The sequence below is a fragment of the Pseudocercospora fijiensis genome (assembly GCF_000340215.1).
Source record: "Pseudocercospora fijiensis CIRAD86 unplaced genomic scaffold MYCFIscaffold_2, whole genome shotgun sequence".
NCBI lineage: Eukaryota > Fungi > Ascomycota > Dothideomycetes > Mycosphaerellales > Mycosphaerellaceae > Pseudocercospora > Pseudocercospora fijiensis.
Genome location: NW_006921533.1, coordinates 1,124,486 through 1,193,758, shown reverse-complemented (window position 1 = coordinate 1,193,758; position 69,273 = coordinate 1,124,486). Strand labels below are relative to the sequence as shown.

Here is a 69,273-nt window from a genome sequence, read left to right as displayed (position 1 = left end):
TGTACAATGTCGGTCGGCATGTTTTGAGGTTTCGTACGGTAAGGTAAGGACTTAGGAGTAGTAGATGTGTACTAGTAGCTATAGAGAAACACCCTTTCTTTTATAGCATCGTATCGTTAGGAACAGCTAGGTAGTAAATAGCTAGCTACCTTTTTTTTTTGTTTCCTAGCTACCCAACTACTAGATTTTTTTTTCCTAGCTACCCTAGCTAGCCTAACCACTAGAATTTCTTTCCTAGCTACCCTAACTACCTAAATTTTGCCTTCTATACGGCGGCTCTCTCCTACTAACGGAACCGAGCTACTGTACCTAACGAATCTAAGCTCGTTTTCAGTCTCAATCTATCCTCTTTCGGTATAAGACACTCGATAAGCAAATGCTTAGGCCGAGTCTAACTACGAAACCTAAGACTAACTAATAGCTCTATCAACCAATCCTAATCCTCGAACTCCTTCCGCTTCTTAGTAAAGACCTTAAAGAGCGCTCGAGCTTCTTCGGGTGCCTACGGAGTAGTCGAGATAAAGCCGTATCGCTGAAATGGGTAATCCTTCGGAGGCTTATATAGAGATTCAAAGAATTCCAACGCTAACCTATCCCACTAGCAGCTTAGATTCCGGATACAAGCCCTCTCTACCTTAGTAAAGATTTTATATAGTAGTAGCACTCTGCCTTCGAGAAACGCTTTCTATTTAACTGTTAGTATCTGCCGGCTACGAACGCCGGCTATATATGCCGAGCATAGAATAATTACCTATACCCCTTCCTCCTATAGTAACACTTCTGCCGTCCCTAGATACCCAGCCCCGATCGCATTAATCGCAAGCTACTTTGCCTTTATAGACGTAAAGGCTTCGCTCTAATACTAATAAAGAAACCCCTACTCTATATCGAGGATATAAAGACGACTAGTCTCGATTCCAATCCTTGCTAGCTTTTCGTAGTAGCTTTAACTATAATTTTCTAGATTAATAGGACTTATGCCTTAGCCCTTTACTAGTATCTCGTCTCTTTGACTGTGCTCGATCTACTCCTAGCGCTTATCGTCTATAGCGTTAGGCCCTAAGACTGCACCTATTACCAGATCGACGTATAGTATCTCCTTGCTTTTTTCAGTTCCTTTATTCGTAGCATTAAGCTCTGTCGCGGCATCCTGAACTCTAGCATTGTTGTTCTCGGCTATCTGAACATCTCCGTTACTATCGGTCGTATCGATAGAGGTAGCGACTATAGGTCTAAATGCTATTAGTTAACGTGTTAAAGAAAAATATGCCGGCTACAGCTGCCGGCTACGGCTGCCGGCTACAGCTGCTAGCTACGGCCGCTAGCTAGATTAACTTACGCTGCTAGAACTTTACGCTCGAAAACTAGCCGCAATTCTTTCCTCCTTTTAGCCTTCTCTTAGGTTGTCTTCTTATTCTAACCTTTACTTTTTTCTATAGGCGCTAGCTATCGATAGAATGCCTTATTCCGCGCCTTTCTTCTCTTATCCTTAGCTCTTTTATCCTTATCTATCTTGTCCTTTCTCTTACGGTCTCGTACGGAATTCTTCTTCGTAGAGTACTCCTCTTTAGTCTTGCGCTTTTTAGTTGGACGCTTAGGCAAAACAAACTCGCGGTCTTTAGTTCTATCTTCTGTTTAGCGCGCGGCGCGCTTCTCTCTTGCTATTATAAGGGAAAGGGGCGGGGGCGCAGCGTGTAGTAGTTGTTGTCGGTGTAGGTATAGAGGAAGAAGTTGAAAGTGTAAGAATGTCGCGAAGCCCTAATTGTTACCGCCTACGTAACGTTATATAGGTAAGCTTTCGCAACTACGGCAACTACGCCCCGGCAACAGCAACTACGCCCTAGCAACGGCAACTACGCCCTAGCAACGGCAACCACGCCCTAGCAACGGTAATAAAGCGTAGTAAATACAACCTAGTAACTATTATAGCCGGCAATCGTAGCCGGCAGTCGAATAAGAGTGTCCTTATAGCAAAACCACGCCCTAGCAACGGCAACCACGCCCTAGCAACGGCAAAAGAGCGTAGTAAATGTAACAGAGTTACTATTATGGCCGGCAATCGTGGCCGGCAGTCGAATAAGAGTGTCCTTATAGTAAAACTAATACAGTCTCTAGTTCAAACTAGGAATCTATATAGTTCGAAAAAACCAAACCGGAACTAGGGAGCTGGTTCGCCGCCAAGAAACCAAACCATATACGTTTGGTGGTTCGGAAACCGAACCACTACGGGGTTAGACTATGCCTCTTTACCTATTTTTTATACTCCTAGTACTTCTCTTCTAGGATCTTATAGTTAGTTTCTGTTGTCTTAGACTAGGCTAGGATGTTTATATCATCTATAAACCCTAATACTAATGTGTTTTTTAATTCTAGGAGTAGGAGTAGGTCTGCTATAAAGATAAGGAAGAGGATTAGGGAGAGTGTTAATCCTTAAGGGATTCCCTTTTTAATTAGTATTAGGTCTAATTTGAATTTACCTAGAATAAGCTATATCGATCTTTCCTACAGGAAGGACTAGATGAATTAGACTATCTAGTTTAGTATAGCTTTCTGTTTAAGTATATATAGGAGTCTTTTATAGGAGATATTATTAAAGGCTCCTAAGATATTAAGGGAGAGGAGGGTTGCTACCTAGTTTTAACTATAGTGCTAGATATGCTTAATCTATTCTATAATTAGTTCTATAGCTGTTAGTGTTAACCTCTTCTTTCTTCCTCCTATCTAGCCTTTAGGGAGGATGTTCCTTTCCTCGGTAAAGGTTGTTAGCCTTTTAGCGACAATTTTCTCTAGCACCTTGCTTATTGTATTAAGTAGGGCTATTAGTCTGTAGGCCTTAAGCTATATATAGTCTTCCTTCTAGGGCTTCCTTAGTACTACTGTTAGGGACTTCCTAAATAGTCTTAGGTAGTGTCCTAGTACTAGGCTTTATAAAAAGATATTAGCTAGTGCTAGGGCTAGCCCCTTCCTGCATACTTTTAGAAGTTTATTGTGGATCTTGTCTTCTCCTAGTGCCTTGTTGCCTAGAATTTTCTTTAGGATCCTTTTAATGGTTTCGGGTTTGACCTAGGTGTCTCTTAGTATGCCTAGTAGTAGAGTCTCTTATTCTTCCTCCTTTATGTCTAATAGGTCTGCTTATACTTTTCTATAGAAGAAGTATTAGCCTAGGGCTCTTACTTTCCCTTCTATTATAGTCTGTATTTGTCCTTGTTAGTCTATAATGTTTAGGAATTGTAGTAGTATATTCTTTTCCTATTTAGGCCTCCTTACCTATTTAGCTATCCTCTATATCTCCTCTAGTTTCTTTGTAATTATTCCTATTATAGATCTCTATTCTTGCATCTTATCTTTCTTAATCTAGATCTTCTTTTCCTAGCAGGCTTTATTATAGTTGTCCTATGCTTCCTAGGTATAGGTTTGTATCTACTGCCTCCTAGCCTTCCTTACTACTTTAACCTTCCTTATATACTTACTAGTCCAGTATAGTTGCTAGTATAGTAAATGTTTCTTTGCTAGGGTATACTTTCTAGCTACCTGTTTTAGGATTCCTATTAGTTCTTCTACTGCCTTGTTAATGTCCTCTAGCCTTAGTAGGTACTTTGTTAAGAGTTCCTCTAGTTTTAGGTCCCTTTCTAGTTCCTCCCTAATCCTGCCCTATTTAGTACCTTTCTAGTTGAGCTTCTCCTCTAGTTCCCTTTCCTAATTAGCTTAGATATTTAGCTTAATCTATACCGGGAAGTAGTCTAATAATTCTTCTAGTTCCTAGTTGACCCTATATCTTGTAATCCTGTTCCTAATCTAATATAATACAAAGCATAGGTCTAGTATACTACTGCTTCCTCTTGCCTCCTAAGTAATTAGTCCCTTTAGGGTAACAATTTCTATTCCTTCCCTCTCTAATATATTAATTAGTCTTCCTACTAGGAAGTAGTAAGCTAGGGTAAAGTCTAAGCCCTAGAGGGGATAGTAGAGGTTAAAATCCCTAAGTAGGATTTAGTAGGTGTTCCCCTAGATAACTCTAGGTAGTCTTTCTAGGGTTTTCAGTTAGGTACTGCTTCTTAAGTCTAGTAGTAGGTTGTATATATAGTAGACTTAGAGTGTACCTTAGGATGTCTCTACTTGAACTAATGTTAGGTCTCTATCCTCCCGTAGTATAGCCTACTAGGTTTCTATATCTATCTCCTTACTAATGTAGATGTATATCCTTAGGGCTCCCTAGTTTTAGATAATTAGGTAGTATCTTAGGTCTTAGACTGTTGCTAGTCTCTTTGTATATAGGTTAAGCTAGGGCTCTTAGATTGTAATAATGTAATGTTCTTTTAGGTTTAGTGCTTAAAGGAAGCTCCTCTATACCTTGTCTTTGCTCTTATTAATATTGTACTATATAATGTTTAGTAATATTGCAATGTTTATTAGGTTTTATCTATATTATTTCCCTATAAGTTTTCCTTTAGTCTTCCCTTACTTTAGACTAACATTTGACTAAGCTTTGTCTGCCCTGCTTCCTTTCCTACAATATTAAGGTATCTTAGTCTCCCTAGTTGCTAGTAACTCTCTTGTGCTAGTAAGGCCCTAAATATGAACCTATTATCTTACCTAGACCTCTTTTGTAGCACTTAGCTAGGTTGCTTCTACACCTAGCTACCCTAGCTTGTTATATATCTTTTTAGTGTATTGATTCTAGCTTCCTTCGCCTCCTTAGCTGCCTGTATTCTTACCGGGCATTCCTTCGCCTAAGAGGGGTGTCTTTTAGTATAGTATATACATCTTGCTTCTCCCTTATATACTTTGCATTCTTTGACCTAGTAATCCCCTATATAATAGGAGCAAGTGTTGGTTATCTTTATATACTTAGCTACTAAGTGTCTATAGTATTGATATTTGAAGCACTGCATTATCCTATAGTTGCTTCTATATATCTCTGTTTCTAATCTTTTAAAGTCCTAGAACAACCCCTAGTCTAGTACTATATTAGCTTGCTCTATACTCCCTACCTAGATAATTAGGGAAGACTGCTTCTTAGTCTCTTCGATTTTCCTTTTAATCTATGCTACTTTTGTAATCTTTAGGCCTAGGTATATAGCTTAGTTTTGTCTCTATAGGCTCTTAACATCCCGTTCTTTCTTAAAGCTTCTTATTATACTATAGGCTATAATTATAAACTGCTATTAGGAGACCTTTACTGTTTTCCCTATCTTAGTTGTCCATTCTTTTTGTATTTCTAGCTTCTTTTTGTCCTGCTCTTGTACTATAAACAGCTTAATTACCCCTTTACCTTCGTTCCTAGCCCTAATTACCTCTTTAACTGCAATTCTTTCTACAATCTCTTTCCCTATAAGTCCTTAGATTTCCTTTTGCTCCTATAGGTCCGTAATGTAGACTCTAACTACTATCCTCGGGGGTTTTAGTGCCTCCTAACTAGCTACTGCTACCTAGGTGCGGTGGTTTAGGCTTATCTCCTATTGTTTCTTCGTAATCTTTGCTGCGACTGTATTAGCTACCTTTGTAATTACGTAGCTTACCTGGTTATAGATTGCTTTTAGTCCTCTAAGGAGTTCTGAGATTATTATCCTGTATGCCCTCTTAGGGGTTCTTCTATCTTCCGCCTTTAGCACCTCCTCTGCCCTAGTATATAGTGCTTTCTATTCGTCCTCCCTTTCTTCTTAACTGTCTTCCCTTCGTCTCTAATTGTTCGCTGCCATTTTCCTCCCTTCCTAATATATTACGACCGGTCCGTAATTATATATAACAGTAGTATAGCTATAGGCACTCGGGTATAATATAGTTAAATCGATAGTTTTCGTAGCTATACCGCTAAAAGCTTAAAATAAGGACTATCTAGCTACTACCCTTAAAGGGTGGATCGAATACTATATAAGAAGGGTATATTAGCAGGTAGATAGGGTAGTCGTAGATATAGGTAGTATTCGATAGAGATCTAAGAGGAGAGGGAGGAAGGCAGGCTAGTTAGCCTAACGCTAAGCGCCAAGCCCTGCCTAAGGCACTAAGACCCTAGCTTTACTCGGCCGGATTATATACTAATTACGTATAGCCTCTTTAGCTCTAATATTTATATAAAGTCGCCTTTCTCCTTCCTTACTCGAGTAAGTATATCCTAGTTTAAATACTACTTATAGACGATGTTCGTAGCTTCCGGAAACACTATATTAATAGCTAGTATTAAGGCTTCTTCTCGATTAGTTGCTATTACAATTAGTATAGTATAGTCGGCTTCTTCGAGGCTCTTTCGGACAGACCGTAATAACTAGACGAAGTTAGCTTAATCTAGCTTCGGACGGATAAGGCTAATACCGAGCTTAATAGTATCGTTTATCGGTCTAGCGGCGACTATGTCTAGCAGCTCGAGGTTATATAAATTAGTAGAATATATAGTATCGAGAATTAGCTAGTACGGCGTCTCTTTAAAGGCTTCGAGCAAGGTTAGATATAGAGCTACTATTAACTAAATTAAGCCGTCCTTAGAAGGGTAGATATCGTAGAAGATGCTATTGCTATCTAGTAAGTTAACTATACGTTAAGCCTAGTTAGCCTCGCGGGGCTAATTAAGAGTCCGGTTCTAGGCAATGTTATATACATTATAAGGCTTTAAGATTACTCTACGGTAGCGGAAATAGGCTATTATCTTCGACGTTAGTATATAAGCTTACTATAGCCGTTTTAATTGCTTAAGGAATTTAGCCGTTCTCGAGCGCTTCCGAAGGGTAGTAAGCGCTATAATATCGTCCTTTTAATAGTTATAGTAGTAGTATCCTTCCTTAGTAGAATAGCGGATCTACTACTCGCTTTCTAGCTTAAAAGGGTAGATAGTAATAGCGTAGAAGTAGAACTTATAGTCTATCTTCTTTGTCTTCTTCTACGCCTTATTAGTTGTATTCTAGGTCCGCTTATCTAGTAGACTAAAGTAGCTATATATATACAAATAGCGATATTTAATACTATTCTTATTCTTCTTAGGCTTCTACTCCTTAAACTCGTATCCCTTCGATATACTAAATTCGTAGATATACCGCTCGAGGGCGCGTTTTAAAAAGAACGTCGACTCGCGCGGTATTAGACCTCGCGGCGGTAAGGTCGCTTCTTCTAGCGGTTTAACGACAAACTTATATTTCTAAGGGCGCGGCGATACTAATCGATATTTAGGTAGAGATATACGCTCTCGAGGCAGGTTAAGTAAGCGACTACGCCCTCGAATACGCGTTTCCGAGACTAATTCGACTTCTTCCTATAACTTAATATCTACTACTATCCCTTCTACTACTACCCCTTCTACTATCTTCCCTTCTACTATCTCCGCTACGCCGCCGATATCGTCTTTAGCGAGAAAATCGTCTATATAGGCCTTATACGATAGAGATTAAGCTATTATATTAAGAAAGATAATAGAAACACGTATTCTAATAGAAATAATAGAAATACGATATTTAGTACGCGTACCTAGGCGCGACTATTAACAATACTAACTAAGAATAGCTATATCTAAAAACAGGTGGAAACAGCACGTAATCGACGACAAGGCGATTCTATATTAGTGCTAGGTCTATATCTACTAGGGCTCGGGCAGCTAGCTAGGGCTCGGGGAAGTAGCTAAGTGTTTGCCTTTCTACGTGCTAGAGGTACGCTATCTCTACTTAGACTAGTAACAAAGGGTGTTCGTACATATAACATAGAATTACGTATTCCGTAGCAGACTTTTCTAAACCCGCAAGTAAACTTTCTAACCCCTATACTAATTAAATAAACTCCCGTATAGACTATATAATACCCTTTGTTACTAGTCTAATCCGTTTCTATCGGGTTTTAGTACGCGTGCATAGATAATCGTAGTAGTAGGTAGATGCTATTAGCTATAATACTATTATATATCGGAAATCGCAAAATCCGCTACGGTAAAGCCCTACGCAGTTACGAAAACTATCTACCCCGAAAATCTAAAGAACTTAGGTCTACTACTCGCCGGGGAAAATCTATATATACGCGAAAATCGAATATCGCTTACTATATTAAAGCTAGACGCGTCTACCCTACTACGACCGCAGATCGATAAACTAACTCCGTAACGATCGAAACAACATCCGCGGCGGGTAAATATAATGCCGCGAAGAAGCTCCCGCAACTCTTATCTACCCCCGATACTATCCCGTCTAGCGCTCGTAGTCCTCCCGCCTAATATTATCGGCTAGGTATCGCAGCTCCGAGTTAGCAAGAGATACGTTTAGAATACCGTAATGCTCGAGCCGGTTTTAACGCCGCGAGTAGGGTAGGCTCTACGCGTTACGGGTTAGAGAAGGGCCGCGACTAGAGGGCAATTTATAAGAGCTAAATCGGGAAAATTAGCTCGGAGAATCTAGAATAGTTTCTAGCTAGGCAAGCTCTAGAAGTCCGCTACGCTATAGAGCATTCCCGTAGAGCTTTCTACGAGGGTCGTATATACCGATCTACGGGAGATTATTCGATTTATAGTTAATCGAATCTATAACTATACTCTTAAATCCATTCGCGCGATAGTTTATACCGTCGACTATACCGATTTAGTCGACCTCTAATTCGATATTATCGAAGCTAGAATAAGGTAGATGTTGAATCGATTACATAAACTATCTAAATAGCGGCCTAAGAAAAAGCCGCATCGGATCTAGGTTACTATACTACGGGCCTTAATTTACTAGCGATAGGATGTCCTATTTGTCGCAAAGACTAGTTTAGGTAAGAGCCTAATCTTCTAGGCTTTTACTGTACTTACTAGATAGACTGCTATCTAGTTAGTGCCTCTTACTCGACTTAGGGCGGAGCAAGAAGCGGACTTAAAGAAGATCGTAGGGGAATACGTTAATCCCGTACTAGTTACGAGTAAGGCTAAGCGGCGGGATCTAGATTTGTTTACTAAAATTAGGGCGGGCTAGTACGATTATATTATTCTAGGCCCGGAGCAGGCTGTATCCGACGACTTTAAGGATACCCTAAAGGATCCGAATCTTTCCTTACGTATCGGGCTAGTCGCATTCGATAAAATTTATCTCCTCTCGAAATAGGCTAGCTTCCGCGAGGATTCCTTATAGTCGCGCAGCTTAGGCAGCTTCTCCGCTAGGACTGTATATAGTTTAGCTATACTAGAACCCTAGATGCTGTAACCTAAGCCTATATATTAAATTATAGCGGGTTTAGACCGGTCGGGTACGAGCTATATTATTCTATAATACTACGGACTAGCATCGATCGCGTTAACTATACGTATATCTTTAAAGAGTTAGATAAAAATACGAAGTCGGTCTATAGCTAGTTGTATTTTATAATCGAAAAGGCCGTAAGCCCCGCGGGCTCGCCTCTACCCGCTACGGGCTCGAATTTGTCTACTGCTACGCTAGCTAATACGGGCGAAGCCTAGTCCGTAGCGGAGCAACGGGCTACGCTAGCGGAGATACTAAAGACTATTATCTTTATCGATAGTCGCCCGGACGTAATCGCGCTTATAAATCGCGTTCGAGCCTAGCTAGTACTTCGGACTAAGGACCTATATCGAGAAAACTAGTATTATTAGGGAAATAGGTCTAATCCTATACTAAACGTTCTTAGAATTGTCTAATTCTATATATCCGCTATACCTATATACGATTAGGACCTGCGGTTTCGTAAGTTTAGCGTAGCGGATAGCACTATCCGTATTATAATTGCTACTACCGCCCTTAGCGTAGGCATTAATATCCGTATAGTGCAAATCGTTATCTAGTAGGGTCTTATATTAGAGTATAACTACCTAAATCTTCGCTAGCGTCTCGGGCGTGCCGGTCGGAATATAGTTCCGAGTAATCTTCGTAGCGAGGTATTCGTATTCTAGCTAGCGTAGATAAGGAATACAAAAAAACGGCTTAGGGATTAGCCGGTAGAGGGTAGCAAGGTCCGTAGCAGACCTCGCGTCGCCCGTAAGGGCAAGTTCTAGACGTAGCGGGAAGGATTATACTTAACACTTAACGTCGATGTCTCGCTTAATAGTAATCGAGAAGATAAGAATACCGATACTAAGGACGGCAATTCCGCTACGCCTGTAGCTTTACGCGCGCCTCGTATGCGCGGTGCCTACTAGTTAAATACTAAAGCGAGCTGCCGCGTAGTAGTCCCGGGGGATCTACTTAATATATAGAATACGCCGTATATTTGCAAAGTATAGGACGACAAGCTTAGCGAGGATAAGTGCTTAGACCCGAAGGTATCCGTATTAAGCGAAGTCTACTGCAATCGGTATAACTATAATATACGGAGTAAACTGCCTATACCGCCGGATAGGTAGAACAGCCTTCCCCGACTAGTACCTAATTCGAGGCCTAGTTTCGCATTTGCGCGGTTAACGGAGTAGTGTATTACGGTTCTCGAGGATCGCGTAGCGGGGGAATACAGATTTAGAATGCTATAGAATACACTAATAGATAAGTAGCTTATATATAGCCTTTGTCGGATCTACTAGGATTATTCGAGTATAGACTAGGATGCCTTCGATAGCGATATACTTAGAAGTAAGTTAGATTAGCTAGCAGTTAGGAGAAGGACAAAACATCGGATTAGGCATATACTCGACGTATAGGAGTACCGCGATAAGACGATTACTTTCGGGAGTAGCGGAGTAGCCGATTCTAGCGGCGGAGATAGTAACGAATCTAGCAGTATCGAAACCGTTACTCTTCTCGATCTCCTCGTCTAGTTTATATAGTATATTAAAGAAGATGTAGTCTTAAAATAGATAGAGTATAAGGCGGCGCAGGTAGCGAAGGCCGCTACGGCTAAGGTAGCGAGCGCCGCGAAGGAAGCCGAAGATACGTTACTTATAGAGATACTAGACGACTAGCGCCGAGCGTATCTATAGTCTACGTAGGAGAACAATATAAATGTAGCAGCGTTAGCTATCGCTAGTTAAGGACGCCGAATTTAGTAGAGGAGAGCACCGGAAACCGGTAGTATAACTAATTTACGGAAAATAGCGCTAATAAAGAGTATACTCGAGGTTAGAGAACAGGCTAGTAGCGGCTCTAATTAATCCTACGGCGGAGATAGTAGTATACCTACTAGATCTATAGTAATTAATAGGTATCGATCTTTGTAAAGGAGTCCTTCGAGTGTATAGGATACTACTATATATCTAGTGTTAGGCCTAACGGGGCAGTAGCGACTAGAAGTAGCGAGCTTCGACTCCGGGTACGTATTAGAGTTCCTACTAGATACGGACCTAGCCCTCTCCGCTATAGAAGAGCTATTACCTACGAGGGCCGCTAGATCGAAGCGTAGGCGACCTAATATATCTAAATCTGCTTCCGATATAGGAACACTATCGAAAAAACGTTGTCGTAAGGAGCCTCCTAAGCTAAAAACACTAATCTATAAATAGTCCTATTTTAGTAGGGTACACTAATATACTGCGTCGCCGTCTAGTCGCCCGCTACGGAATACTAAGGTCCCGCAACGGGCAAGATAGTATTTTAGGGTATTAGATCTAGCTCTAGCTCTAGTTTTAGAGTAGACCTTTATTTGCTCCGGTATAGAAGACTTAGATCGCGCCTTCTTTAGTCGTCTTATTTCTAGTTATATATAGCTTTATTTCCGCTACGTATAGCCTAACTTCCGCCGCATATGCCTTATTCTACTATTATACGTATAACGTATATAACGCGTTTGTTCCGAACTTTACTTTATACGCTATCCGTACGTATAGTAGCTATATTTAAAAGGACGCTTCTTCGACTTCTTCTCCTTCTCCTTCTTATATATATATATAGCAATTACTACCTTCTACTACTTTCGACTACTTCTAATTAAGACTTTCTAAATAAGACTATTAAGTCTTGCCTATAGCGGTACTTTCTTTGTCTACGTCGATAGATCCGCCTCCCTCTACTACCTCTAAATAAGACCTCTAAGCTTCCTATTAACGAATCTCTAATTACATTTAAGACCTCTAAGTCGTACGATATATTAGGTAGTAATAGCGGCGGCGGTGCTCCTTGCGGCGGCGGTGCTCCTCGTAGCGGCGGTGCTCCTTGCGGTAGCGGTACTCCTCGCGGCGGCGGTGCTCCTCGCGGCGGCGGTGCTCCTCGCAGCGGTAGTACTCCTCGCGGCAGTAGTGCTCCTCGTAGCGGTAGTACTCCTTGCGGCGGTAGTGCTCTAAGCCGCGGCAGCAATACTCCCTATCTCCTAACTTATAGTCGCGGTAGTAGTCGCTATCTTTAATTTCGAGGACCTACTCCTAGTAGCGATACCTTATCTAAGTTCTCGAATCTAGGAGGCTACGCGGAGTATACGCGTCGCCTTACGGCGTTATCTACTCTACTAGAGCCGAGTTAGATCTTTCTACTATAGTATAAGATTAACGATATAGAGGCAAGCATACGCTAGCTAGACGAGACGGACTAGGACCTACGCGCGCGCGTAAACGAGAATTTCGAGGCGGGCTATATCGATCTCCGCGGCGCTCCGTACGAAGAAGATAACCGGCGCGTCCCTTTCGAAACGTAGAACAACTAGTATAATAGAGGCCGCCTTGTCGATCGTGCTATACGCGATCGAATGCTAATCTTTAGCCTACGCTTAGGCCTAGCACTAATACTAGGCTTAGCACTAATATTAGGCCCGGTACTACCGCCTCGATTCGGCGTAGGTCTAACCCGCGGCGGAACCTATTAACTCCGCTACGAGGCTATTATAAGAGGGGCTCGCTATACTTCTAGCGAATCTAGTTCTAGCGCTAATGTCTTCGATAATGTATAAGAATCTATAACGCAAGTAATAAGAAGCGCCTCGATCTCGCCTTCGGATAATAGTACGACTATCTATATAAGAAGGGTTATATTAGCAGGTAGATAGGGTAGTAGTAAATTAGTGTAGTATTCGATAAGGATCTAGGAGGAGAGGGAGGAAGGTAGGAGAGTTAGCCTAATGCTAAGCGCTAAGCCCTGCCTAAGGCATTAAGACCCTAGCTTTACTCGGCCTAGTTATATACTAATTACGTATAGCCTCTTTAGCCCTAATACACGCTTCCCTTCTAAAGGCCGCGCCCTCGTAGCTAGTCTTGTTCTAATCTCTATCGCTACTAACTTAGCAGGTCTAATAAGCTACTTAATCTGCGCTAAATTAAACACGCAACTACCGATTATATAACTATATTAAACCTTACCTTCTAATACAATATCTAACTCTAACTGCGCTATCCTTATATATAATAAAGTAAAGGGATATAAAGCTATAAGAATTAAGGACTATCGACTAATTATAACACGAGCGTACCTTCCCTGCTATAATAGGTAGGTATACGGGGTATTATAGCACTGCCCCCGTTCTAAGTAATGTCGTACCGAGTTCTCTGCGTCTACTCTTAAAAGACCTAGAAATGTCCGCTTCCGAGGGTTGTCCGTTCCGAGGGATTGTTCTTATTATTACGAGGGCTATTATTGTTCGTAGTTTCGCTAGCCCTAATTAGTTAGGTTTAGTAGCCTTTAATTGTTAATCTTATCTTATCTTTCAAAAAACACGTGCAGTAGTAGAGGTTCGCCTCGCTTAAAGGGTTAGATAGATCGAGGAGTAACCTATTATCCGTAAGATCGACCCCGGCTAGCTTAGCTCTATAGTTTTGCCCTTAGTTAGTCTATAGGTCGCTTAATCTTTTAACTTAGTTAAAGTTTTAACTTAGCCTTAAAGTTTTAATCAAACCTTTAATAGGCTTAAAGCTTTAATTAAAGTTTTAAGCAAAGGTGCCTTAGGCTCGTAGTGTAGGTAAGGTTGTATCTATAGGCGTAGCGACAATAGCAAGTAATGTTAATAATAGTAGCGCTAGTCGTCTTAGCGCCAACTTTACCTTACTTTCGACTTCCTTCTTCGACTAATAATATACTCCGTAATACCGTTACTAACATAGCCGCGCCGGCCGCCGGCACACTACTAGCTCGTAGCGCGACAATATTACCTTTATTACTGTTATTCGTACGCGCGCGCTATCCCCGCCGATCGCCTAGGCCTTAGGCCTTAATAGAATAAAGGAACAAGAGGGGGACCTAAATACTAGAAGAAGGGCCTTATAGGGCGCGTTAGTAGAGAGGTGGTTTCCTAAAAGAGTAGCGAATAGTTAACGCGTTATAGCGCGCTTGTTAACACTCGGTGCGCGTTTACTATAGTAGTATAGTCTTATTGTCCTAGTTTGCCGGCCTCTAATTAGTCAGCCTAATAGCACCCCGGGGGTAGCATTGTTCCTAGGCTTAGTAGTAACATTATAGGCATTATAAGCTCTTAGCCTTCTTCGTGTTCTTTACGCTAGTCTAATACTTATCTAACAACTTAGTTATGTCCTTAAACGAGTCTTTAGCCTCTTACGAGTCCTATTTAGGTAAATAGCCTTACTATCTTAATAGGTACTCCTTCTTGCCTTTCCTAGTCCGGTGCTATAGGATACGTTCTATAGACTATAGCTCTTTACTATCCGCTAGTATGTCTTCGTGTTTAGTAGGGGCTTTATCCCCCTCGCGTTAATAGTATAGCTTAAGGAGGGATATATAGAAGGTGTTATAGATAGTATAATAGGGTAGAAGCTATAACTAGTAGGCCTGTGTGCCCTTCGGTTCTCGGATGCGGAATAGGCTAATATATCTTAGTGCGAGCTTAGGCCTTGTTTTGCTATCGGGTAATAGGTGTTTGCGGATACGGAGGTTCTTAGTGCTTAGTATAACTATGTCGCCTTGTTTGAAGGTTATTAGCGTATAGTGCTTGTCGTAGTAGGTCTTTTAGTACTCTTAAGCCTTTATTAACTTCTCGGCTATCTTAGCATAGATTTCTCGTATCTTCTAAACCCTCTTAATAGCCGCTAGTGTTTCGGGTACTTAACGCGCTTCCCTTTCCTTACGCTCGGCCTCGAGCGAGGTAAATGGATCTTATAGTAAGGCGGCGTTCTAGCCTATTATAGCAAAATAAGAGGAGACCTTAGTAGATAAGTAGACACTGTTATTGTATACGAATTCAGCTAGTTATAGGAGGTTAACCTAGTCCTTAGAGTTCTCATTAATGTAACTACGCAGGTACTGCTGTAGGGTGGCATTCTACCTCTCTGTCTAACCGTTAGTCTGTAAATAGAAGGCTATTAATAGCCGATACTTCAGTCTTAGCTATAGGTATATTTCGCTCTAATAGTGCGATATGAATATCGAGCCCCTATCGGAGACTATCCCCTTAGGGGTTCCCTAATAGGTATAGAAGATGTTAGTCTATAGCGCCTCTACTATATTAATAGCAGTCTAATCCTTACGCGCTAGGATATATCGAGCGCCCTTAGTAAATCGATCTACTATAACAAGGATAGCATTATACACTTCCTCCCTACGCTTAGTAGGCGGAAGTCCTATAATAAAGTCTATTATAAGCTCTGCAAATAGCTTCTTTAGAACAGGGAGTAAAGACAACTCGCCGAATAGCAAGTACTTCGGCGCCTTAACTCGTTAATATACGGTATACGTATTTACGTAGTCCTTTATATCCCGCTTACTATTTAGCTAGTAGTATGTACGCGATAGTAGCTCGTACGACCTCTCTATACTATAGTAACCGGCAAGCTCACTATTATAGTATCGCTTAAGAAGTTCTTGTCGGATCGAATATTTAGCGGGGACATAGTATCTGCCCTTAAACTTTAAATAACCTTTGTTATCGATCGACTAATTGTTACTCTTACTAGATCGAGTCTTTTGCCTACTTATAAGCTTGTCTATACGTTTAGCAGCAAAGGCGTCCCTCTACTAAGCCCGTAATAGCTCATCTATAAACGATTAACTATCCCTATTTACAAGGTTATTTAATAGCACCCTCGCTATTAAACGAGGTACGCATTATATACATCTAATAGCACTAGCAGCCGGATTAACTGTAGCAGTGCTATCGCTATTACTATATATAGCGATGTCGACTAGGGAGTTATTATAACTTCTCCTATCTATGTCCTTAATACGTACTATTAATATAGTAAGAGCATTAATATACTTTAAGCCGTCGCAGAGTCCGGTAAGCCGCTTATCCTACGCTTGCTTATTAATAATACGGGCTATAGCAATCTTATGCTATAGGGTTAGAAACAATGAATTAATAGATTGCTAAGTCCCGCTGTCGTAATTAGGTCGCCTCGATAGGCTATTAGTAGGGTTGCTTACGCCTAGCCGATATAACATATTAAAATCAAACCTAGCGAGGTAGACGGCCTATCTAGCCTATCGACCTATAACCCTAGTAACCTTCGTAATTCTACGGAGGTTGTTATAGTCCGTATAGACCTAAATAGTATGCTAGGCACTATCGAGATAGTAGCGCTAGTACTTAAAGGCTTTAACAATAGCTAAGAGCTCTTACTCGTAGGTCTCGTAGCGACGCTTAGCATTAATCATCTTCCTCGAGAAGAAGGCAATCGGGTGCTAGTAATTGTTATTAGCCTGTTATAACATAATAGCTAATATAGCAAACTGTAAAGCGTTAGTCTCAACGCGGATCTGTTTACTTAGTACGAAATAGTACAATAAGGGGACTTTAGTAAAGCGCTGCTTCAAACCGTTAAAAGCGGCTCGCGCTTTGTTAGTCTATTTAAACTCTCTAGTCGGGTTAGCCTTAGTTTTAGTAAGTTCAGTTAGTAGCATTATATGCCTCGAATAGCCCTTAATAAATCGGCGATAGAAGTTAGCAAAACCGAGGAACGACTACAGCTCCTTAATTAACGTAGGAACAGGCTATTTAGTAATAGTCTTAATCCGATTAGGATTAGCCTTAATACCCTCGGTTGATACGAGGAAGCTAAGGAATAACACCTCTTTAGTAGCAAAGGTACATTTAGAAGGTTTGCAATACAGTCTATAGGCCCTTAGGCGATCGAGTACCTTGCGGACTATAGCCTAGTGTTCCGCAATGTTAGGAGAGTGTATATAAACTAGGATATTATCTAGGTAAACTATATAGAGGTAATCTAATAGGCCTAATAGGGCCCGATTGATATAGGACTAGAATATAGCAGGGGCATTAGCTAGACCAAATAGCATAACTAAGTACTCGAAATAGCTATAGCGAGTACGAAAGGCTGTCTTCTATTTATCGCCCTTGCGAATACAGATACAGTAATAGGCGTCCTTAATATCTAATATAGTATAGTAGTAGGCACCTAAAAGGCGATCGAGGGTCTTATTAATAAGAGGAAGTGGACAGCGGTCTTTAATAGTAACAGCATTGAGCCCTCTGTAATTAATATATAAACGTAGGCCGCTATCCTTCTTTAGCACGAACAGGATAGGTATACTAGTAGGGCTGTTGCTATACCGAATTCGACTATTAGCTAGGTTTTCCTCTAGGTACTTACGCAGTATAGCAAGCTCTCGTTTACTAAGGTTATAGAGAGGGCTAAAAGGGACCTCTTTGCCCTCTATAATATTAATCTTATAATCCGTCTCTTTAAATATAGGCAATGTCGATGCTAAGTAGTGTTTAAATACATTAATATAGGTCTCTCGAATAGGTTCTAGTATGCGCTTAAGCTGTTTAGGATCTATGCTATTAGGGGGCACTAGTTTATCGTTATTACTACCGAGCAGGTCGGCAGTTGGATTAGCTAAGGCGGGAGTTAGGTTGCTAATAAACAGGACCCTAATATTATTAGGACACTCGCTAATATCGATGTGTTTAATGTCCTCTTTCCTAGCGATTCTAAATCGCTATTATTAATTGCCTAAGTCTATAACCATAGCATAGTACTTAAGAATAGGGTTGCTAATAACAATATTAGATAGGAGGCTGTCTATGTCTACTGCGTAGGTAGTAAAGTTCAGTAGGCGCTTATTGCCGAGGTCGTCTCTTAGGGCTATATAGACATAGTAGGCTCTATAGGTCAAATGCCGAGCGTTATTAAACTAAGCAAGGGTTAGTAGGTTAGTCCTAGGCAATTGTTTAAGGTCTAATTACTTAGCTAGGCGATAGCTAATAAGGGCACTAACTGAATTTCCTAGGTCTAGCGTAACCTTGGTTTTATAATTAGTTCTATACGTGTCCGATACGAGACAGGTGCGTATAATAGCTAGTACAATGTCGATAGTCTTACGCCGTACAAGGCTAATAGTTAGTGCGGCGCTTATTCTTTTTTCGACTAATAAGAAGGTTAGCCTATAGGGGTAGCGTTAGCTACTAAAAGGTGCTTTCGGTGCTTAGCGGTAGCGCGGTCGATTCGGGCCTAGTCCTTAGGTTTGTCGCATTAGCCTAGTAGATAGCTAGTACTATTACAATTGAAGCACTTTAGTCCGGTTAGGGGATTGCTATAGCTATTACCGCTATTGTTAGCCGAACGATTAGTACTATAGGGATACGAGCCCCTTCTATAGCCCCTATTACGGCCTCCTCTATATAGCCGTCGGCTACGGCCTCTTCCTCGGTCGTTGTTACTGTTCCTATTATTAGCACTATTGTTCTAGTAGGAACCTTAGTTTCCTCCGCGGCTACGATAGGTAGCTAGGCGTATCTTAGATTCTAACCGTTATTAGAGCTATACTATACGCTCTATAGTCTCGACTTTAACTATAAATTAAATGCATATAAGATTAGTCTGTTCAAACATACGGCGGCGGTCTAATTTAAGGACTAATTCCTATCTCAGTTTTAGGCGTATTTCCGAGATCTATATAGAATTAGTCTTAGCCGGAAGGTTATCCTCGAGGGTCTTTAAATAGGCCTTAAATAAACGAGCCGACTAGTTAGTCTTTTGTTTAGCTCGAAGGTATTAGTCCTAAGCATGCTATTGTCTTAGTATCGGGTTTCTAAGAGTGTCTAGTATAATAGTCTTATAGGTTTTCCACTAAATAGCAGTCTAATTATTAAGAGAATCGAAATAGTCGTCCTAGGTGCGCTTTAGGTTACTATTAATGTACTATATAGCGTAAATAACTAAGGAATAGTCGTCTAGAAGAGCCCTTAGTGCATTTCGCTAGTTAAGCTTACAATTACGTATGTAATTATTGTACTGCTTGCGGCTAGAGCTATTAAATACGGTATAGTCTTTAAGCTTAGCATCCTTCTTTTAAATAGAAGGTCCTACTACTAGTTCTAGTCTAGCAGTAGTTGTTAGGGCTTCCTATAGGCGGCGAATCTCGAGGAGATTATCCTTTAGCTATTATTCTTAACGTAGGGCAGTAAGCCTGTTTTAGGTAGCTTCTTAGAGTCTCCCTACTAGTTAGGGGCTAAAGGCTAGTTAGTTATATCGACGGTTAACAATATTGTTAAGAATGTCGTCGATAGGCAATTCTAGGTCGTTACCTAGAATTATAGGTTCTTCTTTAACAGGCTCTCCGGCAGGCTCTTTAGTAGGAGGCACTTTAGCAGGCACTTTAGCGGGAACTGTGCCACTAGCGTTGTTATTGCTAGCGCTGCTAGCGGCAGCACGGTTGTTGTTGCTTCGTAATAAGCCGGCTATTATTATAATAGGGGGTAACACTAATAATGTATTATAGGCCCCTAAGATACGGATATAGCGGAATTAGTAGATATCGGCTTAGTACGATTAACTTAGTATAATAGGCCGTATAGAAGACCTTGCTTAATAATTAGTACGGTTATTCTAATAGAATAGTACGTATAGATCCCGCCTCGGGCGTAATATAGTTAGATTAACAGTTTTCGTAGCTATACCGCTAAAAGCTTAAAATAAGGACTATCTAGCTGCTGCCCTTAAAGGGTAGATCGAATACTATATAAGAAGGGTTATGTTAGCAGGTAGATAGGGTAGTAGTAAATTAGTATAGTATTCGATAAGGATCTAGAAGGAGAGGGAGGAAGGTAGGAGAGTTAGCCTAACGCTAAGCGCTAAGCCCTACCTAAGGCATTAAGACCCTAGCTTTACTCGGCCTAGTTATATGCTAATCACGTGTAGCCTCTTTAGCCCTAACAGTCTAGCAAATAAGCCCTAGTAGCAGTATTGTTATAGGCGGCACTATACCGGACTAGTCTACTACTCCTAGTAATACTACTACTCTAGGCGGGAATACGAGTATATCTAATAACACTCTATAGCGGGCAGGTAGCACTCTATAGCGGCTAGTCTTTCTAGGCGCCGATCCTTATAAGCGGATTCTATTAGAGTAGTAGGCGTAAAACCTACGTAAGGTAGCGTATCGTAGTCGAGACCCTACGCGGCAGCTATAAGATAATATCTTCCGATAAGAAGCTATAGAAAAGGCCGTATCTAAGGATAGGGCAAATGCTACCCTAGCTAGGGCGCGTATATAGAAGGAAAAGAATCGGATCGCACTACTAAGTAGTAGCGGTAGTAGTAGCGGGTAGTACGGCGGCAGCAGCGGTAGTATACGAACTCCGTAGGATTAGACTAGGACTCCGTAGTAATCTATACCGTTCTCCGGTAGGTCTAATACGTCTATTATATCGCTACCGATATCGAATATAGTACTCTCCTAACGTACGCTATCGATGCCCCCTCGATTCGAAGGCCGCCTACTACTTATAGGTCTATATAACTATAGTCGCTACTTAAAGGAGATCTACGACGGCGCTATGCAACCGAGACAAGCTAAGACTATATATAGTAAGGACGGTATAGGTACGCGATAGTAGATATATAATCGGTGCTATAGCGGGCAAGCGAAGCGGACCTACGACTAGCTACTATAGTAGTCGACTAGATAGGCTATCTAGGAGCGAATAGGTAGGAGCTTCTAATTTAATAAAGTTATCTTCAATCGTGCCTTTAATATCTTAGAAACGCTACGTAGATTAGCCGAGAAGGACCCGAAGGTATAGGAAAAGAAGTAGCGCGAGTATATATATAAACTCCGTAGCATTATCGAGAAGTTCTGCCTCGGATCCGGCGACGTCCTTAAGGAGCTCCTTAAGGGCCTAAATAAGGAGCGCGATACGAATAGCGGATAGGCATAGGGCACGATATACGCTAACAGCCGCTCGGTCTACTACGCTAGTTATAACGGCCTATCTAAGAGCCGCACTCTCTACCTATCGCTCCTACTAGCTAACATCGTTGTCGACGAAGAGGTTAAGGCAGAAGTGCGCCGTTACTTACGTACTATTAGTCCTAAGGTAGCTCGCGAGTAGTATTATAGTAAGAACGTAGAGTAGATGCAGGCGAGGGCTAGCCTACTACGGACTTTCTTTGCTTCTATAGGTTGCTTCTTCTCTAATATTTTACCGGCTCTAGGTCTTTTAACATCGGTACGATAGAATGGATAGTGTTTCTCGAGTAGTATTAGTATTGTTCTTGTTATATAATACGATGCGAGGGCCGAGTAGAGCTATTAGATACTATAAATCTAATTACAGAAGGCATTCTACTACTACTCTCTTGTCCGCGGCGGCCTAAAGTACTTCCGTAGCTCTTATTCGAATGTCCGTCCTTCTAGTTCGTTCGAGTTTTCGGATATAGGGTACGGATTCGGGAGTATAATAGTAATATAGTAAAAAAAAACAACCGCTAAAGTCGAAGTAAATATTAGAACTTCGCGTAAAACTTCCTAAAATGGACGTTATATAATTAAACTGTTAGTAGGTCTAATATATCTAGTATTACATCTTCGACATTTTTAAATATTGCATTTTAATCCGTATCTAGTCCCGCATCGTAAGTATCTAAATCCGCATTAGATACTACAGCTACAGATACGCCTTTACGTAGATATTTTGTATTAAAATCCTACACTTCCTTATAGATTTTATTAATACTAGCTTAGTACGGGTTAGATATAATAGGAGGATTATCTGCACTACGGCACCGATCGCCTACGCTACGGTATATAGTAAAGAGTCGAGCGGAGAGCCCCTAAATTTCGTAAGTTATATCCTTATAGGAATAATTAGTAGTATTCCGGATCCCGAATTCGTCCTCGAAAGCATTATTTACTTGCATTATAGCGAAAGTAGTATATAAAACACGATCAAATGTTTCTACTATATTATGCGTCGAATTCTTAAAATTTCGTATATTATTTTTATACCGCAAATTAATTAGTTCGAGCAATTCGTCTATCGCGATCCCTTTCCCGGGCCTGCCTATTATATTTACGACGCCGCTAGCTAGAATCGCGCTGCGGAGATATAGAGATGCGCCCTTAAGTAGCTAAATTAGATATAGCATCTCGCGCCCGTAGTTATATTATTTAGCTCCGAAAAATACTACTACGAGCTGCGGTAAGAGACGTTTAATATAACTAATATCTATATTCCGAGTCGCATATCGGAGAGTTAACTAGAGCTCGGTTATATAGAGTCGCCGATAAAGTGTAGTCTAGGCAGGATCGCGGATTCTAGGCTATGCCTACGGGATAGGCTCTAACCGTAGCGGAGTCCGGCGTATCTACTATAGTAAGAGTAGCTTTGTCCTAGGTGCACTATATACCCGTTCCTATTCTCTTTCTAGCTATACTAAAGGCCGCAAGTAGCTATTATATATAGCTACTAAGAACTAAAGATATTTATCCGTAGTAAGACCTACTATAGTAGGTATAACCGCCCTTAGCTTACTAAAATTAGGAGGTAAATCCGTAGGGAAATATTCGCTATAGTACAGCTGCTTAACGAATAAGGCGATAATCCTTACGGAGTACCTATAAAGCGCAACGGGACGTAGTATCTAGTATTTTGGTTTTTTCTCGGTTAATCCTTTTGCACTAAATGCCTACTTGTCCTAGAAAAGGCTATATTCCGACCTAGCATCCTAACTAATACTCTAGAAAAGGCGAACTAGTATATAATAGAGGTTTATAGCGGTATAGAAGAGTCCCGTAACGGGCATTATCCAATCCCGCCGCTCGAATAGCCTTATACTTTTAGTATTTTTACCTTTGTTGCTCCGTATACGCTATACCGACTATTAATCTCCGTAGAAAAGCTACAACTATATAAGGAAGTCTGCGACTAGGTTAAGGCGCAGCTTATATAGTATAATGTCCTCTTATACCGTAGCGTTCCTATCGATAGTACTCTCGCTATAGTAAATCGTACTAAGCGGGTAGAATTCGGTTTTAAAGGCCCGTAGCGGACATAGTCCTAGCTACTACGTAATCGACTTAACCCGAGGGTCCTCGACTACGGTTATAAGCTTATTTTCGAAGATGCTTATAATCGCCGCGTATATATAATATATCGACAATTTCCGAAACTATTTATCTTCTCTAAGCGTAGGGGCATTATAGATATCCGTAGCGTCTAGTCGCGTATCTGCCTTAAAATCGTTAATACGTAGGCTAGTATCGGGATAGCGAATATACGGAGTAAAGCGCACTAGCAGCGCCGTAGTAAGATTGCGTATAACCGACTAATTAGATATAGTCTAATCCCGAACTATATCCTAGAAATTGATATTGTCGTATACTACGTACTATATAATATTATACGCTAACCGGACGAGCCTTTCCTATATAGAATAAGCACGAGTTAACTATAATGCGATTAAATAACTACCTTCTACTCGCTCCTAGAAAGCTTCTCCTTATAGTATAGTGCTATATACGTAGCGATTAAACCAATCCCCGATAGGATATCTAATGCCCTCCGCTTTACGCTATTTAATAGGAGGTACCGACCGAATACCTTTATAAACTAATTAGATTTGTTCCGAGAGCGAGTATAGAGGATAAAGGTAGTAAAGGTAAATATTCGTATATCGAGATTATCCGGCTCTTTATTACGCTACCTAACTAATACGCTACGGGCAAATTAATACTACGCTAGAGCAACATCCTAGATAACTTTATATATATCCTTAAACTACTAGACGGAGAATTAATTATCGAATCTATTAATAGGTTCGAGTAGCGTAGCGGCCTAGTCGCCCGCTACGGCCTCGGATACCTCTATAGCGGATCGAAGAGTCCTCCGCTATTTCCTATATAAGCTCTTTCTAATTAGGTAATCGAGTTTACGAATAATATTACTATTCTTACTACTAGACAACTTAACCTACTTCGATTTGCGTAGCTCCGCATTTAATATAATAGAGAGCTAGCCGACGCGATACGTATAGGACTTACTCCGTAGTTTACTAGCCTAGTACTATACGACCTTCCCTATAGTAAGGTTGTTTTCCTATATCTTATATATTACTTCTTTATAGCGCTGTCTTTTATCGCGACGAGCGCGGGGCTAGCGAGTTACGTAGCGGGTCGACTCGTTATCGCTACTACTAACGCTACTACCGTCTATAATACTATCTACTTCTAGTTATAGGCGATCCGCTAGGTCCTTCTTTTCGGTAGACCTATTACTTAGATACTTATAAGATAGAATACTAGAAAGATCGGAGGAGGTAGATAGACTAGAAGGAGAGCGACTAGATATATATCTATCCGTAGCGGAGGATAGAGATAGTCCTATAGAAGTAGGCTAGAAAGCCGCGGAGGGTATAGTCGTAATAGAAATACGCGATAATATAGTCGCATCTGCCTAGCGTATATCGCGACGTAGGCGCTACGACGACGACGATATGTTTATACCCGATTTCGTACCCGGGAAACTTTAGGAAAAAGATAGTAATACGAAGAAAGGTATTCCTACTATAGAGAGAAATTTTTACTATAGGAAATAGTCGTTCTAGTATTAAAACTAGGGTTTTGCGATTCTCCTATATAAATGTTTAATATAGGAAGTCGAAATCCCGATAGAAACGGCCTAGACGAGAATAGCGATTCCTATATTCCCTGCCCTAATTAGTAGAAAAATTTGCTTAGCTCCGTATAGTTTTTATCTAAGCCCGCTACGGAGTAGTCTATATACGGGACGCGGACCGCTATATTCCGCAAAAGCAAATTGTCTAATAATAAAACGCAGGTAAGAATATGAAGGTAGGAATCGCTAACATTCTCGTCTGGTCTCGAGATAGGGAGGTACGGGAGTCGGGACCCACATGCAAACGCGGGGATGGGATGGGATGGATAGGAGTGGATGATGGTAGTCTGATGAGATGAGAGGGTACAGACTACAGAGCAGCAATGGTTCGTCATTCAATCTGTCTGCCCATTCATACCACATGGTCATACACATTATTATTGTCGACGTTGTCCAGCTCGCGTGTGGAATTGTCGGAGCTTCGGCTGAAGCAAGGCACGGCACGTCATCAGTTCGAAGCCGCCTCTCTCCGACGTTTCTGACGTGGGGCTCACAGCTTGCTGAGCGGTGCTTCATCGTTGTGCGCACAGCTGCAGTGTCGTAGACAAAGAAAGGACGGCAAGCCAAGGCAAGGCAAGACTGCGCCGTGGAGCGCTGCGTGTTGGAAACATCTGTAGTGTTTGCGGAAGACGGCAGACGACGCTTCATTACCTTATTCTATTGTGAGGTGCGTGCACGCGCACGCCAATCCTCGCGCATCCACAGCTCCAGAGCCCAGACCCAGAACACTACTCCTCCGCCGCGACTCAAACAACCCATTCGTCGCTGACGACATCGCGCACAGCTACAATAGCCCGCATAGCTGGCAGTCGTGAGCATCTCCTGTTATTATACGCAATCCGCTGCACACCGCAGACCGCCTCGCTTCGCCAGTAACCTGTCCTGTGCCTTTGTCGAGCTGCTCTCGTCGAGGCGCCCGGAAACACATTAGCCCGCTCCTAAGCTCCCTTCTCCACTCTGCGCACGGCGACAGCGCCTGATCGAGCCCGCGATTCAGATACATGAGCGACACTGCAACTAAGCAGACCACCAACGTGGCCGGCAGCAAGAGACGCAGTCTCTCCGGTCAGGGCGGCGGCCTTCTCAATAGGATGTTTGGCAGCTCCAACGGCAACAACAGCAGCAAAGAACAAGTCAACACCCACCAGAACGGCAGCGCCAGCACCGGCACCGGCGGCGACGGCGCCGCAGACAGCGGCTCACCCCACACTCCGCGCAACAGCAGTCACGTCGATACCATCCAGGAGGGCGACGACGAAGCCAGTGACCTGCGCAGCCCCACCCGGAAACCCGAGGACCAGACCGAGAAAAAGCGCCGAAGCAGCGGTGTTGGACGAGCTCGTGAATTGCTCTCCAGCGCGAAACAGTCGCTCTCCAACCTCGGCAGTTCTCCCGAACAGAGGCAGTCCAGCCCTCATCTGACTCCAATGCAGAAGCTAGGGAAGCAGGACCCGGCGCTCAGCGTGCCTACGGGCTCGCTGAACAATTCGGCGGGAGAGTCGGCACCGGGTCCTCGATCGACGTTCCGCGTAGGCGTCACCGAGGATAAAAACAAGAAATGTAGACGCACGATGGAGGATACGCATGCCTACTTGTACAACTTCCTCAGCACGCCAGCTCCATCTCTTGCCTCAGACACCAGCTCGCAGAAGAACAGCTCGCTCGCTCAATCGCAATCCCGTGACTCGAACGTGTCCCAGCAAAGCGTTGTTGAGACGGATAATGGATACTTTGCCATTTTCGACGGTCACGCTGGCACATTCGCGGCCGAGTGGTGTGGAAAGAAAGTGCATGTCCTTCTCGAGGACATTATACGCAAGAACCCGAACACGCCGATACCTGAATTGCTAGACATGACCTTCACGACAGTGGATCAGCAGTTGGAGAAGCTGCCTTTGAAGAACAGTGGTTGCACAGCGGTTATAGCAGTGCTTCGCTGGGAGGATCGCGTGCCTAATTCGCAGTCTGCTACAGGCTCCACTGCACTTGCTCCTGCAACTGCGCAGACTGGAAACGCGGAGCAGACAATTCAGCAAGGTGAGCCGAGGAGGCACGTACCGCAAACTGGCAGGAGGCTAATTTTATCAGCAACCCGGCAGCGGGTACTCTATACTGCCAATGTCGGTGACGCTCGCATCATTCTCTGTCGCAATGGCAAAGCCCTCCGTCTCTCGTACGACCACAAGGGTAGCGACGAGAATGAAGGCAAGCGAATTGCTGGAGCCGGCGGACTGATCTTAAACAATCGCGTCAATGGCGTGCTCGCCGTCACTCGTGCGCTGGGTGATGCATATATGAAGGATCTCGTTACTGGACACCCATACACTACTGAGACTGTCATTCAGCCCGACATTGACGAGTTCTTGATTCTCGCTTGCGATGGGGTAAGTAAAGGTCTGCAGCTGACAAATCGAAGATCGCTAACATGCTTCACAGCTTTGGGATGTCTGCTCTGACCAGGAAGCTGTCGATCTTGTCCGCAATACTCAAGATCCACAGGTTGCCGCGAAACAATTGGTCGAGCACGCTTTGGCGAGATTTTCGACTGACAACCTTTCATGCATGGTGGTACGCTTTGATAATAGCAAGCTCCAGGCTGTACATGAGGATAAAGAGAATCGTATTGGTGTTGATGGCGACCCATCTGCGAAGGCTGGCGGCATTAGTGAGGCCGATGCAATTGTAAGCGATACAAAAAGGCATCTCGACGGTGGTGGCGAACCTCTTACTGGAATGTCTGGTGCAACGACCAGTGACCTCATGGACGAAGTGCAGCAGAATCAAGAAACTGGTCCTGAACTAAATCCAGAGGCATTGGAAGCTGCCCGCAAGGACACCAAACCAAAACAAGATACTGGCCGAGCTCATTCACCGAACACACCTGTCACGCACGACGGTCCGCATCAGCAGCACGATAATCGCAGTGATGGTCCTCCACAGGGCAACGGGCCGATGAACGAGCAGAACCACGGCGGTCGTGACAACGGACCTCGTGATGAGCGTCGTTCAGGTTCGGGGGCTGGTATGCCGGGGATGCCAGGTAACATCCCGAATGATAACGACGGCAACGGACCAGGCCGATCTTCCAATGATGGCGGTAATGATAGACGGGGAAACGACGGTGGTGGAGATCGGAGATAATGAGGACACGACATGGGCATATTTTCGTTTTGGTCTGCACATACTAGTCGAGATGAGGTGGATCGGGAGGGTGCTGAGCGAAAAAGGGCTCTTGCGAGATGAACAGCATGTGTAAGGTAAGGAGTTTAAGCGGCGCACATTGCATTACGTTGTGGGTTGCAAAGACTTCATAACGGCACGAGTAGTTGATGCCGCTGGAGTGGAGAAGAAGTACCTAGACGAGAAAACGAACATTTTGCTTCCAAACTCACCTGTTGACATGAGCACGTGCAATCAAAGACTAAAAGTGTGCTCGCTTTCTCCACAGGTCGAACATCCTGGCTTGAATGACGTGCAGCCTCAAGCACTCAGTCAATCAACGGTCGGTCTCAGCGCTCCGTGCAGCTCGTCAGAGTCGTCACTGTACTGCACCGCCGACACTGCACAACACCCCTTCGACCGCGCGCCTTCAATGTGTCACGGCCGCCGCACCGCTGGCCGATGGAGGACGACGAGGTCATGAATGAGGCTCTGGGCGATGGAAGACGGGCCGGCAAGCCTGCTGGGCACGGGATGTCGTCTTCTCCGGGAATCGAAATCGAGGGTCACAGTCACGGGGCGCCGCAGCCGCAAGCACATCATCACCATCATCATCATGCCTCTACCACGGTCGTCGTCGCCGTAAACTCAGGCTCAGGCTTGGCCGGCGGCAGTGCGACATCTCCCCCTCCGCCTCCGCTAGCGTTTGTAGCTCCGTCTGATCTGCTGCGCGTCTCTCGTAGCAGCCGACCCTCGTCGGCGCTGGCCCGCGATCAGTCTCCGCTACCGCTACCACCCTCGCCAATGACTCCGATAGACAGAGAGCAGATCGAGGGTCTGGTAAGTGAATTTCGGATGGGTGGTGCGGCAGTGTGATGCTCGCTGCTCGATGAGGTGGCAGTAATCCGCACGCGCGCGCGCACACCAGCCAGCCAAGTAGTTCATCCTCCAGACCAACAGATCGTATGCGCCAGGGCCGCGCAGGGCAGGGAACGAAAGTGCAAGCAGGATAGAACATCCCGCGGCGGCGGCGTCGCATCGCTCACCACCTCTCCACGGTCATGCACAGTTTCGAGGACCGTATTGGCTGACCAGCATCCTCTTACACAGCGTGCAATACGAGCCTTCCTCAAGGTGCGGACTTCTTACGATGTGCTGCCGCTCAGCTACCGCCTCATCGTCTTCGATACATCTCTACTGGTCAAGAAGAGCTTGAACATCCTCACACAATGCGGTCAGTCCACCTCAGCACGCGACCAGCTACCGCATTCGCTAACGATTCCCAGCAATTGTCTCAGCACCACTATGGGATTCCAAGACCTCAACATTTGCCGGCCTCCTTACCACCTCCGATTACATCAATGTCGTCCAATACTACTGGCAGAATCCGGAAACGCTGCAACAAGTGGACAAGTTCCGCCTCAGTAGTCTGAGGGATATCGAGCGCGCCATTGGTGTGGAGCCCATCGAGACACTATCCATCCACCCGCTACAGCCGCTATACGAAGCCTGCCGCCGAATGCTTGAATCTCGTGCCCGCCGCATTCCGCTGATTGACACTGACGATGAGACACAGCGAGAGATGGTCGTCAGCGTGGTGACGCAGTATCGCATCTTGAAGTTCATCTCGGTGAATGTGAAGGAAACGCAGTCGCTCAAGAAACCCTTGAGAGATTTGAAGGTCGGCACATACACGACCCTGGCAACAGCGACCATGGACACTCCAGTGATGGATTGCATCCACATGCTGGTCAAGAGGAGCATATCGAGCGTTCCAATTCTGGACAAAGATGGAACATTACTGAACGTCTTCGAGGCAGTAGACGTGATTACTCTGATTAAGGGCGGAGACTATGACAACCTCAACCTCACAGTGGGCAAGGCGCTTGAAAAGCGATCAGACGTATGTGCCTGCAAATGGCGACTTTGAGAGCAGCGCAGCTGATGCTAGAAACAGGACTTTCCTGGAATTTACACGTGCACTCTCAACGACCGCCTGGATACGATTTTCGACACCATTCGCAAATCTCGAGTACACCGCTTGGTCGTCATTGATGAGCACAATCAGTTGAAGGGACTGCTCTCCCTCAGTGACATTTTGGACTACACGCTCAATAGCCCGCTAGGCGACACAGACGACTAGAATTCGCATGGAGCGGAAACATGGATGGGCAACGACGAGCTACGAAAGCCATCTGGCCTTGAGTCTTGTCGCAAGTGCTGCGCTTGGCTGAAGGCGGATGTGAAGCATATGATACCCCAAGCATTGAGTGTATACTAAGTGCCGCACCGCGCCGCGTTAATTCGTGGAATTCGCGATAGATGACTGATTGATTGATGGAATACTGGCGCTTCATTGCCATACAAACGCTGATCTCATATTACCCTCCACTCTTTTGGTTTTTCTTATACTAAAACTTTTGAAGAATAGACCGCTTTACTACCCTTACCCTTCTTTCCCACCAAACCCAACCCAAGCAGCAAGCGACTTCCGCTTACATTGATTCTAGATGAGACCCCTTCTCTCTATCACCCTCGAAGAACACTCCCAAATCGATTTCGTGAATCTCGTCATTTCCACGTACGGCCACTCCATTACCATCACGGATAAGAGAACTGATGAGAAGTCCGCAATGGGGAAAGGGGGTGGAGAGTTGGCGGACGACGTACAGGTATCAATTAGGAGCTTTTGCCGATGCTTGTAAGGGAAAGGATGTGAAGACGTGGGTGAGTGTCGATGAGAGAGTGGCTTTGATGGGGTTATGAACATAACATCCGACAGCACAACTGAGAGGCCTTCGAATACACGAGACGCTTTCCATTTCCATTCATCCTCGTGGTCCATCTATCTGCATTTGTGCTTAAATATCCCACAACGCCTCGCTAAGAATACTACCGCCTCATTTCATCATCTATACCGCGCTGAACGCTGAATCCTGATGTGTATGTGGTAGGATAGAACAAAAAAAGGGCCAAAATTTACATCTTCACAGCATGCTGCGAACACCCTCTAATCTCCATCTCACGTCTTTGAGAACTTTGCTCGTAGGCTTCCACTCCTCAAACTCTCGGACGAGTTCCTTCACTTCCGCCTGCAGCCTGCCATCACTCTTGACAATGTCCTCTTCAAGCATACCTCTGACAGCCCATGGCAGCATAAAGGGATTCTTCTCAGCAGATCCAGCAGCTCCCAGCGCCTCGTAAGGTGCGATGACGGGTAGTATGCCTTGCGGTACCAGGCTGAGAGCGCCCAAGCTTCCTCGCCGCATGTGATTGGCTACGACCATATTTGAGGGATAGCCAGCAAGCGAGGAACGACGAGATGCGGCATCTTCCATGCTTTTACGCTGCTCATCTGCCGTTGTTGGTCTAAGCGCTGCGAAGATCGACGGCGATAAATCGGTGCTCTCCAAAGCGAATTCGATTGCTGTCCTGTAAACAGCCGGATCGTCGTAGACTCTGCTATGGCCTTCACCGCCGACGATACTGCCTGCCAGCGGAGCGGAGATCTCTCGAATCAAGCCATGATCGCTCACGCCCAGATTGCGTAATTTGGCAGCGAAGCTCACCAGATGGATGAGGAAGTTTGATGTATGGAGTCGTCCGTCAATGAAGATAGCTCGGCTGACGTATGGATGATTGAGCGGTGTGTGCAGACTTGATTCTAGGCCTACGAGCTGATCATCCAGGCTGCCGACGAAGGTGATTCGGACGCCGTGTCGGAGGCAGACCTCGAGTGCATCGGTATAGGCGAGCGATACTCTGGATTTGCTGTCGCAAAAGTCGAAAAGCTCAAGGGCGGAGCCGGAATAGAACCGGCTTTTGTATTCAAGGAAGGGACCCAGATTGATGCCAGCCATGGCACACATGCCTATTCGTGCGTTGGATGACAGCACGCCAAGCTGAATGAGTTTAGCAACGAGCATTACAGCCACTGGAACACCTTGACTATGGCATGCAACTAGAATGAAGTCTGCCTGACGGAGATGTGATAGCCAATTAAGCAGCAGCTTCCACAGCGTATTCACACGGTCTCCTACAAGACCTTCTCCTTCGAGTGCAACCTTCTCAACCTCGACGTCTTTGACATTCGGTTGATGCTCCTGACACCAATGTTTGATGGACGCTGCAGCATAATTTGCAAAGCGTATCGATGTGCCCGTAGGTTGACCAAGCACTCTCTGCAGCAGCGCGGCAGGGAAAAAGCCATGAATGCCGATCGCTATGGCTTTCTTCACTTTGTGAGGCTGCTCTGAAATACACGGATGCACCACAGGTTTCCGCGCCTCTGTTAAGCGTAGCGACTGGCCAATGTAGTGTGTGAGTCGGTCGAGATAACCATGATGCGCCACCTTTGGGTAGGTCTCACGGAAAGATGGTGATATCATATTGGGCCGCAGCTGTGGTTTCTTGCCCCTTTGCACAGGTGCCGGCGAGCCTTCCGGAGTATCCATTGGCGTGTGAAATTGTGTCCCTGCTGGCGTTTGCGGCTGTGATCCAATTGGAGTTGCAGCAGCCGTTGTCTCGCCAGAGACCTGCTTCGACTCCGGCCGCCCACGTTTACGTCGCAATAGAGATCCACTTTGCTTCACCTCTACTTTGCGGTCCGGCTGCTGGTTATATTGGGCAGCCTCTGGGTGGCTCTGCGATGGTGTGTCTGCTACAGCCAATTCTCCAACCTGCTTCTGTGTCTCTTCTTCGCCTTTGGTGCTGTCCTTGGTCTTTTCTTTCGACCAGAACGCCCAGCCGGATGATTTTGGTTGCTCTTCATAGTCTTTTCGCTTCGAAGGCTCAATATCTTTGACATGATTTGCTGTCTTGCTGGCATCTGCTGTTACGGCCACATCCGGAGCAGTTTCTGGCTCTTTCTGCTGCGCTGGAGGTTGACCTGCTTCTTGCTGCTCATCTTCTATTCTTTGCTGTTCTTCTACTGCCGCCTGTCGATTCTGAGTATTGCTCCAGAGACCAAACCACGACCTTGTTGAGCCATACTTGGCACTCATCTCGGGCTGCAACTGACCCGACATATCTTCCTCCGGCTGTGCTTCGGCCTGTGCCACTGCTGGCTCTTGTGGTGTCTGTTCAGGGGTTGCAGGCAGTGGCGTGTGTTTCCCCTGTTCTACCGCTCCATCGAGAGCCATCTTGCCGCTCTCTTTCACCTTATCGCCGTTACTATCATATCCGTCCGGTCGAGACCACCATCCAAACCAAGTGCCTGAAGTCTGCCTCACAGTGCCAGTCTCAGTCTTGGCATCATCCTCTACCATTTCTGGCTCAGGCGGGAGTGGTGCCTGCTCGGCGACCTCTTCCTTCTTTACCTGCTCTGATGCAGGCTTCTCCGCCGACGGAGCCTTTTCTTCCGCGTCTCGACTTTGGCGCTGCTTGCCCTTGGGCACACTGACGGCATCGCCCACCGCATGCACTTTTGTTGCCTCTGCGATAAGTGCGCTGCTCTTGCGATTGCTTCCCTTGAAGCTCTTGCTTACACTGGCACTCGGCCGCCGAACAGCCTGTTCTGCCAGATACGAGCTTTCGGAAGGTACGCCTTTGTCAACGGAAATGGTTTCGCGAGAGCTCTGTGTTACAGGTGACGCCTTACTCCGCCAAGCTGAGCTGTACCAGCTGCCTCTCTGCGCCTGATTGCCATTTGCTTGCGCCTGCGCGTGGACCTGTGCCTGTGACAGTGCCTGCACAGGCGAGCCTGTCGCTCTGACGGGCGCTGTCGCAACATCCTTATTGTTACAGGCCTGACTGGCAGTCTCCACCGTCAGGCTGCTCTCTGTCGGCGTGTTCTTGCCCGATTGTATACCATCACCGTTGCTCTGTGCCAGCTTCGATTTCTTTCGCGCCGGAGCCATATCAAGCATAATCTCCAACGCCACTGTCCAGCCCCTCTTTCTCTGCCGTCAGTCGTTCATTGCGCGTGGATGTGAGGTGATGTACCTCCAGGATGCGGTCTTTTTGGTCGCCCATGACGTTGGCGATCGTCAATCGACAAGGATCACGCGAGAGATAAGGAACGCGCGCGAAACTCTATTTACGCAGTATTTGTTTTCCCTCGAAACGTGATACGATATTAGTACCGAAATCTTATGGCCCAAGTTGACAGCATGATGCGAGATGTGGTAGTGAAGTACTCAAGCTCATCATCAGTCAATCGGATACATTCACGGCATAAAAAACGCTATCTACAACAGCAGGCCGGGCCGTATAAAAGGAGTATTTACGGATCCCTAGCCGCACTCCTCCCCTCAATCAATCTCTTCTTTGACTTAGACGGCCTGGAGAACGTTCTCGGCGGCGGTGACCGTGACGCTTGGAACCTCATCCTCGACGAAGATGCTCTTGACGACGCCGTTTTCAACGATAGCTGCGTATCTAGACGAGCGGTGGTTGCCAAGCAGTCCGCTGGCATCGAAGCTCAGACCGGCCTCATGTGTGAACTGTTGAGGCATGTTAGCGCGAAACAACATAGCTCACTTGCATCATTCACGTACGTTACCAGTGTCATCAGCGAGGATGTGAACAAGCGGATGGTTCCACTTGTGGTGCTCCTTCCAGGCCTTTGTAGTGAAGACATCGTTGACTGCGACGATGTAAATGCCCTGAACACCCTTGGCAGCGAACTCGTCCGCCTTCTCAACGTAGCCTGGAACCTGGCTGGAGCATGGTGGCGTGAAGGCGCCTGGAACACCAACAATGATGTCTGGCAGCAACTCGTCAGTGAAATCCGACGTACATTGCGAACAATGGCAACTGACTCTTTCCAGCAAGCGTCGCAAGGTCGATAGTACCCTGCTGTGGGTTGTCCTCCTTGATCTTGTGACCGGTCGGCAGCTTTGAGCCTTGAGCCAATGGCTTGTTCTTCTTCAGCTTGTCGATGATAGCGGCCATTTTGCAGCAGGTACGACTGATGTGTGAACTATTGTACTTGAAAGCGTAGGTGGTTTCACTGCAGAAGATGTCGAGGAAAAGCATTTGCTTATTTGCTGCCCCTCCAACCCCGGTCACGTCACAGACCGGAGCCGACCTCCGCTATGAGGTGTTATTCTGGCCTCTACCCCACTAAAAGTGAGAGGTCGGCGTTCTAGCCCTGAAGAATGCTGTTCAAATTCCTTTTCATTCGTCGCCAACAGGAGATCCAGCTACATCTATCCGGAACTGGTATATGAAGATATTATCTCAATCTATGGCCAATTCTCCTAGTCTTAAGCGATAGTCAGCGTGCCAAGCAACGGACACTCAACGTCGAATACAGCTCTTGAACAATGCGGTATATGCGGGCCCGATTGTCAACATCGACTAGCACTTCCATGCTTAGGAGCATCTACATGGACGTCATCGACTACCGTCTATCTACAATGCCTGCGTCGAAGGTTTCCGCGCCTTGTTCAACATCCATTTTACGTAGAAGCGATGCTTAGAGCAATCCTTCCTAGCCTCTTCGCAGAGCTGGTCAACGTCATCCTTCGACATGCCAAGTTGCTTCTAGAGCACGAGAGGGCCAAAGGCTGGTATAGCTTTCGTTATGTTTTCGAAGCAAGCCTCGCCAATCTTCTTCTCTGAAACGACAGTTCGATGGTCTAGCTCCAGGCTGAATGGCAGAGAGATCAACGCCGAGAACTTGGAGATGGAGAAATGGCTGGGCAACTTCTAAAGTCCAAAATCAAATGCCTGTACCAGTACCAACGTCCCGGACATTCTTGATTCCGGGCGGGATTGGCACCTGTCCTGAATAGCCATTGAAGGTGAGCTTCCATTGATAATGCCGGAGATCCATGGTGAGGCAAGTGACGGTCACAGTCCCATGGCAGGGTATTCTTGAAGGCTGTCGTCATTGCCATGGTCTCAAACCTGTGCTCGACTCTCTTGCTTGTTGCTCAATGGAAGCACTCTGCGGACCTTGGTTCCCAGTACAACATGTCGCTCACAGTCCTGTCCAGTGCCTCAAAAATCGAACTAACATGTCTCTTGCATCAGAGGTGACTAACACCCGTGCAGTAGCGTGAAAAGTGCCATGCCGGCCATGATTGGAGCGATCAACACGGTGTTGAGGGTTTACAGCCCCTGAGAAATGGAGGTTGTGTACATCGTATATTATACTGGTGTACACCCATGGATACACATCGGGTATGCCCGAATACTAGGATATCCGAGCAATATTAAGCAGCTTGGCGGGTTGTAGGCGGGATATCAGCGTATCCGATAACTCCGCCTTGTGTATACACAACGAGCTCGCCTGAAGGGGTCGTATACATAGTGTATTACAGAGCGTGTACACCATCCACAGGTTGGTGGACCCCATCACTATCAACACCTTACGACATCTTCCCGAGCGCGTTGCTTGCATTGCATCAAGTAGGCCATTAGCCCTGGAGAAGGAAGCATTGGCCACGCCAAGCATTCGGAGAACCGAGGCAATTGGATCATCGCTCTCCTCGCCAACCGAATCATCGCCGACATGTACAATTGAGCGAGCCATAGATGCATCGCCCTCAATGTAGAAGGAGGTAGGACCGCATTGCTTTCCTATCATTCATCATCCTCTTTGTCAAATCATACATACCCAAGCCAGAGCTCTCCACTTTCTCACAGACCCCGGCTAGGACACGACACAGAGCACCCCACAGCAAACACCGCAAACATGTCCGCCGAAGCAGACGTCAAGCTCGCTGACTTCAAGAACATCTTCTCGCTAAACGGCAAGGTAGCTGTAGTCACAGGCGGCTCAAGAGGTCTTGGACTGCATGCAGCGTCAGGGTCAGTAAAGCCCATGCATGTCACACAGCATTCGACCTCTATCCCCACCATGATCTTGTTCAAAGCACTGACTTGTATACAGTCTCGCTCAAGCCGGCTGCTCCAAGATCTTCATTACCTCCCGCAAAGCAAAAGCCTGTGAAGAAGCGTGCGCCGCTCTGAACGCCCTCGGCACATCATGCAAAGCCATCAGTATCCCAGCCGATCTGGCCAAGCAAGCTGAAGTCGAGCGTCTGGTGAAAGAAGTCGAGAAGCACACCGATAAAGTCGATATTTTGTTCGCAAATGCTGGTGCAACATGGGTAAGACATCGATATGCACAACCTCAGTATTGTGCTCTCGAAATTCACACTGACAGACTTCGTGTGTATGTATTCTTAGGGAGAAGAATTCGACAAGCACCCCGAATCCGCATTTCAAAAAGTCATGCAATTAAACGTCACCAGCGTCTTTACATGCGCACAGAAATTCGCCCCGCTTCTTCGCAAAGCCGCGTCAATCGAAGACCCATCTAGAATCCTCATCACTGCTTCGATTGCAGGTATTGGTGTTGGGACGCTGGGAAAGCAGGCCACATTTGGATACTCGGCCAGCAAGGCTGCTGCTTTGCACTTGGCGAGGAATTTGGCGTTGGAACTCGGGCCCCAAGGTATTCTCGTGAATTCTTTGGCACCGGGGTTCTTCCCGACGAAGATGGCGAGTGGATTGATGGAGATGAGTGGTGGTGTCAAGAAGCTGGCGGAGGCCACGCCAAATAGGAGATTGGGACAGCCGGAGGATATCGCTGCTGCGGTGGTATATCTGTGCAGTCGCGGGGGAGGTCATATCAATGGAGGTCATATTGTGCTTGATGGAGGAAGTGTTTTGCAAGCCAAGCTGTGAGGCTAGATTGCTTGATTGATGTAGTTCTCAGAGCTATGAATACCAAGCAGATTTCATTCGTGGTCCAAGTCAGGTGCATTTCAACTAATCTTCAACGACTTCAATTCCTCACATACCGAGTAGGCCGGCCATTATTCTATCGTGGTATCGTGGTATCATTCTAGTATACACATCCCTATCCCCATCGTGCAACCAGTAAAGCGAACAGTGCAAGGCATGACCGTTTAGTCATCCGCCTTACCCGAAACCTCGCATGCACAATGCCTCACAAGCAACAAGATCCGCCCTACTCGTTCAACAACAAGTCGTCTCTCAACCGTTTGTATGCAGTGCGCCATGTCCATCGTCCAGGGGTATCGAACAGCAACAATTCAATCATCCACCCATAAACTTTTCCCAGTGATGATGCAAGGAACATTTGTGCCGATGCCTCTGCCTCCAAACCCCAGCAATCCGGTTGATAAAGATCCTCCCATTCCGTCTGCCTCAAGTGTGACTCGGCCGCGATTGTGGTGTCATCAAGCCCTTGTGTAGCGAAAAGTAGTCCGTGGCCGGCGGTTCCGGCGTATCCTTCCGAGCCATCCACGACGCACAGTACCAAGAAGCAGCAGGTCTGATCGTGTTGGCCATAGCTCGCGTCGACAAGTCGGCCGTGTCCCGAACACCTTCGCTAGCATCGAGCTCGATCTTCTCCGTCTCACCCAGCGAGTTGACCCACCATTCATAGTCATTCTCAAAATCATCGTCCGAGAGCACCCAAATCGTACCTTTCCCGACTCCGCATTTCGTATCCAGCTTCTCCGCCTCTTTCTCTGCTTCGGAATGATTGCAATGCAATGGAGGTCCAAGTTTGACTCTTTTGAGGTATCGTCTGTTTTCACCAACTCGGACTTTGGCCCAGCGTTCCAGGCCTTGCTCTCGGAGGCTTCGCTTGCGTTTGAATGTGTTGCGGCTGAAGTACAGTCGACTCGCTTCTGTGCGTAGTTTGTGGCAGGTCTGAAGAAGTCCCGGCTCTCTTCTTACGTCGTCCACTGATATGTCTCCGTCGTAAGAAACCGCCAATTCGACGATGTGCTCTAAGACATTGCGAGGCAGAAGGAGCAGGGGTGAAAGCTGCTGGTTTGCGGTCACGAGTCGTTCTGGTGTGAGTAAGGAATCGATGAATTGTCTGGCTTGCACCAGGTCGCCGGCGGGCAGTGATCTCAGTATGGATTGCAAGTCGCCACTGCTAGCTTGATCGCCCATTGCGGTGTATTAGCGGCGTATACTGCTGGTAGTGGGAAAGGACAGACATGAGAAAGTAGAAGGGAAAGGTGTGAAGCGCAAGGAAATGCAGGGCACCTTAGTCTTGTCGATGTTGTCAGCATGGCATACAGGACTATATAGCATGCGCGAGGCGAGACCAGATGGAGCAAGACGGGCAACCCAAGCTTGGAAGGCGTTCTAGGAAAGCAAGTTTCAACTTCGGCCAAGAAAGCATGACTTGAAGTGCTCGCAGAAAGTGGAATGGCCGGGGGCGAGAAGTTCCACCCTAGACTCCTTCGAGCCGACGATCTGGGCGGACTAAAACATTTCACTGGCGACGCTCCACGCGAATGGACGACACACCCAAGACAACGATCCGCGCGACCACGTTCCCAATCTTCCTGACATGCTATGCAGTGGTTCAGCCTGGACAGGATCTTGAAGTCAGACCTTCAGCAAGGCTGTTGAGGCTCTGTTGGCTCTGAGATCAAGCCTCTCATTGGACGAAATACTTGAACAGTCTATTTGTGTGTCCGATGTTGTTGGAAGAGTGCAGCTTATCTTCACTTCAATGCTTCCGGTCAGGGCCTACGGTAATCACCCGAACAACCTGCCGTGAGAACATGGCAACGGGCCAGGATGAAGCCTGCTAGTCGTGCATTCACTCCTGTTTTCGATTTTCGACGTCGGCATCAAAAGACCCCTTCTTCCTGCTCGCATCGACAAGACTTGCCTTGCCTTGATTTTCTGCTGACCTCGCCTCGCTTGCCTGGGTTTTTGGTCCTGGTTGTGAGAACCGGCTCTTCTGAACCTGCACTTTCGACCACACTGGGCGGAAACACGTCAACCCTCTGGATTACGACGTCACGAGAGAGAGCGCCATTTTGGAACGGAAGCCTGCGCGCCAGATGACACTTGTTTGGTAGCCTCCGTGGGGGAAAGAGATGGCATGGCTTTTCTGTGGCCAATATTCGGTGCATATGGCTTGCACCACCCACCGATTGCCATACAGAGCGGCAGCCATCTTCTTCTCGCAAGAAGCAAGGCCAGCATAATAGTTGAAACCACAATGCCATCATGATCGACAGGTACTCGAAGATCTCATGGTCGGTAAGGACAGCCGAACCAAACTCAGTGCACAGTCATGTGCCGTGGCCCAGCTTCTTGTTGGATGCAGACGACAAGTAGCAACTTGAAAGCTAGGATTAGCCGTTCATAATATCAAAATTGGCAGTGCGATTGCTTTGCACTCGTCTGCCGAATTGCTTTTCATGGAGACATTACCGTATCTGACCCAACGGTGAGCCACGCGAGATGGCGTAACTACAGTATCCGCGATTCCGCAACGCCGCGTGCTGCCTGGTTGAAATCTAATCGGTCTTGGCAGACTTTCCGCGATGACATCAAGCTTCTGGTGAATGAGTAGGTGATTGAATGATGCATACTCACAGCGCCATGTGCGAATTTGAAAAGTGACTAGAATTCAATCTCCCAGAGGTGTAGGTGTACTGTCTTTGATAGCCGGATAGCTCACGATGATCAGCCAAAGAGCACAAAAATTTGATTTACGAAGGTCTGAAGAATAAAGAAATATATGCGAGGAGGGCAGTAACGTGGAAGAGAAGGTATAGGAGCGTTCCGCAACTTTTCAAATGTGCATTCATTTCTGAGCCACTGTGGTAGCTTTCACTCATGATCCATGAGAACCTGCCTGCCAAAGCAAGCGTACAATACCCACCAACGCCGTTTGTCCTTCCTGTGCTGAATTTCTGTCAGCCACTAGCGCATGCAAGCGCTGGGTATATCATGCCTCGTTCCTGAGCTGCTCGGATCCTCGTCACACAAAGACTCCTGTGGCGGAGCAGCGAGGAAGCAGCTAGCTCCAATTTGTACGCCGAAAAGGAAGAAAATCGCAAGTCTATCTAACCGGTCCTATACCAAGCAAGAGTGTCGCCGAAGATGTTCCGGTTGTCTGCTCCCAGGATGGGCGCACCGACAGCCGAGTCGTCGAGCATCTTCACAGCCGCCTTAGTGGTGACGGTGTACATGTCGACTTGGCTGTTTTGAATCCTAATCATGTGCTCCTGGCAGTTTTGAAGTGGAACGCAGGCCTGGGCGTAGTTGTTGAAGAAGCTGTACATGCCTGTGGCGTAGATCAAGATGTTCTTGCTGTTGACAACGCGAAGACCCCAAGCGTCTTTGCAGGGAACGCCTGAGCTGTCGGTGCCGTTTGTGCAGATGGTAAAGGTAGGGTCGTCGTATTGGCTGTTGAAGTCGAAAGGCTGCGGAACTTCTGGGTTTGGCTGGAAGTAGGGTGTTTCGGTCTGCATGAATCCACCGAACACGGCCTGAGCGCCATCGAATTGGTAGTTGTAGATGACCGAATGCTCGGATGCAGTGCCCCAGAGCCAGACCGGTCCTTTAGATTGAAGAAGGAAGCCGCGAGCGCTGTAGAGCGAAATTTGAGTCTGATTGTTGACCTCAAGGTCGTGATCTGCGACCCAGAACCCTAAAATGATGTTAGCAAATGAATTTCAACAATGAAGGGGATGGGGATACTCACATGTGTTTTCCAGGTAAATACCGCCAGATTCTGGTCGGGCGTGGAACATCAAGAAAACTCCCTGACATTCGGGCGTTGGCTCAGTAGTTGGCCATCCCGGGCATTGCGCCTCCGAAAGCTCAGTGCCGTACGAGCCGCCGATGCGAACGTGAGAGTCCCACATGCCGGACTCGCCATTTGCGGAGTTGAGGTTCCATTCGATCATGATAGCGCCGGGAGCAGGACCCTTGGTCTCGAACATAAGGTCGCTGATTTCCACACCACCATTGATGTTGCCGCCATTACGCTTACCAACTTGCCATACTGGCTTCGGCTTTTTGACGTTGTTGAAAGAGGCGCCATCAGCGACAATCAGTGACCAGATCTCGCCCACAATCTTGATCTTGTTGGGTACTGTAACGGTGTCCTTCAAGAGGTAGGCGCCGTGATCGAAGTACGCAACCGCGTCAGCAGTACCAGCAACAGTCTCAAGGAACTTTTGGATGCAGGCAGTGTCGTCAGTCTGTCCATCCCCCTTGCAGCGACCATCAGTCTTGACAGATTTGAAGCTACCAACTGGTAAATCCTCATACTGAGGCTTGCTTCGGCCAAAGATATTGCCAGCGCCATCAAGGAGCTGCGTTGACTTTTTGGCCTTGCTTATAGGACCCTGTGTACGCTTACCAGAAGCAGTGTGGTCATATCCGTTACCCTGCGCCCAGGCCTCGATCTTGCCTGGCGCCAGGACCGACGATTTAGTCTTGGCCGACCAGACCGCAGCTTGCTGACATGTTGACATGTCGACGTTGTCAAGGACAAGCGTGTTTCCAGTAGCTGGCACATTGCCGGTCATGGAGAACGACGTGTTGACGCCATATGTCGTACCAGAGATGACGCTGTCCGAAAGGAGGACGGAGCCGGTGGATTGGTTGGTAGGGTTTGCAGCCATGTCGAGGCCGACGGTACCACCGGAAATGGAGACGTTGTTCAGTACCCAGCCCCAGTTCCAGTTCATGACTATGGCTGTCTGGCAATTTGTGAACTTCAGGTTGCGAGTTGTGAACTGCTGACTTCCGAGAAAGGCTCCAATTTTGCCGCCTTCAAAGGTCAAGTCGCTCATCCATCCACCGCTGCCGTTGTCCATAAAGATGCCTTGTTGATTGCCACCTTCGGTCATCTTGAAATCGATGTTCTGAAGTGATGTAGCTTGAGCGACTTGCCAGTGGATGCCTGCTGCAGCTGGCGCAGGCGTAAGGTCGATGACAAAGTTGCGGACTTGGCGGAAGAAGTTGTTCTGATTGATGTACCAGTTCGCGCCGCCGTCCTTGTAGGGATCGCTGTCCAAAAGTGCCATGCCCGTGAAGTCGGGGTCGGCTTTGATGATTGGCTTGTTGAGCGCGTCACCAATGAGCTGCGTGTAGTAGAACATGATGATCGGCTTGCTGACTCTGTAAGTGCCTGGCGGGAAATACACGATGGCGGGCTGGATAGTAGATGAATTGCAGCCGTCGCCACAACGTCCTCCCGAGGAGATGGCCTTGTTGATGGCCTCAGTGTCATCAGCTTGTCCATTTCCTTTAGCGCCAAAGTCGACCACATTTCGAAAGATTTTGTAAGTTGTGTTGGGATTGCCCCAAACGGTTCCAGGTGTTCGGTTGATATCGGCCATCCAGAAATTGGGAGAAGATTGACGCTCTTGAAGTGCTGGCGCCGCCGAGGCTGCTGGAAGGAAGGAGAGGGTAGCGCACAGCGCTGTTATGAGCAGCGAGGTGCTGCGTAGCGAAAGCATGTTCGCTGAAGATACGGATTCGTCGATGAAGTTCGGGTTGCTGAAGCTAGGATGTCAGTGGCCTGCACTGAGAAGCTTGGTTGTAATTCGTCGAAAGTGAGCTCGTAAGAGTGTGTAGCTGTCGAGGTTGTTTTTCGGAGTGCCACGGCCAAGCAAGGGGGGTGGTGGAAAAGGGAAGGGAAGCTTTTGAGGTGTGGTGTGTCGAGAAATGGAGGCGTCGCGGACGCGCGTGAAGTGCGCAATGAATGACAGTGACGCAGACAATGCAATTGTGAATGGATTGTTACTGCAAAAACGACAACAACAGCAGCAGCCTCAGCGACGAGGGCAAGTGAAGGTGAAGGTAGCTTCGCGAAGGAGGCGGAAGCGGAAGCGGAAGCGGAAGCGGTGGTGAATGGGCGGCGCGACGACGCTGCTTTTGAAGGAAGGTGCGGTGGACTCACCTTTCGGTTCAGCAGCAAATTCTGCTTCTGCTGTTTCAACGAGGTCCAATCCCTTCCTCCGTCTGTCGAACCAGAGCGTTTCAGATGGCCGTTTGTCTTCGCTCGATGCGCGTCACCACGCTTTGCATCTGCATCTCGTGCGGCTGCGCCTGCATGCTTCCGCAGCCTGCTTATATCCATTGCTGCCATCGTGCACTCTGGTACGACGGCAGGGCGGACTATGCTACATGTGATGGTACTTCGGCTTCACCACCTCCATTTCTTTGTCTCAGGCATCATTCTTCTCAGCCTCATGGTCCACCATCGCGAGTGTGCAGTGCACCTAGCGTCCTCGTCATTCGTCATCCGTGGAAAAGCGGCAAGGCCAGGAATGTGCAGCCGTCTTCGACCAGCCATAGGCCCATGGCCACTCGAGGCAATCTTGTGACAGGGCGCGAAGCGGATTCCAGCATCGGACCCAGAGTACGTCGCCCAAACATCACATAGTAAGGGGTGCGTTCGCCGTTCAGCAAGAGACGTGAAGTGTTTGGAAACCTTAGCGTGTGTGGCCCGGTGGACCCTTGAGAGCCGCCTAGCCTTCTTTTTACTGTAGCTCACGCGTGCCGGGGTTTCTGGTTGGTCGCGCCTGCCTCGTTTCACTCTCCTCTTCTCTTCTCTGCACTCGCGTCCTCGTTGGCCAGCAACATGTCAGTCTTCATCTCTCCATGTCGCCGACTTCAAGCGGACTTCATCTCCGAAAGGCTCTCAGCGTTTGCCGGGCCAACTGTCGCGAAGCCCGCCATGCCGCCATGGGACATCGCAGCAGAACGTGCCGCGTACCCAAGCGATCGGCAGGGCAGGGCAGGGCAGGGCAGGGCAGGTGGCGTTCAGCGTTCGGTACCTTGCAGATCTTGAAGGTGCAGCGTGTGACCACGAGCCCAGCGTGAGATTCAACGTCCGCTGTTTGACCAGCAGACTGGCCGCTGCGTCTTGATAGCGGTGCCTCCAGCCGATGACCTTCTTCAAAGGATGCCCACCACTTTTCACCATCTTCAAACGGCGGTCCATGTCGCGACAAAGGTCGGCTGGACATTTCGACTACTGTACCGTACAGCCCCAGGACAGACTAAGGCATACGCATGTGCTTGTGACCCTTGAGCGCATGTGCTACGTCCCTCCGAAAGCATCAGATGGATCACAGAGCATGGTCTTGCAGCAGACACCCGATTCCTCCATGTCCTCAGTGCAACCTGCTCGGGATTTGGAACACAAATGACTCGCAGATCGTTGCGATGTTGTGCGGCTCCGGGGTGTGATCACATTCAACGTTGCTGCAAGGAATCTAGCTGTGCTTTGCATGTACTCCGCATTGAATGAAACAGGTCTGCACATGTGAAGCTTTGAATAGTAAGCACATCACGAACGTAGACATGTGACTGTATCAGCAGCGTGGCAAGATTATATGTAGGTCTTACCTGAACTACAATCTCTATACTCTATTTGACAACATATTGCTCGTGGCGTTACATGCTGCCTTCCATCCTCCAGAGATCTGTCTTCAGCACCATAACTTGGCTATCTTAGGGCCTCGCATTATCTTCGATGTGATCAATCCTATCTCCAGTGATCGCTTGGCAGCTTTCACCATCGACGCCATGCAGAAGTGGAGCAAGACTTAAGCTGTTCCACGCAGGAACTCCTCGCTTGCTCGTCAGCGCAACAGTGAACAGCAAGAACGCAGTTGTCAGTGACAAAATCAGGATCGCAAATGTGGCCCACCACCACCGAGCACGCACCAGGTTCTTTACAGTCACAGCCGTGCTCTCTACCACATCCAGGCCGTTGGCGAAGTTGCGCAGGTGACTGGTAAGGCTGACCGCAATGTCGTCCATGACGACCTCAGTTCCGAGCATCTGCCACACGGGGATACTACTAGAGATTTGATCGAAAGAGCCATTAAACTGAGCTGTGTAGAAAGCCAGACGTATGTCATCAATGATTGCGCTCGTCCCGGCACGCCGATTGTAAGTGGAGTCGAAGCCCAGATTATCAGGTACCCTATATAGCGACTGCATGCCTCAGCAGTCGGCAGGATCATGTCCGCCTTGGCTACCACGGCAAGGATGGAAACAACGTCGTTGATTGTAAGGCCATAGCTCACACTAATATTGGCTTGCCCTTATACCTGCCAAGTATGACTAGAAGACCTGCGACACACGCGATGCTCGTAAGAAGCCCGAGCAATTCCCAAAGCCATGATAAAGCCGGTTTGCTGTGTCTAGATGCTGCCCGATCTAAGCATTCTCGTTCTATCCTGCTCGGAATTTTTGGAAGCTGCTTTTCGCAAAGAATCGCCCATAGCCAAAACTCCATTCGGCCAGTCCAGCTAGTTGTAGCAAAGGTTGGCTTCATCATCTGCGACAGCGTGGAATTTCTTCTACCGATATAGAGATGCTGTGCCACATCAAAGATCCATACTGTAGAGCAGCGGCGAGGCGCCCGTTTCGACACGCACAGATGTGAGTCTCTCGGCCTATCGCTTGTGGAAGCGCTCGAATGAGCGCGTATGCAGGGAACCAGCAAACGACAGCATGCATCCCGACGCCGGAAATTCTAGGATCGAGCCATGTAAAGACGTCAGAAGGCATTATTGTGTGACTGGAATGTCCAGGGTCGAAGGTGGGAGGACTGCGCTGCACAGAGGGCATAAGCTAGCTCCGGATGATACCGAGCCAATGTCAAAACACATCGCAAGGCTTCAAAACCAACTTGGGTCCTGTCGACTGCTCCTTTCATTTAAAATTCTGCAGCATATCCTGCCCTCCATCCTTGTGTACAACCACATACTCCCCGTTGCCATCTTCTTTCGCATTCAGGAGCTTTGTAGCGACTCTAGCAATGCGCTCGATCCCTATTCGCAGCTTCGGCTCGTCTTCCTACGCGAAACATAATCGGATACTGTTCGAAAAGGTGAGCGGATTGTCTTTAGGTACCTCGAAGATCTTGCCTAGAGCAATAACCAAATTCTTATCCTTCTAGTAAAGCTCGGCTAAATGTATACCGTCTAAACCATTTAGGAGACCTAGCTAGATAAAATAGCTACCTACGACATCGCGATTAGGCTATAGAGCTATAAATCCGAGCGGGTACAGGTAATGCTTAATTGCAAGCATTATAGTCCTATATCGGGAAGCGTATGCTAGATATAAAATGTCCTATATATAATTCTAGACCTTGCCCTCTTAGAGAAGCCTTATAATATATGTAGACGTAAGCTAGTATAGTAAACCTCCTAAGCGTTAACAGCTACTATTACAATATATATTAGCTATATAATTCTAAGATAGGGCTATACGTAGCACCGAGAAGAATATCCGAATGCAAAGTTAGAGACTAAGTTAGATATAAAACATATACTTCGTATTATAGGTACTATAGGCGCACTTAAACCTAGAGACTAATAAGGAAAGCAAGAATACCGCACTTACGCTTATAAAAGTCCGTATACTAATTTCGGCGTACCCTTAGCCTAACCTATTCGTAGGCTAGGACTAAGGATCTTAGTTATCGTCCTATTGCTATAAATATTGCTAAATCTATTAGTACCTACTCGCTCGGCGCCGCCCTTTAACTCGTAATTAATATCGACTAGCTATAGTAGCTATAATGTTTTTATTATCCCGCTAGAGATATACGGGTCTAAGGAGGTGTCTATAGACTACTATAATACGTCGTATATATCGTTATAAGTAACTAATATATCGTATTCCCTTATAAGCTATACTAGCTACTATTTTCTCTCTAAGCTTATCGTCCGGGACGATAGATTTAAAAAGATAGATATATAATAAATAATATGTTTATATATCTTAGCCCTTTTACGATCTAGCTTAAATCGAGGTTTGTAATTGCCTTGCTTTTAAGCTTTGTCCTCGCTCTTTTATATCTCGCGGCGCAAATACTTAATGTCTATATCTAATTTATTATAATTTTCTAGTACCGCTTGCATCTTGCTACTAAAGCTAGCGTCTTCGAATATTCGAAATGTAAGTATATAGACGGAAGATACGATCTAGATATTGCGCGTATAGACTAGGTTAGTATATACCCCTAGTATAACCGCTAGGTTCTAGGAAGCTGCCCCTGTAATATATATTCTCTCTACTCTAATAGGGAGGAACGGGCGGTAAAATGAGGTTAGCTACGACGCGATAGCTTCGCGTGCAGGCTCATAACCTTCGTTAGGGCCGTATAGTAGTCCTAGATATGCTATAGAGCGGTCTGACAGCGCGGCGGTGGCTGCCTCACGAACCAGGTCGACAGGCAAAAGCGACTTCGAAGGCTAGCCGCGGAGCAGGTTGATAGCCTCCTTAGAAGACATGTCTGCCACCTCAGCGCCGTTCCGAGTACCCGAGCAAAAGAAGCCCCGTACGAGGCCGAGGATGTTGGACGGATACATTAGTGAGAACCACGGCGCAGTCGTACCCGTAAGCTACCTCTTTGTAGCACCCGAACAACGTGCCGCCCAGCCATCGGGTGGAGCGAAGCGTGTGGTCCGCGATGGACTGCGGCGCCACGACTACGGCAGATTCCCAGCGCAGCAAACTCCAGAAAAAGCAAAGGCTGATGAAATGGTCCTCGTGTGGTGTTTGCACGCGTGGCACGACAACCACAACCACAACAATGTTGCACGGAGTCTGTTCTATTTGTGGAAGGCTTGGCCTTACATCACCGGCTACTTCTCCTCAATATGTACACTGCTTCATGATCGATTGCGTGGTCGCCAGGCTGGCCGCAAAAGCAGGCTTCACGCCAGAAACAAGACTGACGCTTCCATCACCGTCGTCGCCAGCGCACATAGCGACGAAGCAGGGCACAGGATGGCGCGCAGGGGTGGTGGTGAAAGGCGCTATTGGCAGGACTTTTTCAGGAACGACTCCGCCCTCGCGCTACTACGTCAGCTGCAGCCGCGATGCGGGCCTGTAAAAGGTACCTACATCTTTCATGTGCCTTTTGAAACTCCTTACCCTCCTGACCTATGACCTAGACACCACCTGCCATTGTTCACCTGACAACAGCCTTAGCCGCCCATTGTTTGCATGTGCATAGCCAGCTAGAAGGTCATTTCAAAAATCAACCCTATGCCTCCCTGAGAGACTCATCGTTACACGAGGCTTCCGAGATGGCGAGAAGGCTGTCGGCCATTTTTACCTCAGGCTTGGGCTTGGAGGACAAGCACAGCTCTCCAACAGCAAACTCTCCTGGGAAATCGTCGCCCTCAGATGCCTCTCGGTCAAAGTCACCTAGCAAGCTGTCGAAGCAAGCTCCAGCATATAATCAGGCTCGACGGCCATCTGGTCAGCAGTTCTTGACGCCTTCACTAGCCGAGCCAACTCTGCCGAACCTGCAAACATTACAGCAGGATGCTGCGGCCAATGGCGACGCTATATTGATGCCTCCGCCATCCATTACTGCTTCTGGGTATCACTCGAGAAACAATTCCACGGACCGGTCGAGGCCTGGAACTCCGGGCGGACTGAACCCCAGCAGACCAATGACTCCAGTACTCAATCTTCCCGATCAACCGCCCATCACGCCCGTCTCCACAGGAAGAACAGATAACAATTCGACCGAGAAGAAGGAGAAGAAGCATTGGTGGAACAAGAAAGACAAAAGAGACGATGCGAATCGAGGGCCGCTTGCGTGGATCGCTGGACATCCGCAGAGACTGCCATACGATGTCGAGGGATTGATGCAAGGACGACCGATGCAGGAATTGTGGAACAATGAAGATGGAAATTGCTTGGTATATCTGTTCCCCAGAACATCCGGAAAGGCTGCATCGTTCAAAGTCGACTCTGCTGTGTTCGGCTCCTCGCCAGTCTTGACAAAACTGGCTTTTGGAGACATCTACAGTAACGATGCTGTTGTTGCAGGCGGTGATCGCAGGCAAATCCCACTCGATGGACGCACTGCACAATTATCCATCAACGATCCATCGACTCCGCCAATAAGTCCCAAGCGCGGAATGGCAAATTCCAGCTCAACTTCCTCGCACGACTCTCGGGGGCGATATTCGAACTTTTCAGACGCTCAGGAATCCCATTTATACTTGCCAATCAAGCTTAGTAGCGACAGTGCAGTTCAGACTCCGACGCCGCCCCATTCCAAGAAGGATGGGGAAGGTTCAGACTTCGAAGATCTGCAAACTTTGGTTGACTACCGCAATTTCTTTGCTTTCTTGTGTGGTCAATCTCTTGTGGCTACTGAAAGGAGGAGTTCTTTTTTTGCCATTTTCATGACGATTGCCGGCATCTTGAAGTCCTTCCAATTCACGAATGTTGATGGCTCCACATTCGGCGAAGCTGCAAACTCCAGCTTCGAAGCTTATGTCGAAGAACTTGGTCTCGCAGATGTCCGCACGAGCCGGGAGAAGACCATCGAGGGAATCATTTTGGGAGAACGGTTGAAGAGTGTGTCCCTCTACAACGAAGCGTTCACGCATGCAGCTGGCAAGCATCAAGATCTTCTGGCTCTCAAGAGTCCAAAGTTCAACATGATCTCGCCTGTCACGCAGAACCGACTTACACGAGCAGCCATGGATCTCGACAAACGTGTTGCGTCGCTTAGATTGATCATGACTGATTTCGAGTTTCCATTTCTGTTCTCCGGCATCATGAGCTCCAAAACATCCATAGAGCGGAAAGAGGGGGTCCGATTCGATGCATGGAAAGAACACTTCCTGGGGATGCGCAAATTCACGCTTGGCCTTCTGAAGCAGAGGTACGGTGACTGGCCGCCAAAGGCGAGCAGTAAGAAGAACACTTTGGAAACCTCTGGTCTTAATCGAATAGTACTCCGGGAACTCTACAGCGATCTATCGTCTTTATATGATCTTCTTGTGGATCGGAACAATTTGACGTCTCGAACAATCGATGGTGTAAATCTTGGCGAGGCAAGAGACGTACCAGTGATTAGAGGGTTAAGATCGGTCCTGTCCGAATATGACCGCTCTGCGCCACCAGTAAAGCCGCCTGTCCCCTTCGACCTGCCCAGGTTCCCAACTCTGAAGAGCACGAGGAAAGATTTCGGCACAGATGCTCAGAGGGACACAAAGGCGTTGCACAAGAAGATCAAAGATGACGAGATCCAGCAAATTCTCCAAGCCAGCGTGAATAGCGACGCTCTTGGGACTCCGTTTGTTGATGCATTCAGAGAGATGGAGAAGCGTGCTGCGCATGGCTGTAACATCTTGGAGATCGAGGATCTGCGAATCGGTCAATGGATCTTCATGTATGTGGTCATGCAGGCTTTGCCTATGCTGGCGATTGATGCTCCCGGTCTCAAGTGGACGAAGGCAGTAGAATACTTCCTTTGCGAGGCGCCACGATCAGGAGTGCCATGGGCAGATCCCAATGCTGCTGGAGCCGGCGCAGGTAGGAGAACGTGGTTCTCTGTTGGTGGTGCTGGTGGTGGTGTCGTTTCTCTACCTGCTGACCTCGTGGAACATGGTGTGGAAGGTATCTACCGTCGCAGTCACTGCTGGGTCATGGCCGAAAGATGGTGCGCTGCGAATCCAATCTTGTCGGACGCTCTGCACATGCAACAAAGTACCGGCGGCGCCGATCAGAATGATCCTGGACTGCCTGCCCCACCTTCTGGTAACGACCTCTTGAGGCCAGACAGTCGGACCAGTAATCGGAGCAGTAAACGGCTCTCCTCTCTAAGCCTGGGTCTAGAAGCATTACCATTGCCGCAAGGAGTCACTCCAGACGGCTCGGCGCCAAGTACGCTCGAGCGGCCAAGAACACCAGCCCATTCGGTTGATACAAGCAAGACGTTTGATTCGATCTTGGCGGACGTGAATACTGGGAAGGGTAGGAAGAAGAAATGACCTGGTGTTTCATGGGGATTGCTTGAACACTGGCTGAGGCTTGGGTACGCCCGTGATCTTGGATTGCGCGATATTACGACCAAGTGCCTTGATTACCAGAAAACGGCTTGGAACGTGTTTGTGTATGGACTTCTAGCCATTTTATCGCATAGAACTGAAGATCGCGGGAGGTGTCCATTTTGGCACCGAGGCAGGATTTGGCTTGGACCCTCGTAATGCATGCAGGGATAGTGCTGGCAGCTCGGATTGCATTTATTACATCAAATATGGCACCTCTTTCACATGGAAACAAAAAAAGTGCTCGGAATTTGCGAGCATCTCGCCCACTATCTGCTTTGTCGCTACATACCGATCTGCGACCCTAATTGTCGGAGACTCGATAAGCACCCAAGTCTCAAATCTCGCGCTGCCAGGGTTTCAGAGATGTGGATATACGGTATACTAGGAATCGGCCCTGTATGCACCGTACAATATACCAGTATGTACCCGGTGTATACACCCTGATTGAGCGAGATGGCGGACGGGGGTAATCCCCGTAAACGGCAGCTAGCTTGAAAACGTTAGATGCAAACTGTTTAAAGGTGCGGATAATTTCTTTAGATAGTACGCTAGCTTTTACAAGTTAGATCCCGCTCTTAGGGGTCGCCCCCTTCCGCCATCTCGCTTAATCGGGGTGTACAGGTGAGGGCCCGTGCGAATACCTTAATACCCCAGGAAATCCATTATCCGGCTGCTAAGAGCCTAAGCCTGTATATAGGCCGTTATCAGCATATTATATAACTCCTCTATGGGTGTATACCAGGCCTCCGGCCGTGAAGGCTGTATACATGGTATAATATACAATGTGTATACCATAATACCATATACTGGATGGTGGGCTTCATCACTAGCTATCCTGTCCCTATGGAACCTTGATGGAGATAAAGTTGACAAGCATTGAGTGTTGTGGAACTCCGGCGTGCCGCTTCGCTTGCCGATGAGCCTCAAGGATGACCTGTGGGTCTTCGTTCAGAACAAATGCCACCACGTTCTGCTGGTACCGGTACAAGAACAGGATGTGGCAGATGCGGAGTGCGAATTCCCTTGACCAGATCTGTGACTTTGTGAAAGCAGAGCGGCATTTTTTGAGCCTTCACTCGCCGGCTCCGCCAAGGGGTTAGCCGTCTTGTCATATGAGTGGCTCTGGCTGAGAATGTTTCATGAAAAGATGTGGCTGGGAGCCGCTATACAGCATCCATAGCTCCTCAGCGCCATAGGGTTCTTCAATTTTCATCAATAGCTGCTGAAGAATTGCGTACCTCGACTTCTCGTCCGGGATTGTTTGAGAAGGGACAACAGGTGAAGTCAATTGAGCCAGCCTGGTCTGCCAAGCGCTTTCAGGCTAGGATCTTGCTCTTACCAAGCCTCTCATTTCGAGCTAAATCAGGAGCACCCTGTGCAGCACGCCGCACGGCCTCTTCGTCTTGAGTCTAAACGAAGTACTGTACATACACGACCAGCTCCCATTCCCCGGTGTTTCAGCCTTTCCGCTGTGCTTACTCACACCGTCGTTACTGAGCCATCGTCTGTCTTTTCCTATTCTGTTACTGGTTTCTGGATTGATCGCCATTTACATTGTTTCCTTCTATTCTGCAGCATGTTGCTTACTCGGGTCGCCCTTTCCCTATCAGCGATTGGAATTGCAAGTGGTCGGCCGTCTGCGAAACGAACATCTTACGCCGTCAAAGAACGTCACATTGTACCCAGATCATGGACGAAACTTGGACCAGCGTCAAAACAGGATACTCTCCAGATCGCTATCGGTTTGAAGCAGCAGAATGAAGGATTAATAGAGCAACACCTCATGGAAGTTTCGGACCCCGAGCACCAACGTTACGGTCAACATCTAAGCTACGATGAAGTGAATGCAATCGTAGCGCCATCGAACGAGACATTGGAAGCTGTACAGTCATGGTTGATTGATCATGGAATCACCGACTGGGTCCACAATCACGCCAAGGATATGATACATTGCTCGATGTCCGTTGAAAAGGCGGAATCGCTGCTTGATACCAAGTATCATGCTTTCAAACACGCAGATGGCACGGAAATCAACCGAGCGCCGGAATGGTCATTGCCCGAGTACTTGCATGATCACATCGATATGGTGCAGCCCACGACATCCTTCTTCCATCCTCAAAAGGAACTCGTAGATGACGATAATCCGTGGAAACCGCTGAGTTATTGGCAGGCTCAGGACAAGCCGGGACTGTTTGGCGAGTATGAGACTGAAAAGTGCAAGAACAGTCCCGGCAATCCAGCGACGGGAGGTGGATACGAGACCGATGCCAAGCCTGGTCATAAGTCGGTAGGCGATGCTGTGGATGATGGCAACAATTCGCACCAATCCTTAGCACCTGGACTTCAGTCCGAGGCGAATGCTGCTGACGGTGCGGATGCCTCTCAGCTATGCGACCCACGTACGAAACACCATGTTTCCAAATGCTGAGTTTAGGCAAATGATGACTGACTGCCACAGATTTCGTCACTCCCCAGTGCCTCCGGACAGTCTACGGTACAATTAACTACAAACCTCAAGTGCCCGACAGAAACGGCATGGCCACGGCAAATTACCTGAACGAGACTGCGCATCGAAAAGACATCGAGACGTTCATGAAAGCTTTCCGACCAGATGCCGCTCCCATAGCCAACACGTTCCAGTACGTGGTCATTGCCGGCGGCGCCAATCAACAAGGCGACTACACGCCAGACCTGATCTCCAAGGACACCAACAAGGAGGCCAACATGGACGCCATCAATGCCATTAGCATCATCTATCCTTCAAAATTCACAGCATGGTCTACTGGAGGTTCTCCGCCTTTTCAAGCTTCTGTCAAGAACCCCAAAAACACCAACGAGCCTTACCTGGTTTGGCTCGATTATGTGCTCGGCCAGAAAGACCTCCCGAATGTGATCAGCACGTCGTATGGAGACGAGGAGCAAACTGTTCCGGTATCGTATGCCAAACGGGTTTGTGCTGGTATGGCGCAGCTCGGGGTGCGAGGGATCTCGGTCGTTTTTAGTTCTGGTGATGCTGGAGTTGGCAGCTCCGAGGGTTGTGTTTCCAACGATGGAAAGAACACGCGGATGTTCATGCCTAACTTCCCTACTTCCTGTCCTTGGGTGACTTCCGTTGGAGCAACGGGCGGTTTCTCACCTGAGGTCGCTGTGACCGAGTTCGCCTCGGGTGCGGGTTTCAGTAATTATTTCCCCATGCCCGATTACCAGAATTCCACGGTGCAGAAATACATGCAAGGGTTGGGGAATATGCATCAAGGATTGTATAACCCCAATGGTCGCGCGTACCCGGATGTTTCTGCGCAGGGAAACCACGACGTCATCACATGGAATGGTCAGACTTCGACTATGGGAGGTACCTCTGCTTCTGCACCGACGTTTGCGGCTGTCATCACTCTGGTCAACGACGCTCTGATTGCGGCTGGGAAACCTCCTCTTGGATTTATGAACACTTGGCTCTACAGCAGCGGATATCAAGCGTTGACCGACATTACCAACGGCTCGAGCTACGGCTGTGGAACCAAAGGCTTTCCTGCTACGCAAGGCTGGGACGCTGTTACGGGCTGGGGAACGCCGAATTTTACGAAACTTGTGCAAGCAGCGATGAGCGCTGCTGGAGCGTCGACGAATTCTGCGCATAGAAACTCGCCTGAATTGCAGGGCGCCGCGCAAGGAGGCCACCGATGAGCGTGCAGTGGGCTCGAATGCTGTACATACTTGCATTTTGATAGACATTTCATCAGCGCCTGTGGTGGCTTCGAGATGGAGCGGCCTCGCAGCACAGCCGGCAGCAGCGCAGGCCGAATCATCGTATCCGTTCGCGAAGCCGAATTGTAAACTTCCGTCTACACAAAATTCTCCGGTCACTCGCCCTTCGCCGACAAGGTTCGTGCGTGGTTCTTGCACGCCGTGGCACGCGCCGTTTGGACTGGTGTATGCAGGAGGGAGGCAGTTGGCTGGTCTTGCCGTCTGATCGGCGGCGTCGGCTTCGTGCCTGCCTGCACGAGATCAGCCTTCTGCCAAGACACAACGAGCCAGGGGCGCCGCGGCAGGCGCAAACAAACCCAAAGTCAGCCTCCTCTCCTCTTCGACCTCCCATCTTCCCGCTGCCCAATCACACCTGCGACGCCCAGTCTTCTTCACTACACCTCCATCTGGTACGCAGGTGGCGTGGCGGCGCGCTGCTGCATACATGACGCTGCAGCCACCGTACCGGCTGTGGTCCTATCATTCATTCATCGCGCGGCACTTCATCTCGTGCCAAAGCGCACAGACGTCGCATATGACAGTCGGCCGCCGCACTAGCCACAGATCTGCTGCGCATCGCATCGCATCGCATCGCATCGCATCGCATCGCATCGCATCGCATCGCATCGCATCACTTTGTCCTCTGCAAAGCTGTCCAAGCCTCTTGGATGTGCTTGTGCTCAGCAGCGCAAGTGCTTTCACGCCACTTCAGCCTGCGTTGATCTTTCGCCGCGCCTAGCTCCACCATTCGGGAAAGCGTACCTCTTTTTTTCTTTGAATATATCTCCTACCTTGATCCTGACAGCTCATTCGCCTATTGCTAATGACACTTAGACATCGACTCGGCAAGCATACAATCCGAAACGAAGCGGACATTCGCCATGCACAGCCTTGCCCAATACCACAACACACCAGCCGCCACGCTTATCATTGCTGCCAATCCATCTCGCCTTGGACCATTGTTCCGGCCGACGCTAAGATGGCTGAATCCATCATGCCTATACTTCGATCATGCATAGACAAGGTATGCCGATTGTGAGTTGCCTATCACGGCCAAAATCGACACTGCACGGCCACTAGCCTGCATGTGGGAACCTCCCTCCAGAGAACGACATCTTTCGAGAAGGACCGCCGCTTGGACGACCACCTCGTCCACATGACTGGTAGTGCTCTTTGATTGCTACCTTGCCGATCGACCCAAGTGAGCCTCGCTTGTCTGCGCAGATGATCAAGGGAAGTGTTGAGACATACATAAAAGAGTCCGTGTCTTCCACCTGGCGAACTATCTGTCAACCTGTCTTCTCACGCCCAGGTCATTCACCAATCCAGAGGTCAGAAGGCTGGTCCCTTTGAATTACTCTCGACTTCATTCGTCACGCCTTTCTCTCGCAATGCATTACACTTATGCGAAGGCCGCCTTGGTGGCCTCTGCTACCCTGGGTATGGCAGCTCCAGCTGCTGATGTTGGCAAACACACCTTCCAGGTCGCTCAGGTTCCCAGCGGGAAGGTTCTGAAGAGTGGTCCCATTCAGATGCACAAGACATACCTCAAGTATGCCTCCGTTGGCGCCGTCCCACCTGCCGATGTCGTTTCTGCCGCCGCCGCTGCTTCGCAGAGCGGTTCAGTTGCGGCCAACCCAGAGCAATTCGATCAGGCCTACCTCTGCCCGGTCACTGTTGGCGGCAAGACCCTCAACCTCGATTTTGACACTGGATCCGCAGATTTGTGAGTTGTCTACTTTACATCAAGCACGCTAAGCAAATTCCAAGACACGCTAACACTATCCTTGTTAGGTGGGTATTCTCCACTCTCATGCCTTCAAGCGAGCAGTCTGGACATGCTGTATACAACCCAAGCACATCTGGCAAGAAGCTCAACGGCTACACCTGGAATATCACCTACGGTGATGGCTCTGGTGCCAGCGGAACTGTCTACGCCGATAAGGTCGTCGTGGGCGGTGTGACGGCAACTGCCCAAGCCGTTGAAGCCGCTACCTCGGTGTCATCACAATTCACCCAAGATACCGACAATGACGGCCTTCTCGGTCTCGCTTTCTCCAGTATCAACACTGTAGAGCCACAACAGCAAAATACTTTCTTCGACACTGTTAAGAGCTCCCTGGCCAAGCAATTGTTCACTTGCGATCTGAAGAAGGGCCAAGCCGGTTCCTACGACTTTGGGTAAGTCTCACTCGCTCGAAACATTGCCTGCCTGCATCTGTACCCGCCCAGAACTGAGATCTTCGTCTCGGCATGCGTGTCGGATTGGTAGCCTCGGGTCGATCTCAAAAGAGCATCTGGTAGCCGATCACTAACCGCATCGGGCAGGTACATTGACAGCTCCAAGTACACTGGCAGCATCGTCTACACTTCTGTCGACAACTCGCAAGGATTCTGGGGTTTCACCGCTGGCGGATACAGTGTCGGATCAGGCAACGCCACTTCTGGCAGCATCGGTTCATCTATCGCTGACACCGGCACCACCCTTCTGTACCTCCCATCCAAGGTTGTCTCTGCCTACTACGCCAAGGTCTCTGGTGCCAAGTACAACAACCGACAAGGTGGATACACTGCTCCATGCCACCAGAACTGGCCAGCATTCAACGTTGCGATCGGTGGCAAGACCTTCGTCGTTCCAGGTAGCTACATCAACTACGCCCCAATCGACAACTCTGGCACCACTTGCTTCGGTGGTATTCAGTCCAATTCCGGTATTGGCTTCACAATTTTTGGCGACATCTTCCTCAAGAGCGTCTTCGTCGTCTTTGACGAGACTACTGGATCGCCACGTCTCGGCTTTGCCGGACAATAGATATTCCATTTGATATCGACAGTAGCAGCATATACATGAGAGGATTTGGGAATTTCATGAGGAGAGCATGATAAGGAGCTCACTACAGCACGCAGTTCAGCGCGGCGCTAGATTTCGTAATACTGGACTGTATCTTGGACAGCTGTATATAGACACATGGACTGGATCCGTCTAACAAGTTACATCATGACCGACTATCTGCTCTCCACGACTCATTTGGTTTTCATGTGGCCACGATATCGTTCTCTCCAATGGAAGTAAGCTCGAAACTTGTTCTGCGACATCTTGACCTGATGATCAATCAACAATCTCCGTCGTGGCCGCGCCTATCGGAAGGCATACCTGACCTCGTCGTAATAGCATCCGTGTTCGAGGAGCAATGGAAGGAGCTGCGCATCAAAGGTGTGAATATGATCAAAAACTCACATAACTTACTTGCATAATCCCTTCGCTCTTCGACACCATGAATATGATACATCGCAGAGACCACCCTCAGTCTAGCCACTCATACCTTCGTCAACAAAAACCCTATCTGAGAGACTGGACATAGCTAAGTGAGTGAGCAATATCATCTCAACTCGGTAACAAATAGCTTGCATCGTTTGGAACCCCCGATGGCATATGCATATAGTCGTGTTAAAGCTCTAGCTGAAAATTTTGAGAGCTACGTTACGGTAACGTATCTCTTACGAACGAAATTTTTGGATTTCCCGATCGCGCTTTATACCGACCGTTTTGAATATTCACTTACTAGAATTTTTTCAGCTAGCGTAAGATCGGGTAGGATGTGTATAGGTGTTACTTATAGTATAGGGATTTTGCTCTCGCTCTTACTTATAGCTATTGATTATTAATTCCTATAATTATATAATTACTTACAATTATAGTAATTGTAGTTGTGATTGTTATACGTATAATTATGTAATTATAATTACAATTAGTCGGCGTTTCTTAGGCAATTGTAGGCAATACTATAGCGTATAAGTATCCCTTAATTTCGTAGTATTTCCTCCTTCTTCCTTATATAAACTCGTATTAAAAATAGGTTAGAAGCGCGTAGAAGTAATCGAGGTAGGTTAATAGCGAATACTATCGGTTGCTATAGCTAATCGTATAGATATCGGATAGCGAGTCGGAGTCGGAGGTTAAGGTTATAGATACCTTATTATCGCTACTGCCGCTACCGCTGCTATAGACTTAGACTTAGCCTATCGATAAGAAGCCTATCGCTAATAGCGCTTCCGATAAAGAATAACCGGTTACTAAGAGGCTTCGTAAGAACCCGAAGAAGACAGTAAAAGGTTAGGATTAGCTCGATTAATAGTATAAGGAAATAGAGGCTTAGTAAGCTGTTATAGAAGGGTTGTTATAGGAGTCTCGCTGTATACTAAAGGAATACGAAGGCGTAGAATACCGACTAATTACGAAGAATGCCGAGCTCGATATTTATAGGAAGAAGGTAGAGGCTTTCGAGGATTATATCCGTAAGAAGGGTAATTATATAGCCGTATATCTAGCGGACTATCGCTGCTAGGTCTATCGCGAGCGGATATAGAGGGTAGAAGAGAGGGCGAAGCACTTTAGGTTTAGTAACTCCTATACTTGCTACTCGTATATACTACGTACGGGCGAAGAATGCGAATTAAAGCTCGAGCTCGCTATATAACGTACTTGTAATGTATTAGCTATCGAAGCTTTCGGAAAGGAGTATATTAGTAGTAGTAATAGTAGTATTAAAGGTATTAAAGGTATTATAAAGGATTAATAGTATATAGAATAGTAGGAGTTGTTACTTACGCGCCTGCCTATTCCTATTAATTATATTATTTAGGGTCTTTAAAGCCTAATAGGAGCCTTCGGAGTCTACTAACCGAGCGGCTTCGGCTCGCGCCTTAAACCTTAGTAAGCCCTATTAAACTCAAATTTTCTAAACCTCTGTTCTTTTATAACTTCTACTATTTCCTTACTATAGTAGAGATACGCAAAAACCCTAAGCCTTTATAGCGGCGCTTAGAAAACTTCCGTAAGAACTAAGAAACCTAATAGGAAACGCAGGATAGATAACGGATACTATTTACCTAAGATTCGAGCGATCTAAGCAAACTCGAAGATATCGAAGACAGAGAGGTACTAAATCCTATACTACTACTACTACTAAGTTAACCTCCTTAGCTAATACCTAACCTATTATTCCTTCCTATATAGTCCTTATCGTCCTTAGTAATACCTACGCAACCGATACCGATACCTATACTATCTAAGAAGCGAAAGAGAGCTAGTAATAGGCGTAATCCGGAGTTATAGTCTTACTCGAGACCTCTAAAGAATAGCGAGCCTAAAAGAGTTAAGAATAGCCGCTATCGAGTATTCTACTATAAACACTATAGCGACAACGATCTAGAGCGCTTTTAGTCTCAATCTAGCAACGCCGCCGACTACCTGTTCTATAAGTATTAAGTTATCGTTAGTCGTATAAAAGAGAAGGATAATAGTAAGAAACAGAGTATAATCGACTTCTTAGCTACTATCCGGAAGAACTTAGAAGTTAAGGCATAGAAGACCGTTAATATACTAAAGAACGCAGCGGATAAGAAGACCTTTAGATACGCTCTCGTACGCTTTATTATAGCACTTAGTATCTCTTATAGTGCTATTGTAACGAAGGAGTTTAAGGACCTAGTATTAGTAGTTAACCTATAAGCTAACTACGTCCTCCTACGCTTATATACGACCCTCTTTAGCTATATTCTATATAACTTCGAGCACTAGCGAGAGCAGGTCAAACAAGGCTTATTAAGCGCCTTAAGCTGCATCTACGTTAGTACTAATATATAGAAGTCTTAGTATAGAAGAAAGCACTTCTAGGCTATTAATTGTTAGTATATAAATAATAAGGGCAAGTTAGTTTAACTACTACTAGATCTTCTATAACTTCCGGTCGGCTCTTATATAGGCGACTTCCTCGTACTACTGCTTGTTAATAGCTTTAAGGTCTTTAATATAATAGACAAGATCGGCTAGATAACTGCTAATAATAGCTCTAATAACAAGACCCTCTATATAGCTATAGAGACCTTTATTTAAGCAGAAGGCTATAGCTACTTCTAGAAGCGCTATCTACGCTATATTAGCTATATTATTAACCGGATAACGTAGGCATTTATATTCGCTAGGAGTAAAGAGTCCGCCGAGAGTAAGGAGTTTAAACTATCCGTAATAGACTCGGATAGCGATACTATGTCTATCTCGAAGTAGCTAGATATAGACGTAGAGTCCTTTGCTAAGCAAGGTCTACTATAACGGCTATTCTTACTAGCTAAGCTTCTACGCTAGAACGACAACTTTAACGTATTTAAGGAGGTATATAAGGCCTAGCCTTTACTGCCTACTATAATACCTAAGATTCTAGGTAAAACACGCTAGAATAGGTAGCTTCTTATTAAGATATCGATTAAATAGCTATCTAAATTAATAACGAGTTAAAGAAGAAAGAGAGAGAGGCTCTCTCGCGGAAGAGGCTTTTATTCGCTCGGCGGATGCCTTAGGCATTAAGTTACGTAATCTCGAATTATATATATAAGTCGCTAAGATCGTAATAGCACTCTCTCCCTTCGTAGGCGACGTCTACGGCGCTTTATCTACTCGTTATATATATAGTATTGCGATTGTAGCGACTAATAATAGTACGCTCGGTCGTATTAATATCGCTAAGTTAACGATATATAGTTACGGCTTACGCGGGTAGCGCTTATAATAGTCCTTTACTACTTCTTACGTATTAGTAACGTTCTCGGCGGTTTCCTATATCGGCTTATCGTATCTAATCTATTTTACTTTATACTATATATTATCTCCTTTGCCTTTTATATCTAGTATTCTTTCTACCTCCTACTCTTTATTACCGTCGATAACTAGCGGTAGCGGTAGTTCGTATCGTTAACTAGATATACCTATTTTAGGTACTAGTATAAGTAACGAAGTATAAAAGACGTTATAGATACGTATTAAATTAGGCAGCTTTAGCTAATATACGTAGGGCGATACTACCTTAGTAATCTTATATAGTCCTAAGTTCTTAACGTCGAGTTTAATATTAGGTCGATCTATACTTATACCTTTAAGCGATAGGAAGACTTTATTACTAATACGATAGATAGGAGCGGGTCGGCGGTATCGGTTAGTTAAGTCTTCTATACGAGATTGCTAATACTATATCTATTCGATAAGATATATTTTAAGGCTTTATAGGTAATCGATCTAGGCTTAAGTATTCTTATCTAATAGTAGATCTTCTTCCGGTAGGGTTAAAGGTTCGCTTCCGAGACGAGGATTATAACCGTAGCTAGCTTAGAATAGTAATAATCCTATAGTTTCGGAGGGTACGTTATTTATTATAAACTCGGCGATAGGGAGCTAGAGGCTCTAGTCGTCTTACTCGTAGTTTATATATAATCGGAGATATCCTTCGATAACTTTATTTAAGCGTTTAGTTTATCTATTAGTCTATAGGTAATAAGCGGTCGATAGGTTACGCTTAATACGTAGGCGCTTATATAAGTAGTTCTAGAATTTAGAGATAAACTACGTACCTCGGTCGGAAGTAATAGTATCCGAAAGACCGTAAAGCTTCTAAATATAGGTAAGGTAGGTATCTACTACTACTTAAGCGCTTAAGTATCCTTCCTTATATACGAATAGAATAAGGTATCGTATTTTAGTTAGTCGATTAATAACGATAAGAATCGAGTTATAACTAGAACTATTAGGAAGACTAGTAATAAAGTCTATCGTTACGCTCTTTTATCGAGTAGTCGGTACTAGTAGAGGCCGAAGAAGTCCTCGTTTAGCTTATCTTAAGGATTTAGTCCGAAGGTAGGTATAGTAGGTATCGATATATCGTTTAATATTCTCGCGTATTCGTAGCTAGTAGTAGCTATAGCTAACGAGGTAGAACGTCTTTATAATACTAGGATAGCTAGCGGCGGAATAGTCGTAGTATATACGGATAATATTAGTATAGAGCGACTTATCCGTTTCCTTAGCTTCTAGTATATAAAGATAGTCGTAGTAGAATAGAAAGTTATTATCTTTAATCTCGTAGTCCGAGAGAGATAATAAGAGATTATTAAAAGGGTCTATTCTACTACGGAGGTATCCTTTTACTTACTAGAATAGGGTATCCTTAATCGAGGTATTACGAATTCGCTTAGTAATATTCCTAGCGTCGATAAAGGTCTTAGTACCGAGAGTTTCTATAGTAAATATAACTATATCGTCGCTCGTAGTATTAATACGGGCTTTCGCAAATTAAGGTTTATCGTAACCCTTACCCTAACCCTAACCCTAAGGGTTATTATCGTTAAAGACGTAAGAATCGTAAAATTGTCTATTTCTTCGAGAATTGCAATTATTTACCTTAGGGTTACGCAACCCTAACCCTAACTCTAACCCTAACCCTAACCCTAAGGAGAAGATTTTATATATAGCGGATCGGAGGCCTACGGCTAGGTTATATAGCTTTAATATAAGCTAATAGTTATATTTAATACGCGGGTCCTTAGCTAATAAAGGTAGGTCGGTAGAGCGGTATATAAGCGAGTCTAGCTTAGCTCCTTATCTACTAGGATAGTATATAATCTCGAAATTAAACCTACTAAGGAATTTACTCTAGCGAGCTTAGCGACGATTAAGTTACTTAGTAGATATATAGAACTATAGATTGCGGTAATTAGTAATAACTTAGATAGGCTCTTTATTAAAATAGTAACCCTCTAATTCGGGTTTCTACGATTTAAAGGCTTTAATAATAGCGAGAAACTCCCTATCGTAAATCTTATAGCTATATCTAGCGGGCGTTATCTTCTTCGAGAAGCAAGTAACGGGTTTCTATACGCTATCGGTATATAGTTAAGATATAATACTAGTAGTAATATAGTCGGAAGCGTCGGTCTCGATTATTATAGGTAGGTTTAGGTTATAATAAGCTAATACCGGTATAGAGATAAATATAGCTTTAAGTCGTTATAAGAAGGGTATATTAGTAGGTAGATAGGGTAGTAGTAGGTACGAGTAGTATTCGATAAGGAGCTAGGAGGAGAGGGAGGAAGGTAGGTAAGTTAGCCTATTACTAAGCGCTAAGCCCTGCCTAAGGCATTAAGACCCTAGCTTTACTCGAGCCCGGTTATATACTAATTACGTATAACCTCTTTAGTCCTAATATACGCTTCCCTTCTATAGGCCGCGCCCTCGTAGCCGGTCTTTATTCTAGTCTTAACCTCTATTACTACTAACTTAGTAGGTCTAATAGGCTGCTTAGTCCGCGCTAAATTGAACGTATAACTACCGATTATATAACTATATTAAACCTTACCTCTAATACAATATAATGTCTAACTCTAACTACGCTATCCTTACGTATAATAAAGTAATATATAGTTACGAGAATTAAGGACTATCGACTAATTATAATACGAACGCGTCTTTCCTACTATAATAGGTAGACGTACGAGGTATTGTAGCCCTACCTCCGTTCTAAGTAATATCGTACCGAGTTCTTTACGTCTACTCTTAAAAAACCTAGTAATGTCCGCTTCCGAGGGTTTATTCGCTTCTAAGGGTTATTATTCTTATTATTCGTAGTTTCGCTAGCTATAATTAGCTAGGTTTAGTAGCCTTTAAGTGTCAATCTTATCTTATCTTTTCAAAAAACTTAGTTCTTCTAGTTTCTATAAATAAAGGCTATTATAAGTATAGTAGTAGAGGTTTGCCTTACTTAAAGGGTCGGAAAGATCGAGGAGTAACCTATTATCTATAAGATCGACCCCGGCTAGCTTAGCTCTATAGTTTTTGCCCTTAGTTAGTTAGTCTATTAGTCTACTTAATCTTTTAAGCGGCTTAAAGTTTTAACTTAGTTTTAAAGTTTTAATTAAGGTTTTAATTAAGGTGCCTTAGGCTCGTAGTATAGGTAAGGTTGTATCTATAGGCGCGGTAATAATAGCAAGTAATATTAATAATAGCGGCGCTAGTCGACGGTCGTCTTAGCGCTAACTTTACCTTCTTCTAATTTCCTTCTTTAACTAATAACAACTTAGCAATACCGTTACTAATATAGCTATATCCTTCCTTCCTTAACTAGCAATACACCCTATAACACTATTACTAATATAGCCGCGCCGGCCGCGCCGTCGTTATTATTACTATTACTAATACTATTCGCCTACGCGTACGCGCCGCCTCTATCGACCCCTAGGCCTTAGGCCTCGATAGGACGTAGAAACAAAAGGGGCGCTAAGAGGAGGGTCTTATAGGGCGCGCTAGTAAAGAGGTAGATTCCTTAAAAGAGTAGGCGATTAGTTAATAGTAATAGTGCGCTCGTTAGTACTCGTTATACGTCTGTTATCGTAGTATAGTCTTATTATCCTTTACTAACAATTGCTTGCCTCTAATTAGTTAGCTTAATAGCACCCCGGGGGTAGTATTATTCCTAGGCCTTTCTAGTAATATTATAGGCCCTTAGCCTTCTTCTTATTCTTTACGCTAGTCTAATATTTATCTAACAACTTAGTTATGTCTTTAAAAGAACCTTTAGCTTCCTATAAGTCCTATTTAGGTAAATAGCCTTACTATCTTAATAGGTACTTCTTCTTACCTTTCCTAGTCTAGTACTAAAGGATACGTTCTATAGACTATAGCTCTTCCCTATCCGCTAGTATGTCTTCGTGTTTAGTAGGTGCTTTATCCCCCTCGCGTAGATAATATAGCTTAAGAAGAGATATATAGAAGGTGTTATAGATAGTATAATAGGGAGGAAGCTATAACTAATAGGCCTATATACCCTTAGCCTCTCGAATGCGGAATAGGCTAATGTATCTTAGTGCGAGCTTAGGCCTTGTTTTGCTATTAGGTAATAGGTGTTTACGGATACGGAGGTTCTTTATACTAAGTATAACTATATCGCCTTACTTAAAGGTTATTAGTATATAGCGCTTATCGTAGTAGGTCTTTTAGTACTCTTAGGCCTTTATTAGCTTCTTAGCTATCTTAGTATAGATTTCTCGCATCTTCTAAACCCTCTTAATAGCCGCTAGTGTTTCGGGTACTTAACGCGCTTCCCTTTCCTTACGCTCGGCCTCGAGCGATAGTAGGTCTTATAGTATAGCAGCATTCTAGCCTATTATAGCTATATAGGGCGAGATCTTAGTTAATGAATGTACACTATTGTTGTATACGAATTCTATAGGCTATAGGAGGTTAACCTAATCCTCGGGGTTCTTATTAATATAGCTACGCAGGTACTGCTATAGGGTAGCATTCTGCCTCTCTATTTAACCGTTAGTCTATAGATAGAAGGCTGTTAATAGCCGATGCTTTAGTCTTAGCTATAAGTAAATCTCGCTCTAATAGTAAGATATGAATATCGAGCCCCTATCGGAGACTATCCCCTTAGGGGTTCCCTAATAGGTATAGAAGATGTTACTCTATAGCGCCTCTGCTATATTAATAGCAGTCTAGTCTTTCCGCGCCGGGATATATCGAGCGCCTTTAGTAAATCGATCTACTATAACAAGGATAGCATTATATACGTCCTTACTACCCCTACGCCTAGCAGGTAGAAGGCCTATAATAAAGTCTATTGTTAGCTTAGTAAATAGCTTCTTTAGAATAGGGAGCGAAGACAACTCGCCGAATAGTAAGTGTTTCGGTGCTTTAACTCGCTAGTATACTATACAGGTCTGTATATACTCCTTTATATACCGCTTACTATTTAGCTAGTAGTATATGCGCGATAGTAACTCGTGCGACCTCTCTATACTATAGTAACTAGCGAGCTTACTATTATAGTGCCTCTTTAAAAGCTCTTGTCTAATCGATTGTTTAGCGGGGATATAGTATCTACCCTTAAACTTTAAATAACTATTATCGTCGATCGACTAATTACTCTTACTAGATCGAGTTGTTCGCCTACTTATAAGCTTATTAATGCGCTCGATAGCAAAGGCGTCCCTCTGCTAAGTACGTAACAGCTTATCTATAAACGATTAACTATCCCTATTTATAAGGTTATTTAATAGCACCCTTACTATTAAACGAGGTACGCATTATATATATCTAATAGCACTAGCAGCCGGAACTACTATAACCTCTTCTATAGTGCTATCGCTATATAGGCTATTACTATAGATAGTAATGTCTTTAATCGAGTTATTATAGCTCGAGCGATCTACGTCCTTTCTAACGCGTACTAGAAGAACGACAACTCCGCTATAGTATTTGTTACCGCCGCGGGGTCCGGAAGTCCGCTTATCCTACGCTTGCTTATTAACAATACAGGCTATAGTAATCTTATACTATAGGGTTAGAAACAAAGAATTGATATATTAGGTCTCGCTATCGTAATTAGGTCGCCTCGATAGGCTATCGGTAGGGTTACTTACGCCTAGCCGGTATAATACATTAAAATCAAACCTAGCGAGGTAGACGGCCTATCTTGCCTATCGACCTATAACCCTAGTAACCTTCGTAATTCTACGGAGGTTGTTATAGTCCGTATAGACCTAAATAGTATACTAGGCACTATCGAGATAGTAGCGCTAGTGCTTAAAGGCTTTAATAATAGCTAAGAGCTCTTACTCGTAGGTCTCGTAGCGACGCTTAGCGTTAATTATCTTCCTCGAGAAGAAGGCAATCGGATACTAGTAAGTATTATTAGCCTGCTATAATATAATAGCTAATATAGCGAACTATAAAGCGTTAGTCTCAATTCGGATCTGTTTGCTTAGTACGAAATAGTGCAATAAGGGGACTTTAGTAAAGCGCTTCTTTAAACCGTTAAAAGCGGCTTATGCTCTATTAGTCTATTTAAACTCTCTAGTTAGGTTAGCCTTAGTTTTAGTAAGCTTAGTTAGGGGCATTATATGTCGTAAATAGCCCTTAATAAAGCGACGATAGAAATTAGCGAAGCCGAGGAACGACTAAAGTTCCTTAATACTAGTAGGTATTAGCTACTTAGTAATAGTCTTAATCCGGTTAGGATCGGCCTTAACACCCTTAGTCGATACGAGGAAGCTAAGGAAGGCTACCTCCTTAGTAGCGAAGGTGCATTTAGAAGGTTTATAATATAGTCTATAGGCTCGTAGGCGGTCGAGGACCTTACGTACTACGGCCTAGTGTTCTACAATATTAGGTAAGTGTATATAAACTAGGATGTTATCTAGGTAAACTATACAGAGGTAATCTAATAGGCCTAATAGGGTCCGATTAATATAGGACTAGAATATAGTAGGGGCATTAGCTAGCCTAAATAGTATAACTAAGTACTCGAAATAGCTATAGCGAGTACGAAAGGCTGTCTTCTATTTATCGCCCTTACGAATACGAATGCGGTAATAGGCGTCCTTAATGTCTAATATAGTGTAGTAGTAGGTACTAGAAAGGCGATCGAGGGTCTTATTAATAAGAGGAAGTAGACAGCGATCTTTAATAGTAATAGTATTAAGCCTACGATAATCGATATAGAAGCGTAGGCTACTATCCTTCTTTAGTACGAACAGGATAGGGGCACTAGTAGGGCTATTACTGTACCGTATCCGGCTATTAGCTAGGTTTTCCTCTAGGTACTTACGCAATATAGTAAGCTCTCGCTTACTAAGGTTATAGAGGGGTCTAAAAGGGACCTCTTTGCCCTCTATAATATTAATCTTATAATCCGTCTCTTTAAATATAGGCAATGTCGATACTAGGTAGTATTTAAACACATTAATATAGGTCTCTCGAATAGGTTCTAGTATACGCTTAAGTTGTTTAGGATCTATACTATTAGGGGGCATAGGTTTATCGTTATCTCTACCGAGAAGATTAGCTATCGGATTAGCTAAGGCGGAGGCTAGTATTAGGTTGCTAATAAACAGGACCCTAATATCGTTAGGGCACTCGCTAACATTAATGTGTTTAATGTCCTCTTTCCTAGCGATTCTAAATCGCTACTTCTAAATGCCTAAGTCTATAGCTATAGCGTAGTACTTAAGAATAGGGTTGCTAATAACAATAGTAGCTCCCCTATACAGGTTGTCTATATCTGCTACGTAAGTAGTAAAGTCTAGTAGGCGTTCATTTCCGAGGTCGTCCTTTAGAGCTATAGGAACATAGTAGGCCCTATAGGTCAAGTGCCGAGCGTTATTAAACTAAGCAAGGGTTAGCAGGTTAGTCTTCGGCAGTTATCGAAGGTCTAATTGCTTAGCTAGGCGATAGCTAATAAGGGCACTAGCTGAATTTCCTAGATCTAGCATA

The 69,273-nt window shown here is 45.9% G+C and overlaps 12 protein-coding genes across 12 annotated transcripts; 7 read left to right on the top strand and 5 right to left on the bottom strand.

The window, feature by feature from the left end:
* Positions 1-26,099: 26,099 nt before the first annotated feature.
* MYCFIDRAFT_98471 (uncharacterized protein) lies at positions 26,100-27,510 on the top strand (the record flags this gene model as incomplete). Its single annotated transcript, XM_007924863.1, has 2 exons — positions 26,100-27,062; positions 27,115-27,510. Coding segments are annotated over 2 exons (1,359 nt in total), but the record flags the coding sequence as incomplete, so codon positions are not given.
* A 1,131-nt stretch (positions 27,511-28,641) lies between these two features.
* On the top strand, positions 28,642-30,200 carry MYCFIDRAFT_161125 (uncharacterized protein; the record flags this gene model as incomplete). The annotated part of the gene is made up of 4 exons (XM_007924862.1): positions 28,642-28,677; positions 28,948-29,071; positions 29,124-29,740; positions 29,795-30,200. The coding sequence occupies 4 exons, from the start codon at positions 28,642-28,644 to the stop codon at positions 29,978-29,980; spliced, it is 963 nt and encodes a 320-aa protein (XP_007923053.1). The 3' UTR covers positions 29,981-30,200.
* Positions 30,201-30,644: 444 nt separating this feature from the next.
* Positions 30,645-33,185, bottom strand: MYCFIDRAFT_161123 (uncharacterized protein). The gene has a single exon (XM_007924861.1). It carries the CDS (start codon positions 33,102-33,104, stop codon positions 30,825-30,827), a length of 2,280 nt encoding a protein of 759 aa, XP_007923052.1. The 5' UTR covers positions 33,105-33,185; the 3' UTR covers positions 30,645-30,824.
* A 799-nt stretch (positions 33,186-33,984) lies between these two features.
* MYCFIDRAFT_59850 (uncharacterized protein) lies at positions 33,985-34,768 on the bottom strand. Its single transcript, XM_007924460.1, has 3 exons — positions 34,599-34,768; positions 34,335-34,543; positions 33,985-34,280 (listed from the first exon to the last, which is right to left on the bottom strand). The coding sequence occupies exons 1-3, from the start codon at positions 34,729-34,731 to the stop codon at positions 34,110-34,112; spliced, it is 513 nt and encodes a 170-aa protein (XP_007922651.1). The 5' UTR covers positions 34,732-34,768; the 3' UTR covers positions 33,985-34,109.
* A 1,713-nt stretch (positions 34,769-36,481) lies between these two features.
* On the top strand, positions 36,482-37,542 carry MYCFIDRAFT_88561 (uncharacterized protein; the record flags this gene model as incomplete). The annotated part of the gene is made up of 3 exons (XM_007924860.1): positions 36,482-36,597; positions 36,680-36,899; positions 36,979-37,542. The coding sequence occupies 3 exons, from the start codon at positions 36,482-36,484 to the stop codon at positions 37,477-37,479; spliced, it is 837 nt and encodes a 278-aa protein (XP_007923051.1). The 3' UTR covers positions 37,480-37,542.
* A 223-nt stretch (positions 37,543-37,765) lies between these two features.
* Positions 37,766-38,724, bottom strand: MYCFIDRAFT_90477 (uncharacterized protein; the record flags this gene model as incomplete). The annotated part of the gene is made up of 2 exons (XM_007924859.1): positions 37,766-38,004; positions 38,073-38,724. The coding sequence occupies 2 exons, from the start codon at positions 38,722-38,724 to the stop codon at positions 37,766-37,768; spliced, it is 891 nt and encodes a 296-aa protein (XP_007923050.1).
* Positions 38,725-40,646: 1,922 nt separating this feature from the next.
* On the bottom strand, positions 40,647-43,055 carry MYCFIDRAFT_40809 (glycoside hydrolase family 55 protein; the record flags this gene model as incomplete). Its single annotated transcript, XM_007924254.1, has 2 exons — positions 40,647-41,233; positions 41,288-43,055. 2 exons carry the CDS (start codon positions 43,053-43,055, stop codon positions 40,647-40,649), a joined length of 2,355 nt encoding a protein of 784 aa, XP_007922445.1.
* A 4,801-nt stretch (positions 43,056-47,856) lies between these two features.
* Positions 47,857-48,519, top strand: MYCFIDRAFT_82801 (uncharacterized protein; the record flags this gene model as incomplete). Its single annotated transcript, XM_007924685.1, has 1 exon — positions 47,857-48,519. The coding sequence occupies one exon, from the start codon at positions 47,857-47,859 to the stop codon at positions 48,517-48,519; it is 663 nt and encodes a 220-aa protein (XP_007922876.1).
* A 27-nt stretch (positions 48,520-48,546) lies between these two features.
* MYCFIDRAFT_72378 (uncharacterized protein) lies at positions 48,547-51,657 on the top strand. The gene is made up of 2 exons (XM_007924544.1): positions 48,547-49,406; positions 49,500-51,657. The coding sequence occupies exons 1-2, from the start codon at positions 48,660-48,662 to the stop codon at positions 51,369-51,371; spliced, it is 2,619 nt and encodes an 872-aa protein (XP_007922735.1). The 5' UTR covers positions 48,547-48,659; the 3' UTR covers positions 51,372-51,657.
* A 1,246-nt stretch (positions 51,658-52,903) lies between these two features.
* MYCFIDRAFT_161112 (uncharacterized protein) lies at positions 52,904-55,275 on the top strand. Its single transcript, XM_007924858.1, has 2 exons — positions 52,904-53,656; positions 53,890-55,275. The coding sequence occupies exons 1-2, from the start codon at positions 53,008-53,010 to the stop codon at positions 55,113-55,115; spliced, it is 1,875 nt and encodes a 624-aa protein (XP_007923049.1). The 5' UTR covers positions 52,904-53,007; the 3' UTR covers positions 55,116-55,275.
* A 1,432-nt stretch (positions 55,276-56,707) lies between these two features.
* MYCFIDRAFT_41057 (uncharacterized protein) lies at positions 56,708-57,987 on the top strand (the record flags this gene model as incomplete). The annotated part of the gene is made up of 3 exons (XM_007924267.1): positions 56,708-56,901; positions 56,970-57,356; positions 57,504-57,987. The coding sequence occupies 3 exons, from the start codon at positions 56,708-56,710 to the stop codon at positions 57,985-57,987; spliced, it is 1,065 nt and encodes a 354-aa protein (XP_007922458.1).
* Positions 57,988-58,041: 54 nt separating this feature from the next.
* MYCFIDRAFT_171369 (uncharacterized protein) lies at positions 58,042-58,608 on the bottom strand (the record flags this gene model as incomplete). Its single annotated transcript, XM_007924857.1, has 6 exons — positions 58,042-58,069; positions 58,116-58,158; positions 58,197-58,277; positions 58,330-58,491; positions 58,529-58,559; positions 58,597-58,608. 6 exons carry the CDS (start codon positions 58,606-58,608, stop codon positions 58,042-58,044), a joined length of 357 nt encoding a protein of 118 aa, XP_007923048.1.
* Positions 58,609-69,273: the final 10,665 nt, after the last annotated feature.

Bases quoted from the DNA above. Each gene is read 5' to 3' on its own strand.
- MYCFIDRAFT_161123 (XM_007924861.1), bottom strand. From the start codon at position 33,104: ATGGTAGAGGATGATGCCAAGACTGAGACTGGCACTGTGAGGCAGACT.
- MYCFIDRAFT_59850 (XM_007924460.1), bottom strand. From the start codon at position 34,731: ATGGCCGCTATCATCGACAAGCTGAAGAAGAACAAGCCATTGGCTCAA. The intron at 34,544-34,598 runs GTCAGTTGCCAT...AGTTGCTGCCAG, and splicing joins TGCGACGCTTGCTGGAAAGA to ACATCATTGTTGGTGTTCCA. The intron at 34,281-34,334 runs GTACGTGAATGA...ATGCCTCAACAG, and splicing joins TCGCTGATGACACTGGTAAC to TTCACACATGAGGCCGGTCT.
- MYCFIDRAFT_72378 (XM_007924544.1), top strand. From the start codon at position 48,660: ATGGCGAGAAGGCTGTCGGCCATTTTTACCTCAGGCTTGGGCTTGGAG. The intron at 49,407-49,499 runs GTTGCAGGCGGT...ATAAGTCCCAAG, and splicing joins TCTACAGTAACGATGCTGTT to CGCGGAATGGCAAATTCCAG.
- MYCFIDRAFT_161112 (XM_007924858.1), top strand. From the start codon at position 53,008: ATGTTGCTTACTCGGGTCGCCCTTTCCCTATCAGCGATTGGAATTGCA. The intron at 53,657-53,889 runs GTCCCGGCAATC...TGACTGCCACAG, and splicing joins GACTGAAAAGTGCAAGAACA to ATTTCGTCACTCCCCAGTGC.